At 50.1% G+C, this 71,201-nt stretch overlaps 2 protein-coding genes across 3 annotated transcripts; both read right to left on the bottom strand.

Moving 5' to 3' along the window:
* Window positions 1-17,562: 17,562 nt before the first annotated feature.
* On the bottom strand, window positions 17,563-19,662 carry TICAM1 (TIR domain containing adaptor molecule 1). The gene has a single exon (XM_065875110.1). It carries the CDS (start codon window positions 19,660-19,662, stop codon window positions 17,563-17,565), a length of 2,100 nt encoding a protein of 699 aa, XP_065731182.1.
* A 22,020-nt stretch (window positions 19,663-41,682) lies between these two features.
* PLIN3 (perilipin 3) lies at window positions 41,683-62,681 on the bottom strand. Of its 2 annotated transcripts, none has more exons than XM_065873520.1 (7): window positions 62,602-62,681; window positions 58,418-58,616; window positions 58,178-58,260; window positions 52,987-53,284; window positions 46,847-47,046; window positions 44,925-45,050; window positions 41,683-42,056 (listed from the first exon to the last, which is right to left on the bottom strand). In XM_065873520.1, exons 1-7 carry the CDS (start codon window positions 62,665-62,667, stop codon window positions 41,712-41,714), a joined length of 1,317 nt encoding a protein of 438 aa, XP_065729592.1. In that variant the 5' UTR covers window positions 62,668-62,681; the 3' UTR covers window positions 41,683-41,711. The 2 variants fall into 2 exon arrangements, with proteins under 2 accessions (XP_065729592.1, XP_065729593.1); XM_065873521.1 differs by having other exon boundaries at window positions 41,712-42,053; window positions 62,602-62,667.
* Window positions 62,682-71,201: the final 8,520 nt, after the last annotated feature.

The following is a 71,201-nucleotide window of genomic DNA, read 5'->3' as shown; positions in this document are numbered from 1 at the left end:
GGTGGGGGAGAAGTGCTCCCTCCCCTGACCCCAGCACCTGTGTTTCTAGTAGGTTGCAAAAGAGACAGTGACCCTCAACACCGGACGGGACGTTTGAAATCCCCCAGTGCAACCCTCTCCCCCTGACCTGAGTCCTGATGTCTTCTACTAAAAGCCCATCAAGGAAAGGTCTCCATCGGATGTCACCTCCTCTGTGAAGCCCTCCCAGATCATCATTAAAAACGCAGCCCCAGACAGCCTCCACCACATCCTCCTGGGTACTTCCTTCTTAATCCTTAAAATCTTAACACCTGTCATCACCTTCTTTAAAAAAAAAAAAAAAATTTTATTTTATTTATTTCTTGACCACGCCATGCAGCGCACGGGATCTTAGTTCCCCGACCAGGGATCGAACCTGCACACCCTGTATTGGAAGCGTGAAGTCTTAACCACTGGACTGCCGAGGAAGTCCTCATCATCTTTTTCTTTGTTTCCTTCCTTGTTTTTTCATCATGTCCCTTCCTTAGAATGTCAACTACTCAAGCTCATTCCATACTGTGTCCCCAGCACCTAGAGGAGGGCCTGATTCACAGTAGTTCATTAAGCATTTGTTGAATGAATAAATGAACTCACGTGACTTGTTCCAAGAAGAGCAAGGAACCCTGTGTGGCTGGATCAGAGTGAGTGAGGGGAGTGCAGGAGGAGCTGGTGGACACAGGCAGATGGTGCGGGGCCTTTAGGCCCTAAAGAGCAATTTGGGTTTTACCCTCAGGGCTATGGGCAGCAATGGCAGAGTTTCACACCAAGGAGAGACATGGCCTGATTTAAGCCTTGAGATCACTGGCTACAGCTGGAGGAACGGATTAGAGAGAGGTCGTGGGATGGACAGAAGTGAACAGATTTCAGATCCATTTTGGAGTAAGGCTGGCAAGACTTGATGAATTGGTTTGGGGAAGGAGAGAAGTCTAAGATGACTCCTAGGTTTTTTGGCCAGAGCCAGTAAGTAGGTGGATGGTGGGGCTGTTTAACGGGCTGTGGAGAAATGGAGCAGAGTTCCTGACTCGGGGTGACTCTGGGGCCTAGTGGGAGCCCTACTGTAGCTGCCTCATTCACCACTGTATAGCTGGTACTTAGGAAAATGCCTGGCACATAGTAGGAGCTCAATCAGTATGTGTTGACCAATAGAAGGCTTTCAGTCCCAGGGAAGGTAGGCCTTTGAGTTGCTGAAGTAGCTTAACATTGACTTCTAAAGAGCCTTAAACTCAGCCACCACTCAGGGCAGGCAGGTAACACAGGTGAGTGAGCTGGCAGATAGGCAGCTGTGACCCAGCTTCAGTCGAAGAAGTCACAAACAAAACTAGAAAGTACTTTGAATGGAGCATACAACACAACATATGAAAAATGTGTGCAGTGCAGCTAAAGCAGTGCTTAGAGGACAATGTATAGCTTTAAATGCTTGCACTAGAAGACAAGAAAAACAAAATCTACAAACTATGGCCCATGGGCCAAGTCCAGACACACTCCTGTGCTTACACCTTCCCTGTGGCTGCTTTCATGCTGCAACGGCAGGACTGCATTGCAACAGAGACCATCTAGCCCCCAAAGCCTAAAATATTTACTGTTTAGCCCTTTACAGCAAAAGCATGCCAATGCCTGATCTAAAGTTTCACCTTAGGAAGCTAGAAAAATCAGCACAAATTAAGCCCAATGAATAAAGAGTGGAAATCAATAAAATAGAAATGGGCAAACAATAGAGAAAAACCAATGAAACCAAAAGCTGGTTCTTTGAAAAGTTTAATAGAATTGAATGAAACACATGTGCTGGTGGAGATGAGGTGGGGCTCCAGATTCTGCCCCGGGGTCACCAACTTGCAATCAATCCTCTGATTTAGTCCAGTTTCCTCACTCAGAATGAACATGCTCGTTGGACAGTGTGGCATGGTGCTTTAGGACACAGGCCACATGACCTTGGGAATGTCACTTCCCCTCTCTGAGCCTCAGTTTCCTCTCTGTAAGATGGTGTTGATGGTAGCAACTTCCTACCAGCATTGTATGAAGAATCAAATGAGTTTACCCCTGAAAACATCCTGGCACACAGTAAATGTTCAGTGTAGCTGTCATAGTTATAGGCACCTACTGCCTGCACACTCATTTATACATATGATACACAGATGAGCCTTTTAAAAAATATTTATTTATTTTGGCTGTACTGGGTCTTAGTTGCGGCATGCAGGACCTAGTTCCCCAACCAGGGATTGAACCCCAGCCCTCTGCATTGGGAGTGCAGAGTCTTACCCACTGGACCACCAGGGAAGTCCCAAACACAGATGAACTTGAAAAAAATTTTAAGTAGTTATGTATTTATTTGAATGTGTCTTGAGGAACAAAGCCACGCTAGGCCCCCTGCTCCCAACATGTGAGTTCACAGACGTTAATCCTGAAAATGACCCAAGTTTAAAAATAAAGACGAGTTCGTATTTTTTACAATCTTTTTCTGAGATAAAATTGATCATTTTAAAGCGTACATAGTGGCTTTAGTATAATCTCAAGGTTTTGCAACCATCACCAGTATCTAATTCCAGGGCAGGGGGTGGGGAAGAGCTGTTTTTTAAACCTCTTTAAAGAAAAATATTAAAGGACTCAAGGAGGGACTTCCCTGGTGGTCCGGTGGGTAAGACTCCGTGCTCCCAATGAAAAGGGTCCGGGTTTGATCCCTGGTCAGGGAACTAGATCCTGCATGCCGCAACTAAGAGCTGGTGCAGCCAAAATAAATAAATACATACATAAATATTTTAAAAAAATAAAGGACTCAATGAATAGGAAAGAAATTAAGTAAAGAAGAGGGCAGATGGCCAGCAAAGATGCTGAGGACAGTTAGACAGGTAAGCAAAGTTTGGGAATCCTCAGGAGGCTGCCAGAGAGCATGATGGCCCCAAATGACAGAAGGGGACTCTAAGACCCAGCAAGCGGTGGGAATGGGCATAGCACCTGGTGAGGGGTCTGAGGGACCCCGGGGAGCCTCAGGGAAAATAAGAGATTGGGCCAGGCCCCTCTGAGAGGTCAGGCAGTTCCTTTTCTTGGGAAGGGAACAATTTTTTTAAAAACTTCCTTTGGAAATTGGAAACCCTGGGCGCCTCCCAGGGCTATAAAAAGGCGGTGTCCACTGACCAGGTTAAAAATAAAGATCCCCACCCAGGGCCATTTGGGGTTGGGAGGAGACACTGTGTAGGCCAGGCAGGGGTAGGACTTGCTGTGTGACCTAAGGCAGTTGTCTGCCCTCTCTGGGCTCTGGTTCCCAACAGCATTCGACTGAAGGATTTCTAAACACCCAGTTAATGGGCATATTTATACGGCTGCGGTTGTTATTTACGGAGCTTGTAATCATGGAGAGAGGCCTTTGGCATGGCCTGGAACTTGGCACTTTCTGGGGGTCCTGTCCCTCTGGGCTCTCTTAGGAGGAAGGCCGTCGCCAGCCTGGGGTGGGGGGTGGGGGGTGGGGGGTGGAGGAGGAGAGGCAGGAACTGTTGTCCGACGGCGCCCCCTGGTGGCACCAAATGCTCATCGCAGTATCTTCTGGGTCCCCACGAATAAAGGAAGCATCCTGTTCTGGGGGAGGTGGGGGGACAGGTCTTGCACGAAGGTGGGATCACACTGGCTCCTCCCACCCCTTGGGCTGTGTCTACCCCCTCCCCACCTGGACTACCCTTTCTCCCTGGAGTGATACCTTCCAGGAAGCCTCCCACAGCCGCTCTCCCCTCCCCCTACCATCCCCCATCACACCCCGGACCACCTCGGTTGTAACCGCCTAGTCTAATGTCTCCCCCACGGATCTGTGAGCCCCAAGAGGGTAGGAACGGGGTCTGCTTTAATCAACAGTATGTCCCCTGATTTGAAACCGTCCCTGGCATACAGTAGGTGTCAATACACACTGTTCAGTAAATGAATGAATGGATGGCAGAATGAATGAATGGAACCATTCACCCACAGGCAAGAAGGGAACATGGAATCAAGAGGTTGTTTTGCACAGCAAAGGAAACCAAAACAAAACGAAAACACGACCTACATAGGGATTGCAAGAAAATATTTGCAAACCATGACAAGGGCTTAATTTCCAAAATATACAAACAGCTCATACAACTCAATAACAAAAAAACAAAGAGCCCAAGTGAAAAATGCGCAGAAGACCTAAATAAACATTTCTCCAAAGAACACATACAGATGGTCAATAGGCACATGAAAAGATGCTCAACGTCACTAATTATTAGAGTAATGCAAATCAAAACTACGAGGTATCACCCCACACTGTTCAGAATGGCCATCATTAAAAAGTCTACAAATAACAAATGCTGGAGAGGGTGTGGAGAAAAGGGAACCCTCCTACCCTGCTGGGGGGAATATAAATTGGTGCAGCTACTGTAGACGAGTGTATGGAGGTTCCTTAAAAAAACTAAAAACAGGGCTTCCGTGGTGGTGCAGTGGTTAAGAATCCGCCTGCCAATGCAGGGGACACGGGTTAAAGCCCTGGTCCAGGAAGATCCCACATGCCGCGGAGCAACTAAGCCCGTGCACCACAACTACTGAGCCTGCGCTCTAGAGCCCGCGAGCCACAACTACTGAGCCCAAGTGCCACAACTAAGGAAGCCTGCACACCTAGAGACCATGCTGTGCAACAAGAGAAGCCAGCACAATGAGAAGCCCTCACACCGCAATGAAGAGTAGCCCCTGCTCGCCCCAAATAGAGAAAGCCCACACACAGCAATGAAGACCCAACGCAGCCAAAAATTAATTAATTAATTAATTAAAAAACTAAAAACAGAACTACCATATGATCCTGCAATCCCACTCCTGGGCATATATATGGAGAAAACTCTAATTCAAAAAGACACATGCACCCCAATGTTCATAGCAGCACTATTTACAATTGTCAAGACATGGAAGCAACCTGAGTATCCATCAACAGATGAATGGATAAAGATGTCATATATAAATAATAATAAATCTATATATATGTATGCACACAATGGAATATTACTCAGCCATGAAAAAAGAATGAAATAGTGCCATTTGCAGCAACATGGTTGGACCTAGAGATTGTCATACTGAGTGAAGTAAGTCAAACAGAGAAAGACAAATATCATATGATACTGCTTATATGTGGAATCTAAAAAAAATGATACAAATGAACTTATTAACAAAACAGAAACAGACTCACAGACATAGAAAACAAATTTATGATTACCAAAGGGGAAAGGGAGTGGGGGAGGGATAAATTAGGAGTTTGGGATTAGCAGATATAAAATAGATAACCAACAAGGACCTACTGTATAGCACAGGGAACTAGATTCAATATTCTGTAATAAACCATAATGGAAAAGAATGTGAAATATATATATATACATACGTATATATAACTGAATCACTTCGCTGTACACCAGAAAATAACACACTGTAGACCAACCATACTCCAATAAAAATAAATAAATAATTTTAAAAAGAGGTTGTTTTAAAGATAAAAACAGACTCATGCGATTAATTCAGGTTCAGGCAGGCCTCAGAGATACAGTGGGTTCAGGTCGAGTCCATGGCAATAAAGTGAATATCGGAATAAAGTGAGTGACATGAATTTTGGGGTTTCCCAGTGCATATAAATTACGTTTACGCTACACTGTAGTCTAAGTGTGCCATAGCATTATGTCTTTTAAAAATGTACATACCTGGGCTTCCCTGGTGGCGCAGTGGTTGAGAGTCCGCTTGCCGACACAGGGGACAGGAGTTCGTGCCCCGGTCCGGGAGGATTCCACATGCGCAGAGCGGCTAGGCCCGTGAGCCATGGCCGCTGAGCCTGCGCGTCCGGAGCCTGTGCTCCGCAACGGGAGAGGCCACAACAGTGAGAGGCCCACATACCGAAGAAAAAAAAAAAGTACATACCTTCATTTAAAATTACGTTCTTGGGCTTCCCTGGTGGCGCAGTGGTTGAGAGTCCGCCTGCCGATGCAGGGGACGTGGGTTCGTGCCCTGGTCCGGGAAGATCCCACATGCCGCATGAGCGGCTGGGCCCGTGAGCCATGGCCGCTGAGCCTGCGCGTCCGGAGCCTGTGCTCCGCAACGCGAGAGGCCACAACAGTGAGAGGCCCGCGGACCGCAAAACAAAAAAAGAAAAAACAAATCACGTTCTTGCTAAAAAAATGCTAATCATCACCTGCGCCTTCAGCGAGTCGTAATCTTTTTGCTGGTGGAGGGTCTGGCCTCTATGGCTGCTGACTGATCAGGGTGATGGTTGCTGACGGCTGGGGCGGCTGCCGCGACTTCTTGAAGTAAGACAACAGTGAACTCTGCTGCGTCAATTGACTCTTCCTTTTTTTTTGCGGTACGCGGGCCTCTCACTGCTGTGGCCTCTCCCGCTGCAGAGCACAGGCTCCGGACGCGCAGGCTCAGCGGCCATGGCTCACGGGCCCAGCCGCTCCGCGGCATGTGGGATCTTCCCGGACCAGGGCACGAACCCACGTCCCCTGCATCGGCAGGCGGACTCCCAACCACTGCGCCACCAGGGAAGCCCCTGACTCTTCCTTTTATGAACCATTTCTCTGTAGTGTGCTGTGCTATTTGATAGCATTTTACCTGCAGCAGAACTTCTTTCAAAACTGAAGTCAATCCCCTCAAACCCTGCCGCTGCTTTATCAACTAAGTTTCTGTCATATCCTAAATCCTTTGTTGTCATTGCAACAATCGTCACAGCGTCTTCGCCAGGGGTAGCTTCCATCTCCAGAAACCACTCCCTTTGCTCATCCATAAGAAGCAACTCCTCACCTGTGAAAGTTTTATCCTGAGATTTCAGCAGTTGTCCCATCTTCAGACTCCACTTCTAATTCTAGCTCTCTTGCTGTTTCCACAGCGTCTGCAGTGACTTCCTCCACTGAAGTTTTGAACCCCTCAAAGTCATCCATGAGGGTTGGCACCAACTTCTCCCAAATTCCTGTTGATGTTGATACTCTAACCTCTTCCCATGAATCACGAATGGTCTTCATGGCATCTAGAATGGTCAATCCTTTCCAGAAGGTTTTCAGTTGATTTTGCCCAGATCCATCAGAGGAATCACCGTCCATGGCAGCTATAGCCTTTCGAAATGTACTTTTTTTTTTTTTCCTTTTGTTTTGTCTGCGCCGCCCGTCTTGTGGGATCTTAGTTTCCTGACCAGGGATCAAACCCGCGGGCAATGAAAGTGCGGAGTCCTAACCACTGGACTTCAGGGAATTCCCAAAAATGAATTTCTTAAAGAATAAGACATGAAAGTGTTAATGACTCCTTGCTCCATGGGCTGCAGCATGGATGTTGTTTTGTTACCGAATCCAAGCTTGTGCTGCTTGCTGTACGACAGGCGAATAAATCAAGAGATGAGGTGTTGGGGAAGGGAATAGCGATTTTACTCGGAAAGCCAGCAGACGGAGATGGTGGACTAGTGTCCCAAAGAACCACCTTCCCCTAGTTAGAATTCTGGGTTCTTTTATACTAGAAGGGGCGGGGGTAAAGTTCTGGTTCTGGGTTGTGTTAATTTCTTCCTGCCTGCAGCCGCTCACAGGTGGGCCTGGTCAGGAGGTTTCCTGCGAGCTGAACTAACGTGTTTTAAATTAACGCACATGGGAGACCGGCTTCCCAGAGATGGGCCATTATGTATAATTTCAGCTTACAGGCAACATCCCTTTAGTGATTAACTTGTAATAGAGTACAAAGTTTCCTCCCTATATTGAGTTAGCAAGCATGAAAACAACATGAACCTCATCGTCCATCACCCTCAGAGCTCTTGGGTGACCAGGTGCATTGTCAATGAGCAGTAATATTTTGAAAGGAACCCTTTTCTCTGAGCTGTAGTGTAACCAAAAGTGGGGTCTGGCTGCTTGCAGCTCAAAAGCCAATAAAGAGGCACGTTTGGTGGAAAGGAAAGTTTGCTTTATTTCGGATACTGGCAACCACGGTGCGGGGGTGGGTGGGGGCAACTGTCCAAAGGCCAACCCGCCCCCCACTGACAATCAGTGGGCAAGAGCTTTTATAGATGGAGGGAGGGGGCTCGATGCAGAAACGGCACAGGCAGCCCTGACAGGCATCTTGAAATTGGTCATGCGGTGCTCTGATTACCATCATCTTGATTATTTTAAGTACAATTAACCTTCAGTTCCAGGGCCGGTTTGTTCCCATTTCCTTGAGGCCAATTCTTGGAACTGTGGCAGCTTATGTCATGGCCACAGTCTGGTCGTCATGTAGTTAACTTCTTCCACCTGGTGGACGTTTCAGTATCTACAAGACAGCTCACAGGATAGGGTTCAAAATATTATCTACAGCCCTTGAGAAGGAACTAAAAGTCCTTAACTATGCTTAATGACTATTATTAGTTAGTCTTGTTGGACTGTTTTCCTTTGTTTCTGCATTTTCTCACTGTTCTGAATAAGCTTATTCTTTGGCTAAAGTTTTTCCACAGACAAAGGCAGGCTGAGGACATGGCGGGGAGTGGCTGGGGGAGGGAAGGGACCACAGGGTCCTGCTGCATTTCAGTAGGTCTCAACAGTGGGCTTAAAATATTTAGTAAACCACGTTGTCAACAGATATCCTGTCATCCAGGCTTTGTTGTTCTATTTACAGAGCACAGGTAGAGTAGATTGAGCATAATTCTGAAGGGCCCTAGGATTTGGGGAATGGTAAATGAGCATTGGCTTCAACTGAAAGTCACCAGCTGCATTAGCCCCTAACAAGAGAGCCAGCCTGACCTTTGAAGCTTGGAAGCCAGGCATTGACTTCTCCTGTCTAGCTATGAAAGTCCTAGATGACATCTTCTTCCAATAATAGAAGTCTGTTTTATCCACACTGAACATCTGCTTAGTGTAGCCACCTTCCTGAATGGTCTTAACTAGATCTTCTGGAGAACTTGCTGCGGTTTCTACACCAGCACTCGCTGCTTCCCCTTGTACTTTGATGTCATGGAAACGGCTTCTTTCCTTAAACCTCATGAACACAGCTCGGCTGGCCTCACACTTTTCTTCTGCAGCTTCCTCACCTCTCTCAGCCTTCAAAGGACTGAAGAGAGTTAGGGCCTTGCGCTGGATGAGGCTTTGACTTAACGGAATGTTCTGGCTGGTTTGATCTTCTATCCAGACCACGAAAACTTCTACCCTATCAGCAGGGAGGCTCTTTCACTCTGTTATCATTCATGTGTTCACTGGAGTAGCACTTTTAATTTCCTTCAAGAACGTTTCCTTTACATTCACGGCTTGGCTAATTATTTGTAGCAAGAGGCCCAGCTGTTGGCCTGTCTCAGCTTTCGACATGCCTTCCTCACTAAGATTAATCATTTCTAGCTCTTTTTAAAATTTTATTTATTTATTTATTTTGGGTCTTCATTGCTGCCCGCGGGCTTTCTCTAGTTGTGGCGAGCGGGGGCTACTCTTCACTGCGGTGCGCGGGCCCTAGGCACACGGGCTTCAGTAGTTGTGGCTCGCGAGCTCAGTAGTTGTGGCGCATGGGCTTAGTTGCTCCGCGGCATGTGGGATCTTCCCGGACCAGGGATCGAACCCATGTCCCGTGCATTTGGCAGGCAGATTCTTAACCACTGCGCTACCAGGGAAGTCCCTCATTTCTAGCTTTTGATTTAAAGAGATGTGTGATTCCTCCTTTCACTGGAATACCTGAGGCCATTGTAGGGTTACTAACTGATCTAATTTCAGTATGGTTGTGTCTCAGGGGATAAGGAGGCTCAAGGAGATGGGGAGAGATGGGGGAACACCCAGTGGGTGAGGCGGTCAGAACACACCACATTTATCCATTAAGTTCACCATCTTACATGGTGTCCCAAAACAATTACAATAGTAATGTCAAAGATCACTGATCACAGATCATCGTAGCAAATATACTCACAATGACAATGTTTGAAATTTTGCAAGGATTACCAAAGTGTGACACAGAGATACGAAGGCAGCAAATGCTCTTGGAAAAATGGCGCCGATAGACTTGCTTGACACAGAGTTGCCACAGACCTTCAATATGGAAAAAATGCAGTATCTGCAGAGGGCAATAAAGTGACACACAATACAACAAGGTATGCCTGTTCATTTATTGAGCGCCTACTGTGTGCCAGTCCCAAGATCCAGCAGTGAAGTCAGACAAAATTCGTGTCCTCGCGAAGAAGGCCAATGACAAAGTGTGCAATGAATAAGTGACTTATATTTGTCCAAAAGTGCTAAGTGTTATGAAACAATAGAGCAGGACTTCCCTGGCGGCGCAGTGGATAAGACTCCGCAGTCCCAATGCAGGGGGCCTGGGTTCGATCCCTGGTCAAGGAACTAGATCCTACATGCATGCCACAACTAAGAGTTTGCATGCTGCAACTAAGGAGCCCACCTGCCATAACAAAGGAACCCACGTGCCCCAATTAAGACCCAGAACAACCAACCAATGAAACAAATAAATGAATCTTAAAAAAAATAAAAAAATAAAGCAGAGTCAGGGGGATTGGTGGGTGCTACTGTAAATGAATTTTAAATGGAGGCTCAAAGAAGCCTCCCTTGAGAGAATGACATTTGAGCAAAGATCTGGAGGAAGTGAGAGAGGGAGCTATGGAGGAATCTGGAGGAAAGACACCATGCAGCGGGCGCAGCACGTGCAAAGGCCCTGAGGCAGAACCATGCCTGGAGTGTTGGAAGAACAGCGAGGAGGCCCATGTGTCTGGAGCAGAGTGAGCGAGGGGGAGAGAGGGAGGAGGCGAGGGCAGGGAGGGGACGGGGCAGGTCGTGCAGGGCCTTGTGGGCCACAGGGATGACTTGGGCTTTTACCCCAAAAGAGGTGGAAGCGGGCTTCCCTGGTGGCGCAGTGGTTGAGAGTCCGCCTGCCGATGCAGGGGACACGGGTTCATGCCCTGGTCCGGGAAGATCCCACATGCCGCATGAGCGGCTGGGCCCGTGAGCCATGGCCGCTGAGCCTGCGCGTCCGGAGCCTGTGCTCCGCAACGGGAGAGGCCACAACAGTGAGAGGCCCGCGTACCGCAAAAAAAAAAAAAAAAGAGGTGGGAGCCCTGGAGGGCCTTGGGCAGAGGAGGGGGCGGGGCCTGACTCAGATGCTCACGGTCTCCCTCTGGTGGCTGCTTCAGGGAGGACAGGCTGTGGGGACGAGGAGGGGAGCCCAGGGACCAGGGTGCAGGTGACAGCGCTGGTCCAGGTGGGGGGAGAGGAGGGGAGAGAAGTGGGTGGATTCTGCACAGTTTTTTGAAAGCAGAAGCAGGAGGACCGGCTGACAGGTCAGTCTAGGGTGACTCCCAGGTTCTCGCCGAGCAACTGCCAGTACGGAGCTTCCGTCAGCAAAGATGAGACGTGGGAGGAGCAGGTTAGCGAGGATGGCCAGACACCACGTGGCGGTGTTGAGTGTGAGACCCCCGTGAACCCCCCAAGTGGAGACGTAGACGGGCAGCTGCACCCTGAGTCTGGAGCTCAGAGGAGGTCCGAGCTGGAGACAGGGCTGAGGGCATAGACGAGGCCGCCAGGAAGGGGTGGGGTGGGGGAGGGGAGAAGCCCGAGGGGGTCCGGGAGAGGTGGGTGGGTGGGTGGGTAAGTGGGTGGGAGGGAGAGCGAGGCGGGGGGGGAGGAGGAGTATGGGGCCCGGGGACCATGTGACAATGCAGTTCTTAGAAGGAGGCCGACTGGCCCGGTCAGACGCCTCCGAGAGGGGGAGGAGGACAGAGAAGTGACCTCCGGACTTAACAACTCAAAGGTACCCATGACCTTGACCAGGACAGTTTCTGCAGCCTGGGGAGGAAAGAGGGCTGATACTGGAGCAAACACTGCAGGAAAAATCCCACACTGGCCCTTCTCAGGGCTGACCCTACCTTTCAGAAGGCCCTTTATTAGCATGGGCAGAGGAGTAGGGGGTGGAGGTGGGTGTCGGCTGCAGAGCTTGCAGAAACTTCCTCCTTCCGGCTCCACTGGACTTTCAGTTTCCCGAGGCCCTGCCTGGCTGGGGTCTCGGTCAGGGTAACCTTGAGCTCCAGTGTCACAACGACCCCTGGCAAAGGCCCAGCACAAGCGCCAGGCCCTGGTAGGACGCAGATGCTTCTAGAAGAAAGAGAATAAACAGACGCTCACTGCCTCATCGCGGGCCATCTGCAAACCTCCACACCAGCACCCTGGCAAACAACTCTGCCCAGACGTGTGTTTGTTGATTGATAATCTCACTGACCCGAGAGCCTGGGCACACCAGGTATATATGGTACAACCAGAAAATAAAAGTAGGATTTCTCATAGTTTTGTTCTGCTTTGCAGTGGATTGCCTAACTGACCCCTAGGCACCCCTCTGCTCTAGCAATGCAGGTTCCAATGGTGTTTCTCATACTGGTTATGAAGGGGCTCTCTGGAGGTGGGATACTATGCAGCCATGAAAAAGAATGAAGACACACGGAGTGGTGACCAGTGCTCCCGATAATGGGAGTGGCCTAGGAATGCAAGTTTATGTTCTGCTGAATAAAAGAAGCCAGACGCCAAAGGCCACATAGTGTGTGATCCCATTTATATGAAACGTCCAGAATGGGCAAATCCACAGAGACAGAAAGCAGATTTGTGATTGCCAGGGGCTGAGGAGGGGAATGCCCAGGGACTGCTAATGGGGACTTGGCTTCTTTTTGGAGTGATGAGAATGTTCTGGAATTACATAGCGGTAATGATTGCACAATATAGTGAGATATACTAAAAACCACTGAAGTGTACACTTAAAAAATAACATAATTCTCATAACAAAAAAAAATTCACGTTATATTTTTCATTAGAATCTCTGTTCCTTATAGGCTGTGTGACCTTGGCCAGATTACTTAACCTCTCTGAGCCTGTTTCCTCATATGTAAAATGGGAATAATGAAATCCACCTCTTAAGGGTATTGTAAGGATGTGGTAAGGATTGCACTAAAGCTCTTAGAGCAAGGATTACACTAAAGCTCTTAGAGCAATCCTTGGCCCATAGTAAGTTTTATCGAAGTGTTTGTGCTTGTTATTATTATTATCTTATATAACGTAAGTCAGAGCAGAGGAGAGGATTGGAGAAGTGCCATTTAAAACGGATTTTAGGGCATTCCTTGGTGGTCTAGTGGTAGGAACTCTGTGCTCCCATTGCCAAGGGCCTGGGTTCCACCCCTGGTCAGGGAATTAAGATCCCACGTGCCATGCCTCGTAGCCAAGAAAAAAAAAGTCACAATCTAAAATATATAAAGAAAAAAGGGGAAACTTTTCAAAAAATTTCCCCCTATTTTTCTTTAAGGCTGTTTGGCCAAGACGGGGCATGGGACTTCTCCAGGAAATACCCCAGGCCCAAGGGGCCATGTGGGGTAGGCTGGCCTCCGAGGTGGTAGCTGCCACCAGGGGGCGCTGGGGCAGCAGGAATTGTGGCCGTGTGTGAAGTTGCCCTTCCCTACGTGGTCTCCCCTCCAGGCCTTTGCCCATGCTGTGCCCATCCCCAGGGACACTTTTCCCCACCAATGGCTCATTCCAACTTAGGCCTCTGGTGTCAGCTTACTTCCTCCTTCCAGAAGATTCTCTTAATTCCCCCAAGGCTGGTCAAGGGTCCCCTTTGGGCCTCCACAGCCCTCTACACTTCATCACAGTCCTGATCTCCCCATAACTCTGTCTCTGGCACTGGACAGTGAGCCCTGAGAGGACAGAATGGGGGTGTCTCAGGTCACCTGAGAGGGTGACTACTCAGTCATCCCTGTGCCCAAGGGCCTGCACACAGTAGGAGCTCAATAAATGTTGGTTGGCTAAATGGATGGAGGACTCCATGTCCTCTCCACTCACTGCCCAGTGAGCTCCATGGGGGCAGGGACCAGGTCTGTGTCCAGGGCACCCAGCATGTTCTGCACACAGTAGGTGCTCACTAATTGTTTGTCAGAAGGATTTACTTTACTGAACAGTTATTGTGTGCCACATCCTGTGCTGGGTTCTGAAAATACTGCAGTGACCAAGACACGTGGGCCCCCAGCTCTCTCAGGGTGGGCAGGCTGTAGTGGAGAAGCCACAAATTAACAAGTAACAAAATGAACAGGAATATTTCAAAGAATTTTAAAAATCTAGGGACTTCCCCGGCAGTCCAGTGGTTAAGACTCTGCACTTCCAGTGCAGGGGGCACCGGTTCGATCCCTGGTTGGGGAACTAAGATCCCACATGCTGTGCAGGACAGCCAAAAAATAAAATAAAATAAAAATAAAAAACGGAGGTCATAAATTAACAGGCTGGAGAGTCTCCATATGGGCTAGAATCCAGTAGAGAGATGCCTGGCTCCTTCTCCTGCCCCAGAAGGCTACTTATAAGCTGTGTGACCTTGGATAAATGATGTCAGCCCTCCTGGCCTCAGTTTCCTCATCTGTAAATTGGGAACATTTTTTCTAGCTCCTGGGGCTGTTGAGAGGATTAAGTGTGTTCATCCAGCACGTAAAGACCTTAGCCCAGGGATTTCAAAATGATCATCCTTTAAATATACGGGGTTGGGGACTTCTCTGGTGGTACAGTGGTTAAGAAAGAATACGCCTGCCAATGCAGGGGACACGGGTTTGAACCCTGGTCCAGGAAGATCCCACATGCCACAGAGCAACTAAGCCCGTGCGCCACAATTACTGAGCCTGTGCTCTAGAGCTCACGAGCCACAACTACTGAACGCCTAGAGCCTATGCTCTGCAACAAGAGAAGCCACCGCAATGAGAAGCCTGTGCACCGCAATGAAGAGTAGCCCCCGCTTGGCGCAACTAGAGAAAGCCCATGCGCGGCAACGAAGACCCAATGCAGCCAAACATTTAAGATAAATAAATAAATAAATGTATAAAAATAGATAAATATACTGGGTTGACACAGGGACATGTAGGTACGGGAGTTCCAGACTGGAGGTCACTATGTCCATGGTACAGGTGAGAAAGATGAGGCCCGGAAAAGGGCTGTGACTTGCGACTCACAACATCTCAGGGATGAAATAGGGGCTCACATTCTGAATGGGCCCACTTCTCCCTCCTCTGCCTCTACCCGGTCCAGCCCCCATCCTCACTGGCCTGGACCAGTCCCCTCTGGGCTCCCAGCTTCCACCCTTGCTCCCCAGTCTGCCCTCCCCGCCCCGGCCAGAGGTCGCCCATGAACACCTGAGTCAGGCCCCGCCCCTCCTCTGCCCACAGCCCTCCATGGTCCCACCTCCCTGGGGGTAAAAGCCCAAGTCCTCCCTGAGACCCACAAGGCCCTGCACGACCTGCCCCGTCCCCTCCCCCTCCCGGTCCTCACCACCCTCTCTCCTCCTCACTCACTCTGCCCATCTTTGCTGTTCATGCAACAACGCAGGCATGGTCCTGCCCCAGGGCCTTTGCACTGCCTGTTTCCTCTGCCCAGAAGATCTAACCCTTCCTTCCCAAGCTTTTCTTCCAGGTCTTGGCTCTAATGCCACCTCCTCAGAGAGGCCTTCCTGGCCACCTGGGCCAAAGTTCTTCCTCCTGAGGCACCCCCATCACCGTGCATGCCCAGTTTATTTCTTCTGAAGTCTCCTCAGTTTCTGAAATTATCTTGCTTCCTCATTTGATGATTCATTCACCACTCCCTTCCCTCCACCTCTACCTGCGATTGAAAAGAGAGCAGGGGATGGTTCACATCTGTCTTCGCGCCCACTGCACCCCAGTGTCTGGGACAATCCTGGCAAACAGTAGGAGCTCAATAAATATTGGTCAACTGCAAAAATGGCCTGTTAACTGCAGCTGACTCTAGCCTTAGTGATCCGAAGCCGTCTGTTTGGGAATTCCCTGGTGGTCGAATGGTTGAGACTTGGCGTTTTCACTGCTGTGGCCCAGGTTCGTTCCCTGGTCGGGGAAATAAGATCCGCAAGCCACACCAGAGCGGCCAAAAAGAAAAGAAAAGAAACTGTTTCCACAACCCCACCCGGAGAATCCAATCTCCCCAAGTTTCATGTCATGGTAGGGAAGCCGGAAGCAGACCTTCGACAAAATCTGAGTCAGCGACTAAAATAGTAAGTGGTGCGTGACAGTCTGGCTGACTCACACCAGGCCCGCCCTTTGGGGTGGCTGGTGGAGGAGGAAAGGGCATGCTAAGTCAGTGTTCAAATCACGCTGTTGGGTGAGAGGAGGCCTGCAGCTTCCCGGATCACCTGGCCCACATAGCCCTTCCTGGGCTGGCTTTCATTCCCTCCCTTGGAAATACGACTACTTCATTGCAATCTCCCCACTTCCCATCTGTGTTACTTTGGGGACCAGAATTCACCTCTCTCTGCCTCGGTTTTCCCCATCTGTAAAATGGGGACCAGCAACAGAAGCTTCTACCGTTGGGGGGGAGGGTCATTTTTGAGGATTAAAATACGTTTAGATGGTCCAGTGGTTAAGACTGCGCTTCCACTGCAGGAGGCGCGGGTTCGATTCCCTGGTCGGGAAGATCCCTGGTCAGGGAGATTCCGCATACCGTGCAGTGAGTCCAAAAATTAAAAAAAAAAAAAAAGGTTTAGATTTAAAGCCTCCAAGACGGATAAACGGTGAGTGCTCAACAAATATTAATTCTATTCTCATTCTCAAAAGGTCTGAGACCCTGAAAAAGATTAATCCCCTTCATACCGGGCACAAAGTTAATGAGCACTTACACTGTCCCTGGTATTTCACTGTTATCGCACACGATCTGCTGATGACCTTGGAACAATGGCCTCATAAACCCATTTCTCAGATAAGAAAGCAGAGGCTCAGAGAGGTGAAGGCACTTGCTGAAGATTACACAGTGTGATCAGAGCCCAGCCTTGGTGGGAGCATCAAAGCAGACCCCCGCTTCCCCCAAAAAGGGCTGCAACAGAAACAGCTAAATGTACTCACAATGTCTTTTCTCTCCACCTTCTCTGGCATTAGAACCAACACTTGTGGCAAAGCACGTGACCCATCAGAGGACTACATTTCCCAGCTTCCTTTGCAGCCGGAGATGATCCATGTGACTATATCCTAACCAATGAAATGAAAGCAAACGTGCGCAACTTTTTGGCTCCTGTCCCTTTTATGGCAATAGCAGCTACGTTTTTATCCTGACAGATGGCCAGGCAGAGGTCTCCCAGAGGACAATGGCGCTGTCAAAGCATTCAATAAATATTTATTACAATTAAAACACCATACCCATGGGGCTTCCCTGGTGGCGCAGTGGTTGAGAGTCCGCCTGCCGATGCAGGGGACACGGGTTCGTGCCCCGGTCCGGGAAGATCCCACATGCCGCGGAGCGGTTAGGCCCGTGAGTCATGGCCGCTGAGCCTGCGCGTCACGAGCCTGCGCTCCGCAACGGGAGAGGCCACAACAGTGAGAGGCCCGCGTACAACAACAACAAAAAAAAACACACCACCATACCCATACCCCCAACCCATTCCCCACCACCAAGGTCCAGAGAGAGGGAGGGATTGACTGAGAATTTGTAAACAAATCCAATTCTGGCTACCTGGAGGGCCAGAAAGTCATGGGGTCAATTTTCCCGGCAGTGTCCTGAAAGTAGCAAATGACCCCATGTTCCACTGACCCCTGGAAATGGGGTATCAAGGCCGAGGTCATCAGGTCCACTCACTTGGTCATTCCGTTTCTGGCGTCTTGTCCTCGGGCGCCTGCGTCCCTCTCTGGTTCCACATATGGTTGTTGAGTCCCAGTTGTACCATGTGTGCATGATGTATGATGAGGGGCTGCAGCCCAGGGCTCTGAGGGTGCACGGGTGAAGTCTGTGGGAAGTCCGGGGGCTGCGGGAAGGCCTGGGGCTGCGGGAAAGCCACCGGGGGCTGCGGGAAAGCCGGTGGGGGCATGCCCGCCAGCCAAGGAGGCAGGGGCGGCGGCTGATGGCCCGGCCGGGTGGGAAAGGCTGGTGGTGGGGCTCCGAGGGGCCCCGGTCCCCCAAAGGGCGCCTGAAGCACAGAAGGCTGCCGAGTCTCAAATGGCATGTAGCTCCCGAAAGCTACCTGGAGCTTCTCCATCTGCCTCTGGTAGGACAGGTAGTTATGGAAGTAAGCTGACTGCGCGGCACTCCACGCCGCTGCCTGCTGCCGCTCACCCTCCAGGTGTTGGCTGTGCTCCTGCAGGGCCCGGACATCCTGTTCCTTCCTCCACTTGGCCTTGCGGGCCCGCAGCTTCTGGGACTTGAAGGTGTTAGCCACCTTCTTGGCAAAGATCGGGGAGTGCTCGTCCAGCCACACCAGGGCGGTGAGCAGGCTGGACGTGCTGGGGCTGAGCTGGGTCAGGGAACTCTCCAAGGGCAGGAAGGGGATCACGCAATCCTGCCACCCGTGCCGCGTGAGGCTGCTCATTAGCGACTGGTTCGCCTGGTGCTGGCTCAGCCGGCAGTCGAAGTTGGAGGTGAGCAACAGGATGGTGAAGGCCGAGTGGTCTAAGGCATCCTGCAGGCAGTGCAGCGCGCCGCGCCCTGGCACCTGGAAATCTTCGCAGAAGGTGGCGCCGTCGCTCACGCCCAGGGCCTCCAGCCTCTCGCGCACGCGCAGCGCGATGTGCTCGTCGGCGCCAGCGTGCAGCACCACAAAGTTATAGAACTTCTGCTCCGGCGACTCCAGCTCAGGAGGACAGGGCCCCGGCTTCGAGACGGTAGGGTGAGCCTTAGGAGGGGACGTTTGGGGGGCCGATGGAGTCGGTGGGCGTGGCTGAGCCGCCGGGTAAGTGGTGTCTTCCTCTGAAAGTTGGATTGGCGTCTGATCCGCGACAGGGCAGGCGTTTCTGGAAGGCGAGGGGAGAGATTTGGGAGCTGCTGGCACATCCGTGCACTCCACCGAGTAGTGACTGCTGGTTTTTGGAGCTTCCGGGGGGTCGTGCAGGCTGGCGGGGCATGCATCTGCGGCCACCTCGGGAAGCCTGGGGGCTGGGCTGTTTGGCCGCACCGGGGGCCTGGCAGCCTCCACTGATGGGGGCCAGCTCATCTCCTCGGGCTCCTGGCAGCCCATAGGGGCAGGCTCGGGCACCGGGCTGGCCCGGGGCTTGTCACACAGCTTGCTGGGCCCGTGGGGGCTGTGGTGACTGCTGAGGAGGGCCATGGTGGGCGACTGGCTAATTTCCAAGTTGCTGGCCAGGGAGGCCGGGCTGCCGGTGGATCTCAGGGAATGCCCTCTGCTCCAGTCCGAAAGGTCCTCGATGGGCCGCGGATCGCTGCGGGTCCCGGAGGGTGATGCCGAGGACGGCAGGAGGCACCCCAGATCGGAGTGGAGAGTTTGGATGGCCTCCAGGTCCCTAAGGACGTCCCATCCGCACCGGTCTCGTGCCTCTTCCTGGAGCTCCCCCAGCTGGGGGTCGTCCCTGGACCTGAAAGCACGGACGGCTGCGCGGTAGGCCTCCTCCCGCATTGGCGCTGGACACAGCCTCTCCTCGGCAAGAAGGTGGTACACCCTGGCAACGGCCAGGGACACGTCTGGGGGCTCCTCTGGGGCCTCAGTGCTGTCCACACCAGCCCACTGGCGGGCCACCAGCTTCGCCACAGCGTCCGTCTTCAGTGCTTCCAGGGAGATCCTGGCCTCGGTCTCCTGGCCCAGCTTTAGGAGCACCAGGGCATGCAGGAGGTCCGCCCCTCGGCAGCCTGGCCGCAGGGTCTTCAGCTTGTGCTTAAGATACAAGAGCTTATCCTGGCCCACCGCGCCTAGAATGTCAAAGGCGCCAGAAAGCGACGGCCCTGTGCTGGCCATGGGCACAGGTGGGTGTGGCCTCCGGTGGCGGGAGAAGCACTGGGTGATGGAGTCATGTTCCACACGCCGCCCCCCTGCGCTGCAGGCCCGGTGTCCCTACCTGCTCATGGGTACTAGGTCCCCTGGGGGCTGCAGAGCAGACCTGTGAAGCAGAAAGACATGGTTATCACCAGAAAGGGGGCCCTGAGGCGGCCCAGACAACACCCCCCCCCATGCCTTCAAAACCCACCAGACCTATCACCAGACCTTGACCTTGGGCAAGACTTCTCACCTCCCCCACCTTCCCTCTCCTCCTCTGCAAGAGGACAGCGGAGGCACCTGCCTGGTGTCACCCAGCGGGTAGCTGCTACTATTTTCCCCATTCACAGAGGAAGAAGGTGAGCCAGAGAAGTGAAGTCATTTGCCCCAAGTCACACAGCCGGTGATAGCTCTGGGATTTGTTTGTTTTGTCCAAAAGGCATGTGGGATCTTAGTTCCCCAACCAGGGATCAAACCTGCACCCCCTGCAGTGGAAGCATGGAGTCCTAACCACTGGACCACCAGGGAATTCCCAGAGCTGGGATTTGAGCCCAAGCTGTCTGGCTCTAGAGGCTGAGGTTATGTGCGTAACTACAAGACTATACTACCTATTAGGATGATAATAAGCCCACTTATGGGAGTGTTTCAGGGAGCTGAGTTGCGTTAACGTATGGAAAGCTCTGAGCCCAATGACTGGAAGTCATTCAGGAAGGGTCAGCCTCCTAGATGGCCCCCAGTGACCCCACATCCTGGTATTCAAGCCTTGGGTGGTCCTTCCAATGTTGTCCCAGAGTTCTGTGAGATTGATAGAATATGGCAGAAGTGATAGGCTGTCACCTGTGACATTAGGTTATAAAAGACACTGGCTTCCTTCTTAGTCACTCTCTCTGTCACTCTGTCGGGGGTAAACCGTGATGTGAGTGGTCCTCTGGAAAGGCCCACCAGGGGAGAAACTGAGGCTCCCCACCTCCAGCCACATGGGGGCGCCAATCTCAGGCTCCAGCCCCAGTTAAACCTTCAGATGAGGCAGCCCCGGAAGACAGCCTAACTGCAGCCTCATCAGAGACCTAGAGCCAGAGCCACCCAGCTCATCTGCCACCAGATTCCTGATGTTCAGAAACTATATGAGATAATAAATGTTTGTTGTTTTGAAGCCACGAAGTTCTGGGGTAATTTGTTCCACAGCAATAGCTAACTGATACAGGTTGCATTATTACTATGATGAGTTAACCATGACCAAGGGCCAGATCTATGCCTAACACTGCTGCTAAGCCCTTTGGAGGTTCTTTCCTCTTCTCTCCATTTCTTGAAAAATGCCAAGCTGGTTCCCACTTCAGGATCTTTGCATGCACTGTTCCCTCTGCTTGGAGCACCTTACCCCAGATCTTAGCCTGGGTGACCTGAAGCTCATCCTTAGCCCCCAGGTACAATGGTGCAACCTCAGGGAGCCCTCCATGACCACCCCGGTTCTCTATCCCAGTCTGTCTCTCCATGTCCCCCCACAACAGAATTGGCCACTGGGTGACCTTCTCCTGTGTGTTAAACCTTCCACATATGTCTGCCTTCCAGTCACCTTGGGCATCAGAGGGTTTGTGGAACCACACAGCAGGTACCTAACAAATACTTGTTGAATGAATGAATCAATGTATGAATGGGGCCAGCAATATTTCCTTCCAATACTGTCGATAAGAAAACAGGCACAGGGCTTCTCTGGTAGCACAGTGGTTAAGAATCCACCTGCCAATACAGGGGACACGGGTTTGAGCCCTGGTCTGAGAAGATCCCACATGCCGCGGAGCAACTAAGCCCGTGCACCACAGCTACTGAGCCTGACCTCTAGAGCCCATGAGCCACAACTACTGAGCCATGTGCCACAACTACTGAAGCCCGCATGCCTAGAGCCCATGCTCCGCAACAAGAGAAGCCACCACAATGAGGAGCCTGCGCACCACAATGAAGAGTAGCCCCCGCTCGCCACAACTAGAGAAAGCCCGTGTGCAGGAACAAAGACCCAACACAGCCAAAAATAAATTAATTAAATAAATATATCTATTTTAAAATGCTTAAAAAAAAAAAAACAGGAACAAGGATGTCCACTCTCACCACTTTTATTCGACATAGTTTTGGAAGTCCTAGCCACAGCAATCAGAGAAGAAAAAGAAATAAAAGGAATCCAAATTGGAAAAGAAGAAGTAAAACTGTCACTGTTTGCAGCTGACATGATACTATACATAGAAAATCCTAAAGATGCTACCAGAAAACTACTAGAGCTCATCAATGAATTCAGTAAAGTTGCAGGATATGAAATTAATACACAGAAATGTTTCATTCCTATACACTAACAATGAAGTATCAGAGAAATTAAGGAAACAATCCCTTTTACAATCGCATCAAAAAAATAAAATACCGGGGCTTCCCTGGTGGCGCAGTGGTTGAGAGTCTGCCTGCCAATGCAGGAGACACGGGTTCAAGCCCTGGTCTGGGAAGATCCCACATGCCACGGAGCAGCTGGGCCCGTGAGCTACAAATACTGAGCTCTGCGCGTCTGGAGCCTGTGCTCCGCAACAAGAGAGGCCGCGACAGTGAGAGGCCCGCGCACCGCGATGAAGAGTGGCCCCCGCTTGCCACAACTAGAGAAAGCCCTCGCACAGAAACGAAGACCCAACACAGCCAAAAATAAATAAATGAATAAATAAATTTATTTAAAAAAAATAAAATAAAATAAAATAAAATACCTAGGAATAAATCTACCTAATGAGACAAAAGACCTGTACTCAGAAAACTATAAGATACTCATGAAAGAAATCAAGGATGACACAAACAGATGGACAGATATACACCATGTTCTTGGACTGGAAGAATCAATATTATCAAAATGACTATAATACTCAAAGCAATCTACAGAGTCAATGCAATCTCTGTCAAATTACCAATGGCATTTTTCACAGAATTAGAACAAAAAATTTGACAATTTGTATAGAAACACAAGAGACCCCAAATAGCCAAAGCAATCTTGAGAAAGAAAAATGGAGCTGGAGGAATCAGGCTCCCTGACTTCAGACTATACTACAAAGCTACAATCATCAAAACAGTATGGTACTAGCACAAAAACTGAAATAGATATCAGTGGAACAGGATAGAAAGCCCAGAGATAAACCCACACACCTATGGTCAACTAATCTATGACAAAGGAGGTAAGACTATACAATGGAGAAAAGACAGTCTCTTCAATAAGTGGTGCTGGGAAAACTGGACAGCTACATGTAAAAGAATGAAATTAGGGACTTCCCTGGTGGCACAGTGGTTAAGGATATGCCTGCCAATGCAGGGGACATGGGTTCGAGCCCTGGTCCGGGAAGATCCCACATGCCGCGGAGCAGCTAAGCCTGTGTGCCAAAACTACGGAGCCTGAGCTCTAGAGAGCCCATGAGCCACAACTGCTGAGCCCACGTGGCACACTACTGAAGCCCACACACCTGGAGCCCATGCTCCACAACAAGAGAAGCCACTGCAATGAGAAACCCGCCCACTGCAATGAAGAGTAGCCCCCACTCGCCACAACTAGAGAAAGCCCGCGCACAGCAACAAAGATTCAACCCAGCCAAAACTAACTAACTAAATTAAAACAAACAAACAAAAAAACCCAATCCCTTAAAAAAATAAAATAATATAAACTCAAAATGGATTAAAAACCTAAATGTAAGGCCGCACACTATAAAACTCTTAGAGGAAACCACAGGCAGAACACTCTTTGACATAAATTGCAGCAAGATATTTTTTGACCCACTTCTTAGAGTAATGAAAATAAAAACAAAAATAAACAAATGGGACCTAATGAAACTCAAAAGCTTTTGCACAGCAAAGGAAACCATAAACAAAACGAAAAGACAACCCACAGAATGGGAGAAAATATTTGCCAACGAAGCAACCCACAAGGGATTAATCTCCAAAATATACAAACAGCTCATGCAGCTCAATATCAAAAAAAAACCCAACAATCCAATCAAAAAAATGGGTGGAAGATCTAAATAGACATTTCTCCAAAGAAAACATACAGATGGCCAAAAAGCACATGAAAAGATGCTCAACATCACTAATTACTAGAGAAATGCAAATCAAAACTACAATGAAGTATCACCTCACACCAGTCAGAATGGCCATCATCAAAAAATCTACAACAATAAATGCTGGAGAAGGTGTGGAGAAGAAGGGAACCCTCCCACACTGTTGGTGGGAATGTAAATTGGTACAGCCACTATGGAGAACAGTATGGACGTTCCTTAAAAACTAAAAAGAGAGCTACCATATGATCCAGCAATTCCACTCCTGAGCATATACCTGGAGAAAACCATAATTTGAAAAGACACATGCACCCCAATATTCATTGCAGCACCGCTTACAATAGCCAGGACATGGAAGCAACCTAAAGGTCCGTCAACAGAGGAATGGATAAAGATGTGGTACATATATATATAATGGACTATTACTCAGCCATAAAAAAGAATGAAATAATGCCATCTGCAGCAACATGGATGGACCCAGAGATTGTCATACTGAGTGAAGTAAGTCAAACAGAGAAGGACAAATACCACATCATATCACTTATACATGGAATCTAAAAAAATGGTACAAATGAACTTATTTACAAAACAGAAATAGAGTCACAGATGTAGAAAACAATCTTATGGTTATCAGGGGGGAAAGGCGGGGAGGGATAAATTGGGATACTGGGATTGACATAGACACACTACTATATATAAAATAGGTAACTAATCAGGACCTACTGTGTAGCACAGGGAACTCTACTCAACACTTTGTAATGACCTATATGGGGAAAGAATCTTAAAAAGAGTGGATATATGTATATGTATAACTGATTCACTTTGCTGTACACCTGAAACTAACACAACATTGTAAATCAACTCTACTCCAATAAAAATTTAAAAGAAAGAAAGAAAACACACACAGAGAAAAGGTCTTTCCCAAGGACACAGAACAAAGACACCACGGAGAGTGTCCCAAACCCCCAAATTTAAATCCCCAGGCGCTCAATTTACATCACATTCAGACTTGGAAAAAGCATAGCCTCACGTCCAGTCCAGGGGGCCGAGAACGCTTTCTCTGCCCCTCAGCTAGGCCTACTGCCTGTTCCCCACTGGTGTCCACGTTGGGACCCGCCCCACCCCCGAGCCAAGAACAGTGCACCTGCACCAGGGACAACTCTATCCCCCCAGAGGACACATGGCGACATCTGGGGACATTTCTGTTGTCACGACTGCGTGGAAAAGTGCTCCTGGCATTGAGTGGGTGGGGGCCAGGATGCAGCTCAACATCCCACAGTGCCCAGGACAGCCCTTCAAGAGAATGACTGAGCCCCAGACGTTACTAAGCGCTGACGTTGAGGATGCCTGGTCTAGATGAAGAGCTGACTCATCCATCAACCCCCTTTGCTGATAAATCACAGACGGCACTGTATACATGACTCAGCTTTTTTTTTTTTTTTTTTTTAATTCATTCTGAGCGGATGTCAAATGGCCCAGGACCAAGGTCGATGGTTCCAGAGGTGTGAGGGGGATGTGACCGAGCAGAGTGGGCAGAAGAGAAGTGGCCGAGAAGCATCAGAGAGAGAGGCGGTGCTGGGGAGGGGGGGCGGGGGGAGGAAGGACGCAAGGAGATGAGCGGCTGTCTGGCTGTTTCGAAATTGAAAGCGGCCTGACATATTGAAATGCTGATAGGCACCAGGAAATAGCAGAGACCCTAAAATGGAGCTGACTTCCTAGTATGCGGGGACAAATGATCGGCGGATACATGAGTGAAATTCATGATATATCACAGTATGAATGCCGCGGAGAAACAAGGAGGGAAGGAGAGTCATGAACTCCAAGAATGGGGGTGGAGGGGTGCAGTTTTGGGGTTTTTTGTTTTGTTTATTTGGTTGTGCCGGGTCTTAGTTACGGCACGTGGGCTCCTCAGTTGCGGCACACGAAGTTCCAGTTGTGGCATGCCTGTGGGATCTAGTTCCCTGACCAGGGATGGAACCCCGGGCTCCCTGCACTGGGAGTGTGTAGTCCCAGCCACTGTGCCACCAGGGAAGTCCCTGTGTGCAGTTTTAAACAACGTAGTTTAGGAAGGTCTTGATGAGAAGAGATTTCGACAGGACATAAACATGGGGAGAGAGTGGGGACATCTGAAGGAAGAGAGATCCAGGCAGAGGAAACAGCCCGTGCAAAGGCCCTGGGGCAGGACCATGCCTGGTGTGTTGGAGGAACAGCGAGAAGGCCTGTATGTCTGGAGCAGAGTGAGCGAGGGGGAGAGAGAGGGAGGAGGGTAGGGCAGGGAGGGGACGGGGCAGGTTGTACAGGAACTTGTGGGCCTGAGTAGGGGGAAAGGGGGGCACTTGGGCTTTTACCTGAAAACCTAGAACCACCTCGACCTGTCTAAATGCCGTGGTCTTGCCTCATGTGTGTTGCCGAGAAGGAAAATGGGCTCAGTGGGACCACATCTGCTAACTTTTCAAGAGAAGCCAGAAACGCAGATTTTCAGGAATCTGCTCAGTTGGTTCGAGTTAGCAATCGATTCAAATATTTTAAAGAGACCTTATAAGCTTAAAAGAAAAAAAAAAAAAAAGCAAGCCAATGTGCCATCCGCAGAGTAAAAACTCTGAACATATTTGTTGCAAATAATAAATAAAGGAAGTGTGTGAAGAGGCGAAAGTTATACATACACAGCATTCATTCATTCATTCGAGCAGTAATTTTCCAGCATCTGTCATGTATTGGACACTGAATGTATCAGGACAGAGAGAAGAATAAAACAGGAATACTCTTCCTTCTTGGAGCTGACAGTCCCCCCAAAAAAAGAAGGAAGATAATTATTGCTTAAGTGCTTTCTTAGTTCCTGAATTATTTTTCCATAAAGAAAGACTAAATGTGAGCCATATATTACTGCAGAGAAGAGTTCCTTTTTCTTTTCATATACTTTTTTGCTTCTTTCAAAAACAAATATCAATATATTGCAACTTACGGCAACAAAGTGGGTATATGTATACATAATATACAAACCTAGTATATCATATCTCTTAATTGCCCCACTGGCCTTCCTGCTATCCTTCAAACTTGCCAGGCACAGTCCTGCCTCAGGGCATTTGCACTGGCTGCTCCTTCTGCCTGGAACACTGTTTCCCCCATGTATCCCCACAGCTCACTCCCTACCTTCCTTCAAATTTCTGGTCAAGCCTGCCCTGATGACACGGTGCACAACTCCCTAGGAAGGGGTCACAAAGTATGGCCCATGGGCTGTTTTAGTAAATAAAGTTTTCTTGGAACACAGACACGCTCACTCATTTACACAGGGTCCATGGCTGCTTTGAGGCTACAGTGGCAGAGCTGAGTAGCTGCAACAGACACCATGTAGCCCATCAAGATGAAAATATTCACTCTCTGGTCCTTTCCAGAGAAAAGTTTGCCAACACCTGGGCTACGAAACAGGCATATGATTTTTTTTTTTCCCCATTCCATAGAGGGGCAAACTTAGATTGCACAGCTATCGACGGGCAGAACTGCCCTATGGCACCAATGTTTGTAACCCTAAGACCAGATGCCTGTCTCTCCAGCCCATATAATTATTACGGGGGATAACTGGCTGTTATTGGTTGAACTGGGTTCCCCCCTCACCAAGTTCAGATGTTAAAACCCTAACCCCCAGGACCTCATGATGTGACTACATTTGGAGATGTGGTCTTTACAGAGGTAATCAAGTTAAAATGAGGTCATAAGGGTGGGGTCCTAATCCAATAAGACTGGTGTCCTTATAAGAAGGGGAGACTAGGACACAGACACCCACAGAGGGAGGATCACATGAGGACACAGGGAGAAGACAGCCGTCGGCAAGCCAAGGAGAGAGGCCTCAGAAGGAACCAACCCTGCTGACACTTTGATCTTGGACTTCCAGCCTCCAGACTGTCAGGCAATAAATTTCTGGTTTTTAAGGCCCCCAGCCTGTGGGACTTTGTTATGGCAGCCCCAGCTCCATGTGGCTACTGAGTACTGGAAATGTGGCTACAGCTACCGGGGAGAAAGTAAATATTAAATTTTATTCATATTTAATTCATTAAAATAGAAAAACTGGGTCAGTGTAAAAAACAAAAATGTTTCCCCATTAAACCCAAGTTTGGGGACTTCCCTGGTGGCACAGTGGATAAGTCTCCACGCTCCCAATGCAGGAGGCCCGGGTTCGATCCCTGGTCAGGGAACTAGATCCCACATGCATGCCGCAACTAAGAGTTCACATGCCGCAACTAAGGAGCCTGCCTTCCACAACTAAGACCCGGTGCAACCAAATAAATAAATAGATATTTAAAAAAATAATTATCAAGGCTTTGCCGTGTGTAAAATACAATGCATTTAAATAATTGTATGTATTAAAAAATAAATTCTGTAAGTACTATTATCTCCTCTTTAAAAAAAAAGACCCAACTTTGTTTTGGTAGGATCAGGTTTCACTTAAACTGTTAAAAATGTAGCATCTGAATTGAGATCTGAAAAAATACACACCAGATCTTGAAGAATTAGTCGAGAAAAGGTATGTAAAGGCCGCAGCTGGATTGGAAGCCAGGCTGCCTGGCCCTAGAACCCACTGAGCCTGTGGTCTCCAAAGTGTATCGCCAGAGATTCCAGCTTACATGGACCTGGTTATATGGCCTGAGAAACAGACTTATCTAGTTTTAATTGAAACAGCCCCTGAAATGAGCTCATGGCCAGACTACTGGAAGAAAGTGGAGGACAGACGTTGTTGCCATAATGCAGGCACAAGTGAGCGGTAACAGAAAGGCAAAGTGGGGCTTCCCTGGAGGCGCAGCTGTTCAGAATCTGCCTGCCAACGCAGGGGACACAGGTTCGAGCCCTGGTCCGGGAAGATCCCACATGCCGTGGAGCAACTAAGTCCATGCACCACAACTACTGAGCCTGCACTCTATAGCCCATGAGCCTAGAGCCCGTGCTCCACAACAAGAGAAGCCACCGCAGTGAGAAGCCCGTGCGCTGCAACAGAGAGTAGCCCCCGCTCGCCGCAACTAGAGAAAGCCCGCGCAGCAACGAAGACCCAACGCAGCCAAAAAATAAATAATAAAAATAAAATAAATTTTAAAAAAAAGAGAGAGAAAGACAAAGTGTATAGTTTCTCCCATCTCTGATGTGAGCTTGCTGTTGGCAACAAAATGGCATAAAAACAATGATGATCAGGTGGGACCACAAGTCAGCCAAATCTTACCGAAATATCAAAACTCCTTGAAGTATCAGATATCTCCCTCTACAGCAATGACCCTCAGATCAACTGTTCTTTCCACCTCTCAGTGGCTCCTGGGAACAGCTGCATGTATAGTAACTTAAAAAGAAAAAATCGCTGGGAACTCTACTCAGTACTCTGTAATGACCTATATGGGAACAGAATCTGAAAAAAGAGGGGATATATGTATATGTATAACTGAGTCACTTTGCTGTACAGCAGAAACTAACACAACATTGTGAAGCAACTAGACTCCAATAAAAATTAATTTAAAAAAAGATGGATGGACCTAGAGACTGTCATACAGAGTGAGGTAAGTCAGAGAGACAAAGACACATGTATATTAACACATATATGTGGAATCTAGAAAAATAGTACAGATGAACCTATTTGCAAAGGAGAAATAGAGACACAGATGTAGAGAATAAACGCATGGACACCAAGGGGGCAGGGCATATGGGATAAATTGGGAGATTGGGACTGACATATATACACTACTATGTATAAAATAGATAAGTAAGACTTCCCTGGTGGTCCAGTGGTTAAGACTCCATGCTCCTACTGCAGGGGGCCCGGGTTTGATCCCTGGTCGGGGAACTAAGATCCCGCATGCCATGTGTTGCAGCCAAAAAAAAAAAAAAAAGTTAAAAAAAATACATAACTAATGAGAACCTACTGTATAGCACAGGGAGCTCAATGCTCTGTGGTGACCTAAATGGGAAGGAAATCCAAAAAGGAGGGGATATATGTATACGTAGAGCTGATTCACTTTGCTGTACAGCAGAAACTAACACAACATTGTGAAGCAACTATACTCCAATTAAAAAAAGAGAGAAAAATCAATCACCTGGTGACATGCACCCTCCAATTTTTAACGAATAAAGGGCACAGCTGACAAAGTGTGAAGGACGGGGCATGAACGTGGCCAGACATTAAGTTCTGCATCACGCACTGTTCACTCTGAAAATTCAAGTTCAGTACTTAGGATCTGTGTCCTATTCTGAATTCAGGTTCTAGGTCAATAAAATGTTAAAAGGAAGAAAAGTTCACCAACTCCCGCAACTACACCACGGGCAGCAGTGTGAGAAGAAAATCTGAATTAGCTGCCAACGCTGAACAGAGGAGGTGCTGTGTGAAACTCTGGTGTTCTGGGTTCTCTTGGAATCCAGACCGTCAACAAGAACAGAGTGGCAGCTGCCCTTGTCCTGCCCTTGGCCGCAGCCTCCCCGCTTTATGGGACACCCACCCGAAATGAGTCAGTTCCAGGGCAAGAGAGAGCAGTGGGTGGGGGCATGCTCTTGGGGTTCAAATCTCAGCCGTATGGCTTCCAGGCTGTGACCTTGAACAGGCCACAAGCACATTGGTGCCTTAGTCTCCTCCTTTGTGGACTGGGTACAAGGATGACCTCTTCCTGCGAGGACTGCCATAGGTCGAATGAGTTAATCCGTGTAGAAATGGTACAGAGCCGTGTCTAGCACACCCTCGGTGCTCCGTGAGCCTTAGGGTACCTGACAGCTGTCTGCCCCCAGCAGTACCCGAGCTGGAGGCCCCCGCAGCAGAGGCTCAGGGCTGGGCTTGTGGAAAAGCTCACAGCCAGACTCAGAATTAGCCAAGCAGGGGCTTCCCTGGTGGTCCAGTGGATAAGACGCTCTGCTCCCGGGGACTTCCCGGGTGGGGCAGTGGTTAAGAATCCGCCTGCCGATGCAGGAGACACGGGTTTGAGCCCTGGTCTGGGAAGAACCCACATACCGCAGAGCAACTAAGCCTGTGTACTAGAGCCCGTGCTCCGCAACAAGAGAAGCCACCGCAATAAGAAGCCTGTACACAGCAACAAAGAGTAGCCCCTGCTCACCGCAACTAGAGAGCCCACGCGCAGCAACAAAGACCCAACGCAGCCATAAATAAATAAATAAAAATACGCTCCCAATGCAGGGGGCCCAGGTTCGATCCCTGGTCAGGGAACTAGATCCGCGTGCCGCAACTAAAGAGCCTACGTGCCGCCACTGAGACCCAGCGCAGCCACGTAAATAAATATTAAAAGAAAAAAAAGAATCATGCAGGCAGGCCCTCCCGTGCCTGCACTCCTGGCAAACTGCCTAAAGTCACACCGTGTTTCTCCTCCATCTCCCCGCCCGCCAGCCTGAGCCCCGATGCAGCGCCCCCTCCCCAGACACTGTGCCCTGGCATGTCCCCCGTCCACTCCATCTGCCTTGCCCAGCGGCCACCCCAGCCTTCTGGGAACCTGGCTTTCATTCTGCCCAACTTCCACAGCCTCCAGGGCAAAGTCCACTCTGCACCTGACAGTGGCTGCCAGGGACAGCGGGGTGGGGGTGGGGGAGCACCCACCGGGGTGAGGGACCCGGCTCTGCCGCCTGCCAGCTGGTGGAGCCTGTTTTCTCAGCCTCAGTTTCCTCGTGTGTAAAGCCAGCAGGAGAGTGGCCCTCGTCCTGAGCGAGAGTTCAGAATAACAATATAAGAAACCGTACAAATCAGAAATAAATACTGGCAGAATTTTTTTCTCTTCTTTTATATTTGTTCACCAAATCTGGAATCTGCCTACCCCCTCCTCTCCTGTCTACACTCTTGGGCAATCTCTTCACACACAGAGGGAATATTAATTGAGCACCTACTGTGTGCCAAGAGCTATTGTAGGTGCTGTTGCAGACCCCCGGCCCTCTTGGAGCTCACAGTCTAGTTGGGGGAGACCCGGGATGAATGAGAAAGTAGTTCATTGCAGAGAACGGATAAAGCCATCAAGAAAATGAGCCAGGGTGGGGGAGAAAGGCAAGGACTGGGGGAAAGGCTGCCGAGAACTGGAGATCAAGGGAGACCTCTGGGAGGAAGTGACATACGGGAGCTGAGACCTGAAGGAGGTGGGGGAGCAACTCAGGTGCAGATCTGGGGAAAGAGAGTTTCAGGAAGTGGGGACAGCATGTGCAAAGGTCCTGGGGTGGGACTGGACCTGATGTGTTGGAGGAACAACGAGGAGGCCCACGTGTCTGGAGCAGAGTGAGCGACAGGGAGAGAGGGAGGAGGGGAGGGCGGGGGGGGGGGGGGACGGGGCAGGTCAGGCAGGGCCTTGTGAGACGGAGGAGGGAGCCCTGGGGAGCTGCATGCAGAGCTGGGAGGGGACCTAATTCAGGTGCTCACAGGTGCCCTCTGGCTACTTCAGCGAGGACAGATTCGGGGGTGGGGTGGTGAGGGCAGGAGAAGGGTGGGGAGGGGACATGGGTGGAGGTGACCACTGGCTCAAGCAAACAATGATGGGATCCAGACCAGGTGGTGATCTCCAGGAAGGATCTCTGGAGACCAGCACACAGTATACTTACATAAATAAATAAGTATACCTTATAAATAAATACTTATTGGCTGAATAAATCAGTGAGTGGACAGAGCAGTGCCTGGCACACAGTAGGCACCCAATAAATGTTTTCTGCTTGAATCCTTCCTCCCCAAGAAGACAGCCTAATCGGCTCCTACCAGGACTGGCACATAGTAGGGGCACTTCACTCCTTTTGGCTAATTAAGAAATGTTCCAGGGGACTTCCCTGGTGGTCCAGTGGCTAAGACTCCATGCTCCCAACGCAGGGGGCCCAGGTTCTATCCCTGGTCAGGGAACTAGATCCCACATGCATGCCACAACTAACAGTTCTCATGCCACAACTAAAGATCCCGCACGCCGCAATGAAGATTCCATGTGCTGCAGCTAAGACTCGAGGCACCCGAATAAATACTTTTTTAAAAAATAAGTGTTTCCTGAGCACCTACTATGTGCCGGGCACTGTGCAAAGCAAAGGACAACGCTGCGAGTTAAGACTATTTTGACCGCCTGTTTACCAGTAGAAAAGGGAGGCACAGAAAGGTAGAGTGACTTGCCCGGGATCACACAGGTAGAAAGTAAAGGGGCAGTAATTTAAACCAGGCAGCGTGGCTGCAGGGCCCCTGCCTTTATTCACTGAGCACCTACTATGTGCAGTACCCCTCCCATGCCTGGATCTGAGGAATCCTCAAGCCTGGCCAAGGTACCGGATAGCTGCCCTCTGCATTTGGCACACATTACTGTGACAGGTCACACTTTTGCTCCCTGTGGCTCCATGAGGACACTATTTGGCCCCTACTGTGTGCCCAGTGTACTGAACAGTGTCTCCTGGCACGCAGCAGGTGCTCCATAAATGTTTGTTGAGGAATGAATGAATGGCCCTTATTCGGAGAAGGACACAGAGGCCCAGGCAGGTTCTGCAGCCTGGGGCAACCCTCCCCCAAACTCTGGAACCCAGACCTCAGCCTGCCTGGGTCACACTGTGGTGTCCCCTCCCCCAAACCCCTGCCTCAGCCGCAAGGAGAGGAAAGGAACACAGGTACCCTGAAGAAGTCCCGGGCCCAGCCGAGTGGTGCCAGCGGCCTGGGCAGACTTGGATCGACTCCTGGGCAGGTACCAACCAACCCCGTTCCCCACGGGAAGGGGTGGGGAACAGGGGGTTGAAGATTCCCCGAGACCCATCTCAGCTGATGGATGGGACCCGCTGAGGGAAGTGCACTCCCCCAGTGGGAGGGGGGTCACGGAAGCCCCTGGATAAAGTGGGGATTCGGGGCCCTGGAGGAGCTGGGGGAGCGGCAGTGGGGGGTGGCGATCACCGGGCGGGAAGACCCGGGGCTGGGGCACAGAGAGTGCCCAGTTTGGGGAAGAAATCAGAAACGCGGAGGAGGAAAGCAGTATTGGAAGGTAGTACGTCATGTTGGGGAGGATTCGGGGTGTTGGGGAAGAGTTGGGGGGGTGGGGAGGACTTGGGCCAGGGAGGGGTGTTGGAGCATTGGGGGGCGGGGGGCACTGAACACGCGGCGCAAGGACGTCCAAAGCTCCCAGTGCGGGGCAGCTGGCTTCGAACCCTGGCGAGGGGCGTGGGCAGCCGGGCCCCCTGCAGGCCTGCGGGGGTCCCCTGCCCCTCCCCAGCCGGCCCTCGCCCCTTCCTCACCTACCAGGGATCGTGGGGGCGGCTGGCTGCGCCGCTCGTGTCCTCGGGGCTGGGGCTGGCGGCCGGACGGCCTGGCGGCGGTGCCAGCGGATGGCAGAGCGCGGAAGGCACGCTGGTGCCTCCAGGCGCACGGCCTCCGACCGCCCCTTCCGCGTCCGGAGGGGAGGGAGGAAGGGGATGAGATCACGCTTTCCCAGCGGGACCGGGAAAGTCCCTGAGACGTCCCGAGCGACGCCCTCTCTCCCTCCGCCGGCTGCCACTTAGGGGACGTTTGGGCACCTCCGGGGTGCCCGGGCGCTGGGAACCACAACAGGGGTCAAGGGTGACGACAGCCCTCGGGATCCCACCGTCTAGTGAGAAAGAACCACAGCGTTTAAATTAGTTCATCTCGATTAGTAATTAATGTTTTCCAGGACACCGAACAGAGGGGATGAGATAATTGGGGGGGACGGGGGTGGGAATCATGGCCACCCTGGAGGGATTTGGGGACGCCCATGTGGTTGGAAAAGGGACAGCAAGATGGCATACCTTTTTGGCCGCGCAGTGCAGCTTGCGGGATCTTAGTTCCCCCACCAGGGATTGAACTTGGGCACTCCGCAATGAAAGCGCAGAGTCCTAACCACTGGACCGCGAGGGAATTCCCAAGATGGCATATCTTGAAGCTGCAAACATGACGTTTTAAAATTCACAGGGAGCAGAACTAACTAAAGCCTGTAACTAAAAAATAAATATATATATAAAATAAAATTCACAGGGGTCCTGAATCCAGGGCTTACATATCTATTGGGCATAGTTAAAGCATGGTGCTCAGAGCCCGTCATACTTCTGGGACCCACGAAAATGTTTTCATTTCTCTTAAAATCAGAAAGGAAAAAAAAAAAAAAGAAAATGAATATAATCCAGCCTGAATTATATGTGTCTTTATACCAACACAGTTGTAAAATGTAATTTAATTTTTTTTTTAAGTGGAGGAAGAGGCCCACAAAAGCCATAAATAATATACTTTTGATTGGGCCCCTTTGTCACCCGGAACCTCTTGTCAAAATACCGTTTGCTATAGAAAACAAACTTCTGGTTACCAAAGGGGAAGGAGGTGGGGGGAGGGATAAATGAGGAGTCTGGGATTAACAGATACACACTACTATATATAAATATATAAAATATTGTCGGTCTTAGGCACCATAGTGTCTTTATTACAACTACCTATGCTGCCGCTGTAGCCCCAAAGCAGCCACAGGTGATACCTCAGTAAATGGATGTCAGCTGTGTGTCAATAAAACTTTATTTACAAAACCAGGTGGTAGGGACTTCCCTCGTGGCGCAGTGGTTAAGAATCCTCCCGCCAATACAGGTTCGATAACCAGGTCTTCCCTGGTGGTCCAGTTGCTAAGAGTCCGTGCTCCCAAAGCAGGGGACCCCAGTTCGATCCCTGGTCTGGGAATTAGATCCCACATGCTGCAACGAAAGATCCCGCATGAGGTGACGAAGATCCTGTGTGCCGCAACTAAGATCTGGAGCAGCAAAATAAATAAACATTTTTTAAAATAATAAAATAAATAACCAACAAGGTCCTACTGTATAGCACAGGGAACTATATTCAATATCCTGTAATAACCTATAATGGAAAAGAATCTGAAAAAATATATATAAAACTGAATTAGTTTGCTGTACACCTGAAACTAACACGACATTGTAAATCAACGATACTTCAATTAAAAAAAAATATCATTTGTTAGATGCATCAAGCCCAATATAGGAGGTTACAGGGAAGTCCATTATGTTGAAATATACTTATTAAAAATTTCTTTAACAACAACTTAGTGATCCATCCTTGGATGAATGGGGTCCATCCACACAACGGAATATTATTCGATGTTAAAAAGGAAGGAAATTCTGACAAGCTACAACGTGAATGAACCTTGGAGACATTGTGCTCAGTGAGATAAGCCAGAGAGGGAGGGACAAACAGTGTGATTCCACGCACAGGAGGTCCCTAGGGAGGTCAGGTTCATAGAAACAGAAAGTAGGTGGTGGGTGCCACCACTTCGGAAGAGGGAGTCGGTGTTTCATGGGGACAGTTTCAGTTTGGGAAGATGAGAAAGTTCTGGAGACGGATGGTGGGGATGGTTGCACAGCAATGTAAATGTGCTTAATGCCACTGAGCTGTGCACCTAAAAATGGTTAAAAGGTGATACTTCCCTGGTGGTCCAGTGGTTAAGACTCCTACTTCCACCACAGGGGATGTGGGTTCAATTCCTGGTCGGGGAACTAAGATCCCATATGCCACACCGTGCAGTCAAAACCGAAAAAAGATTAAAAGGTAAGTTTCATGTTTAGTATATTTTACAACCACAAAAAATTGTTTTCAAATACTTGCAAGACAATCACTTCAAAAAGACTTTTGAAATAGAGCTATACCGAAACAAACAAACAGGCTTAGGGTTCTACGTCTGTGTGTATCACCACATTAACTAACAGAATCTAATCCCTACAGTGAGTGTTCAGTAATAACGAGGGTCAGCTGTATTATTTTGAGCCACCTGCAGCAGTGTGATCTGATATGGAAATGCCCGTGGCTTTCTACCAGAAACAAAGCCACAAGTCCTTCATTCATAATTGAGGAAATGGCAAATACCAGTTGAGTCAGTGCAAATAAAGATATGAGGGTTTTTTCCCGTAGGTTCATTGGACACCCTGAATTTTATCATCAGCTCTCCCAAACGGTGCATAGACACCAGGCCAAAGTTCACTGAAAGGTTCTTGGGAGGGAAATGCAAATGGTAGTTATCAGGATGCTAAGTCCCCCACCCCCGCCCTGTCCGCCCACCTCAGTGCCTCACTTAGTGCCTGTCGCCTGTGAGGGAGAAATTTTCTTGAACGCCTACTGTGTGCCAAGCACGTCTAGGTTCTGGGGATACATCGGGGTGGGGGTGGGGGAAGAAGTGGTCCCTGCCTTTAGGGCCTCCTGAGCTGGAGGTGGAGCAGGCATGAAACCCATCTTCCCATATGCCTCTCCACCCCACACCCATCACCAATTTTTGGAGCGTCCATTAGGTGCCTGTTCCCAGGCCAAACACATCTTGGTGGTCATCTGATGCATGTCTTTTATTTATTTAGTTAGTTTTTTGGTTGCGCTCTGTGGCATGTGGGATCTTTAGTTCCCCGACCCGGGATTGAACTCGTGCCCCCTGGAGTGGAATTGTGGAGTCTTAACCACGGGACCGCCAGGGAAATCCTTATCCATGTCTTAAAACAACTGTTCCTGGTAGGTTTGACCGTGCCCATTTTATAGGTGAGAAAACTGAGGCTCAGAGACGGTAACATGGCTGGAACATCCGAGGTTTCCATGGGAAGCCATGGGCTGCAGATGGATAAATTTGACCACCTGCAGACAGGTGTGGTTGTGCACCTCCCTTCATTTAAAGAAAAAAGAAGGTCCTGGTTGAGGTCCACATTCCTACTCCCACTTGGGGGCCCATTCGTTCCGTTTTCTGCTTTTGCACACACGTTTACACGCATCCATGAATGTGATATTTGGTATCCTTTGGTCTGGCTTTGCTTTTTATTCAAATTGGCCAGAAGTCAGCAAACTTTTTTCTATAAAGGACCAGCTAGTAAAATATTGTCGGTCTTAGGCACCATAGTGTCTTTATTACAACTACCTATGCTGCCGCTGTAGCCCCAAAGCAGTCACAGGTGATACCTCAGTAAATGGATGTCAGCTGTGTGTCAATAAAACTTTACTTACAAAACCAGGTGGCAGGGACTTCCCTCGTGGCGCAGTGGTTAAGAATCCACCCGCCAATGCAGGTTTGATCCCTAGGGATCCCACATGCTGTGAAACAACTACGCTGGTGCGCCACACACAACTACCGAAACCCGCGCGCCTAGAGCCCGTGCTCTGAAACAAGAGATGCCACTGCAATGAGAAGCCTGCACACCACAACGAAGAGTAGCCCCTGCTCTAGAGAAAGTTGGTGCAGAGCAACAAAGACCCAACACCGCAGGCCAGACAGTGGCCGTGGTTTGCCGGTTTGCTGACCCTGGATATAGATGGTATCAATACTTAGCTTTATTCTGTTGAAGATGTCTCCAACATTTTTCTAAGCCAATATATGTAGCCCGACCTTACTCTTTTTTTTTCTTTTTTTGGCTGTGCCACGCGGCTTGAGGGATCCTAGTTCCCTGACCGGGGATCGAACCCGTGTCCCCTGCATTGGAAGCATGGAGTCCTAACCACTGGACCTCCAGGGAAGTCCCCCAACGTTGTTCTTTTTAAGTGTATTATGGTCTCACTAAGCATTGCCATATCACAGTTTGTTGAGTCCCCTGTCATTGGACATGCTGGTTCCTGCCACTCTTCCCCCCAGGCAGGGGAACAGTGCGGGGATGGCGTGAGGGGGAGGGTAGTCTGAGTGCTGGGTTCAAATCCTTATTCTGACACTTGCCGTGAGGTGGGGCCACAGGGGTCCCGCTGAACCCTGCCTCAGTTTCACTCTTGTAACACAGCGATCATTACGGCACCTGCCTATTGGGGCTGATAAAAAGGACTAGGTGATGGGACTTCCCTGGGGGTGCAGTGGTTAAGACTCTATGCTTCCACCGCAGGGGGCACGGGTTCCATGCCTAGTCTGGGAACTAAGATCCTGCATGCCTTGGGGCCAAAAAAAAAAAAAACGGATTATGTTACTCCGTTGACAGGGTTTCTCTAGGGTGGCTGAAGAGAAAGGGAACTTCTAGGACTTTTCAGACGTGGAGTACATTCTCACTCTTACTAAACACCGCCCGATTTTGTCCAGAACAGTGTACCTGCTTGCACTCCCCCCGGAAGCGAACAAAAGGGCTCATTTCCCCCACCGCCACCTCATGCTACTTTCTCTGTCTTAATTCGTGTTGACGTATAATTCATAGACACCAAAGTCTATAAAGCTTAAAGGGACAGACAGCTCAGTGGGTTTTTTTGGGTATGTACACACTCCCTGTAGCCAACTCCCTGATTGAGATATAGAGGTCATTTCCATCCCCTAGAAGTCCCCAAGGGCCCCTTCTCCATCCCTACCTACTGGGAAACCACCCTTCTGGTTTCTCATCATAGTTTAGGTTTTTATTTTTTTTTTATTAATTGAATTATTTATTTATTTTTGCTGCGTTGGGTCTTCGTTGCTGTGCACAGGATTTCTCTAGTTGTGGCGAGCAGGGGCTACTCTCTGTTGCGTCGCAGTGCAAGCGGTTCTCGTTGTGGTGGCTTCTCTTGTTGCCGGAGCACGGGCTCTAGGCCAGGGGGCTTCAGTAGTTGTGGCGCATGGGCTTAGTTGCTCCGCGGCATGTGGGATCTTCCCGGACCAGGGCTTGAACCCATGTCCCCTGCCACATTGGCAGGCAGATTCTTAACTACTGCACCACCAGGAAAGTCCCATAGTTTAGTTTTGTTCATCAAAAGAGAATCACCGTACAGATGCGTTTGTGTCTGCCTCCTCTCACTCAGCATTATGCTTGTGAGTTTCAGCCACATTGTTGTGAATATCAGTAATTCACCCTTGTTCACATCTTCCATGGACTGGGAGAAATATTTAAGTCTAAGCAGTAAGATGTAACAGGAAGAAGTCCTGTACAGTGGTCTCAAAACAGGTTGGCAAGCTATTCCTATAAAGGGTTAGATAGTAAATATTTTCAGCTTTGCGGGATACAGGAGGTCTCTGTTGTGTACCTTTGCTTTAAAACCCTCTTAGCTTGTTAGCCATGCCAAGGAACAAACAACTCTTTGGGTACTTTTGGCCCTCAGGCTATAGTTTGCAGACTTTTAGTCTAGATCATTTTACCACAGTGCCTGACATACAGCAAGTATCTATCACTAAGTGTCGACAGGCAGGTTTTCTGTGGCACCTAATTTTGAACTTGTCATTGCATGTTCTTTTTCATACTATTTCCCCCAAATGTTTAACCTTTTGTTTGTTTTTTTTGAGATGTAATTGACATACAACATAGCATTAGTCTTAGGTGTACAACATAATGATTTGATATATGTATTCAATATACACTGTGAAATGACCACAATAAGTCTAGTTAACATCCATCACCTCACATAGCTACAAATATTTCTTTTCTTGAAATGAGAAGTTTTAAGACCCACCCTCTTAGCAACTTTCAAATACACAGTGCAGAGATTTCCCTGGTGGCGCAGTGGTTAAGCATCAGCCTGCCAATGCAAGGGACACGGGTTCGAGCCCTGGTCCGGGAAGATCCCACATGCCACAGAGCAACTAAGCCCGTGCCCCACAACTACTGAGCCTGAGCTCTAGAGCCCGCGAGCCACAACTACCGAGCCCGCCTGCCGTGACTACTGAAGCCTGCATGCCTAGAGCCCCATGCTCCGCAATGAGAAGCCCAAGCACCGCAACGAAGAGTAGCCCCCGTTCGCCGCAACTAGAGAAAGCCCGCGCTCATCAACGAAGACCCAACATGGCCAAAAATAAATATATATATTTTTTAAAAATTAGCAAATACACAATGCAAGACTGTTAACTGCAGTCACCAAGCTGTACTTTATAACCCCAGACTCGTTCATCTTTTTCTAAAAAATTAATTTATTATCTATTTTTGGCTGCACCAGGTATGAGTCGCAGCACGCCGACTTCTTAGTTGTGGCATGCAAACTCTTAGTTGCGGTATGCATGTGGGATCTTAGTTCCCGACCAGGGATCGAACTTGCGCCCCCTGCATTGGAAGCACGGAGTCTTAACCACTGGACCGCCGGGGCAGTCCCCCAGCCTCCCTCTTAAAAGGACCCTTATGATGATGTTTAAGGTCCACCCGGATAATCCAGGACCATCTCCCTGTCTCCAGATCCTTAACTGAATCCCATCTGCTAAATCTCCTTTGCCACGTGAGGGAATGTAGTCACAGGGCCCAGGGATCAGGTCGTGGACATCTCTGGGGGTCGGCCTGCCACACGGTTCCCCAACATGGCCGGGGAGGCCCAGGACAGGGAAAGCAGCAGGCTTCTCGCTTCTGCTGGCTGAACAGAACACGACATGGGGGTAAAACTCTGGCACGTGGGCGGGGGGAGATGAAAGAGCCCCACAACCTGGTTCTCTCCAAGCCGAGCAAGCGTGGTGAGTGCATCTCTGACAACCCAGACAGGCCTTGTCCGAGGCACTGGGTACAGACCTTCAGGTCCGGCCCTGTCCCGTTCACGCCCTTGGGAGCAAAGCAAAGAAGGGGCCGAGAAGGTCACACAGAGACTCCAGAGTTGTTTAGCTGCTGAAAAATAAACACACACACACACACACACACACACACACACACACACAACCTGGACTTAGCTGCAGGTAAAATTTATTAAGGCAACACTGAAGCCCCACCAGGCAGGCCTCACCCCCTTCAGCTCTAGAATGAGTATCAGCTGCTCTGCCCCTACCCCCATCCCCAGGAGGCCCACTTCACAGAAGTCCAAGTCCCTTAGCTCAAGGCTGATATCCAGGAGCCTTGATGTAGAAAAAGGAGTGGATGTAAGAACTATATTCCTGGTTTTGGAGGAAGAAAAAAAAAAGTTTTGGAACCTTCTAGAAAAAAGAAATTTTTTTTCCTGGAAATCTCGTCCTAATGATCGCTGTGATGCTCGGGACATGCTTCCTCCAAGCTCAGACAGGGTGAGGGACTGGTTGGTTCTGAGGACCTCGGTTTCCCAAGGTGGCAGCTGAGGTGAGCTGGGAAGGGTTAGAGACGTGTGTTCCCAGTGAGGGGTCCCGGGCCCTAGGAGCCTCCCTCCTGCTTCTCCTATTTCTTCTCTTCTGGGGCCTTCTCAGTGATTCCGGGGGCGAAGGGTCCCACCAGCCACGTGATGGGTGTGTTTTGGGCCACATACTCCACCACGTGGTCGAGGGCCTCTCGGGCCCTTGCCACCTGCCCGCGGCTCTGTGTCAGGATGCTGCTGGACAGGTCCTTGAAGGAGTGGATGCCGGAGAAGGTGGCTTGGAGGTCCTCCACCTGGCGGCGAGCCTGCAGCGCCTGATCCTTGACGTGGGCTGGCAGCCCCTGGAGGCTGGAGCCCAGCGAGGCGCAGGTGGTCTGCAGCTGCTGGGCGACGTCACGGAACATGGTGAGCGTATGGGACTCAACCTGCTGAGAAGGGATGGAGGGTGATCATCAGGGCCCTCTGAGCTGGGGGGTAACTGGACCCAAAGCCCGGAAAAGAGAAAATGGGGGTTCTACCGCCCACCTTGGGGAAAACCTTTCCCCAGGAGAGGATGTCGAGCACAGGTGGTTCAGAATATGGGCTCTTTGGGGCTTCCCTGGTGGCGCAGTGGTTGAGAGTCCACCTGCCGATGCAGGGGACACGGGTTCGTGCCCCGGTCCGGGAAGATCCCACATGCCGCGGAGCGGCTGGGCCCGTGAGCCATGGCCGCTGGGCCTGCGCGTCTGGAGCCTGTGCTCTGCAACGGGAGAGGCCACAACAGTGAGAGGCCCGTGTACCGCAAAAAAAAAAAAAAAAAAAAAAAAGAATACGGGCTCTTTGAGTTTTGAACTGTGTGAGATAATCACTGATCAAATTGAAAAACAGGTATAGAAAAAAAAAAACAGGTATAGACATTTTTCCAAAGAAATACGCAGATGGCCAAGAAGCATGTGGAAAGATGTTCAACGTCGTTAATCATCAGGGAAGTGCAACTCAAACCCACAGGCAGATACCCCCTCACCCCCATGCTGGGGAGAAACTGGAACCCTCGTATCTTGTGGTGCAGTCACTTTGGCAGATGGTCTAGCAGTTCCTCAAAATGGTAAACTGTAGAGTTACCATATGACCCAGCAACTCCACTAGGCATCCACCCAAGAGAAACGAAAATACACGTCCATGCAAAGACTTGTACACAGAGGCTCAAAGGGGTGTTATTCATGGTAGCGGAAAGTGGAGACAACCCAAATGCCCATCAACTGGCAAATGGAGACACAAAAGGTGATCCATCCACACACGGGCACATCTCTCAGCCATAAAAAGGGGTGAAGCACCGACACTCAGTACAACGTGGATGGACCCTGACAACACGATGCTCAGTGAGAGAAGCCGGACACAGGACACACAGGGTGTGATTCTGTTTACATGAAATGTCCACAGAGACAAAGTACATTTGTGGTTGCCAGGAATGGAGGAGGGTGTGGAAACGGGGCCTGGCTGCTATTGGGGAGAAGATCCCCTTTGGGGGTGATAGGGATGCTCTGAATTACAGTGATAGTCACACAACCCATGAATTGTGTAATTTACATGGGTCAATTGTACAGTATGTGAATTACAGCTCAAAACTTTTTTAAAGTACAAGATTCTGACTTTTATATCTCCATAAAATTGTTTTTGTTGTTTTTTTTTGCGGTACGCGGGCCTCTCACCGTCGCAGAGCACAGGCTCCAGACGCGCAGGCTCAGCGGCCATGGCTCACGGGCCCAGCCGCTCCGCGGCGTGTGGGATCTTCCCGGACCGGGGCACGAACCCGCGTCCCCTGCATCGGCAGGCGGACTCTCAACCACTGCGCCACCAGGAAGCCCAAATTGCTTTTTTTTTTTTTTAAGTTTAAAAAAATGAGAAGGTGTGGAAGAACTTTCTAGGCAGAAGTTGTAAGCAGTGGGGGAGACTGCAGTTGAGGTCGGGTCCTTGAAAATTCCCCGGGGCCGGGGAGGAGATCAAAGCAGGCTGGGAGGCAAGACTTTGCCCTGAGCCTGCTCACCTGAGGACTCTGGCTTTGGACCTGGCAGGGAGGTGCCAACAGAATCAATATCTATTTTCTGGCTGCTGCGTTCAGCAGTTGAGGGGGGAAGGGAGACGGTTTTCCGCGGTTGGGGTCTGAATGCTGAACAGTTTTGCATTTATAGAGACATTCACCATACCTTATAAATATTATTTTTTAGCACTTACTATGTGCCTTACATGTCAATGTGTGTGTGTGTGTATAAAATAACTCACATACCAGAAAATTCACCCTTTTAAGTGTACATGTTTTTAGTACGTTGACCAGGTTCTGCAACCAGCACCTCTAATTCTAGAACATTCCATCACCCCAAAAGAAACTCCCTCTCCATTCCCCCTCTCCCAGCTCCCAACAACCACTAACCCACTTTTTCTGTGTCTATGGATTTGCCTGTCCTGGACGTTTCCCATCAATGGAATCACACACTGTGTGTCCTTCTGTGTCTGGTCTCTCTCACTGAGCATCGTGTTCTCAGGCTGCAACCACGTTGTAGTGAGTGTCAGGGTTTCTCTCCTTTTCATGGCTGAGTGATGTTCCCGTGTGTGGAGAGACACATTTGTTTGTCCATCATCTGTTGATGGACATTTGGGCCGTTTCCACTTTTTTGGCTGACGTGACTCATGCTGCTGTGAACATGAGTGTTCATTTCACCTTAACAACCTGGCAGTCGGTCCTATATCCCATTCACAGATGGGGAAATCGAGGCCCAGAGAGGTAAAGTTGAGAAGCTATTGTGCTAAGATATTATGAGTCCTTGAGAGAGAGGGACTATGGTTCAAAATGAGGCGTGAGAATCGTCTAAGGCACTGATTCAGTGAAAGCTTAGATGAGTGACAGCACAGGTGGCAAAAGTCAGGGCTCGTTCAAGAGGCCAATGCCTGGGATAGATTGGAGGGGCCAGAGCACGTTAGTGAGAAGCTGACACTCAGAACCGGGCAGGTGAATTTGAAGGATGTGACGGGACACTGGCATGGGGCAGGGAAGGAGTCAGGACTCAAGTAAATGGGACATGGCTTAGAATTCAGCAGGTTGAGACCCATCACTATCAGGCGTCCCATGGTTCAGAAGCAACGCCTATACCCAAGAGTGGAAAATCCAGGCAGGCTTCCTGGAGGAGGTGTCATCAGGTCCCGAAGGCAGTTAATGGGAGGCGAGGCTGGGGAAAGCGTTCCGAGCAGCTAGGTCCATCAAGCAGAGGTGGGGAGAGGGAAGTCAGGGCCCCAGGTATCCCATGCTCCCCCACGGTGGGTACCTCTGGCTTGGCTGCATCCTCCTCTGGGCCCTGGAGCTGCTTCTGGTTCCAGCTGAGCCACATCTGGTGTAGTTTCTCCTGACCCTCCACTAGCTTCTGGTCGACACCCTGCTTGACGGTTTCCATCTGGAGCAGAGAGAGAGAGGGTGGCTGCCTTGGCCCTTGACCAAAACCAGCACAGCGCATGGGAATCCACAGGAATCCTAGATGTGGCATTCCAGAGGGAGCGGGGGTGGTCCTTTCATCTGAGATGGGGAGAGAAGGGGGAGGCATGCTGCTTTTCTCAGAGTGTTTCCACAGGCTGTGGGTTTCAGGGTCACCAACATGCTCGTGCCCTGTGCGGTACTTGCAAAGAAAGTGGCCACAGATTCTCTGCAGCTCCTCCCATCTTGCCTGTTTCTCCCCACCACCACCACCACCACCCCGCCCTGCAAGTGGGCCTGGCCACGTGACGGGCTTTGACCAATGGGACACAAGCAGATGGAGCGCAAGCAGAGGCTTAAAAAGCACTTGCAATGGAATATTTTACTCAGTCTTAAAAAGGAACGAGATTCTGACACTCACTACAACATGGATGGACCTGAGGACATGATGGCTCAGTGAGAGAAGCCAGACGCAGAAGGACAAATGCTGTCTGATTCCACTCACAGGAGGTCCTGGAGGAGTCACATCCATTGAGAAAGGAAGTAGATGGTGGGGGCCACGGGCTGGGGGAGGGGCTAAGGAGTGAGTGTTTCATGGGGACAGTTTCAGTTTGAGAGGATGAGAAAGTTCTGGGGATGGACAGTGGGGATGGTTGTACGACAATGTGAAGGTACTGAATGCCACTGAACTATACACTTAAAATCGGTTAAAAATTGGTTAAAATGTGTGTTTTACCACAATTAAAATTTTTTAAAAAAGAGAGAGGAGATAATACTGAGTAGAAGCTAAGCAAACAGGGAAAGAAATTAGAAATTTCCCTCTTTAGAGAACAGAAAAATTTAAAACTTCAGGGGGGCAGGATTTGACTGCAAAGAAGCAGGAGGGAACTTTTTGGGGTGATGAACATGTTCCACATCTTGATTGCAGTGGTGGTTACATGTCTGTTTATATTTGTAAAATTCCTCAAACTGTATACTTTAAAAGGGGTGATGTTCATTGTATGTAAAATGTAAGTTATACCTCAAATAAAACTGACTTTAAACAAACAAAAAAAGTGCTCATCCCGAGTGCCACAACTAGAGAGAAGCCCGCGCACCGCAACGAAAGATCCCGCGTGCCGCAAAGACCCAACACAGCCAAAAATAAATTAAAAAAAAAAAGTGCTCACGTGTTCCCGCTGTACCTGGATCCCTAAGGCCACAGCCAGGGGAGAGCCTGAGGTACCCTAATGGAGGAGGAGACCACACCGAGAGACCCAGCCTCCAGCCAACCTGTCATGGGCTGAACTGTGTCCCCTCCAAATTCACCGGTTGGAGCCCTGACCCCCAGGACCTCAGGATGTGACTGTATTTGGAGATGGGTCTTTAAAGAGGTAATTAAGTTAAAATGAGGTCCTTAGGGTGGGCCCTAATCCTATATGACTGGTGTCCTTATAAAAAGGGGATATTAGGACACAGACATGCATGGAGGGATGACCAGGTGAGAACACAGAGAGAAGACAGTCGTCTACACACCAAGGAGAGAGGCCTCAAAAGGAACCACCGTGCCAACACCTTGATCTTGGACTCCCAGCCTCTAGAACTGTGAGGCATAAACGTCTGTGTTTAAGCTGCCCAGTGTGTGGGACTTTGTTACAGCAGCCCCAGCAAACTCATCCAGGGCCATGGCCCCGTGAGCGAGCCCAGGCGGATGTGTGGGGAGGAATAAGCCACTAGGCTGCAGAGGGGTTTGTTGGCACACACACTACTGGCCAGCGCCCCCATCACCGCGGGCCTCACCAGGCTGAGCGTCTGTGAGAGCTGTAGCAGGGCCTCCTGGGCCCTCTGCCTGGTGTTCTGCAGTTTTCCCAGAGAGTGTTCGTAGGCACGCTGGCGCAGCCTCTCTGACAGGGAGCCCAGACGCACAAAGTAGCTCTGTTCCTGCCGCTGCTGGGCCACTGAGGCGATGTCGAAGCCCTCCAGGGACGTGGCGAGGCGGGCTGCGGGGGGAAGACAGGAGAAGCACTGTGAAGGCCGAGTTTGTGCCCCGGGTCTGCAAGTGTAAAAGGATTTCCCTGCCTTGGTTTTCCCCATCTGCGAAATGGGTATGATAGGGACTGAATATCCCAGGATTAAGAGGCCTTATACTACGGACTTCCCTGGCAGTCCAGTGGTTAAGACTCCACACTTCCAACGCAAGGGGCACGGGTTCGATCCCTGGTCAGGGAACTAAGGGGATTCCACATGCTGTGAGGCATGGCAAAAAAAAAAAAAAAAAAAAAAGGCCTGAGACTGGCGTGAGAGCCTGAAAACTACGGCCCTCGGGACAACCCGACCCATGAATACAACCATCTATGTTTATTATATGTTGTCTATGGCTGCTCTCAAACAACAGAGGTGGCCTCTGGAATATGTGGCTTCTTAGCCTGCAGAGATTAAAATATTCATTATCTGGTCCTTTACAGAAAAAAGTTTGCCAATCCTGCCTGTATTAGCGCCTAACATATATTAATAGTGGCCAATCTTTCACAATGTTCTAGGTGCTTTGCGGGCATTCTTGTTAAATCCTAACAGTTCTAAGAGGGAGACACCGTTATCCCATTTTTACAGATGGGGAAACGGGGACTCAGAGAGGTTAAGCAATTTGCCGAAGGTCACACAGCTGGGACGTCACAAATCAGGATTTGAAGCCAGGCCCCACGTTCTTAACCACGATACTTGACGGGAGGAGAAGTCTGAGCCATAGGAGAACCATCTTCACAGCCGTTAAGGGAAAGTCCGGACTATCTAGTCCAGAAAATACTCATAAGGTTACAAGGCAACAGGATGGAAATCCACCTGTCTTGATAATTTGATCCTATCTTATCCTGCTCCCTTTAGACTTTACTATAGTAGTGATAAAAGTTTGAGCTTTGTAAGTAACCCGATCTGAGTTTAAATCCGGTCCTAATAAATCACTGGCTTTGTAAGGCCCTATGGCAGGGTCTGCAAACTATAGACCCTGGGCTGAATGCCACCTGCCTTTATCAATAAAGTTTTATTGACACAAAATCACAACCATTCATTTACCTACTGTCTATGCTTTTGTGCTACAATGGCAGAATTGCATAGTTGCGACAGAGACGGTATGGCCCAAAAAAGCCAAAATTATTTATTACCTGGCCTGTCAAGAAAATGCTTGTGGCCCCCTGGATGCAGAAGTGATTTGGCCAATAAGCCTCAGTTTCCCGAAATCTGGGGAATTCCCTGGCAGTCCAGGAGTTAGGACTCCGAGATTTCACTGCCTTCAGAAAGGCATGCAAATGAACGAGTGTTTAGCTATTCTTATTACCTATTTGTAGTTTATCTGTTTATAGTAAGTGATAAAGTTCCCTTTCTAAAAGAATCTGGCAAAGTTGATTGAAAGAATAGCACATAAACAGAACAGGGAGTACACATGACCAAGATAACACAAGAAATGTGCTCTGGTCAGGCAGGAACAGTGGGGCTGGTCTGATGAGTGAGATCTCCACTTTAGCCACCTAAATATGCCTCTCCTTTGGATTGGGCACTGTTCCAGAAATGAAAGAAAGGGGAAAATCACGCAACAAAATCCCACATGGTGCCATCGACCCCTTGCTCAATCAAGGTAAGACTTCAGTCAGGGGAATTCGGTTGTTTCTATTGATAAAAAGAAATTTTCACATATTAAGATATAGATAGGGAAGTCATTCTGGCTTATACCTGAGTTAACTTGAATTTGATGCTACCTAAAATAGCCTTTTTGTGGCCTATCAAACCTACATCGTACATCTGCTTCAATTATTAAAGAAAAGGGCACATTGGCCAGAAGTAAAGAATGTCCATGTTCAAAATCAAGATTAAATGCCTCCCTTCCTGGGACACCAAAATGCTGGTCCTCCTTTGATGATAAGATTCCTTCCTAGGTGCCAAGGCCATACTGACTCATGTACATGCTGGTCTGTTCCTTTTTTTCTTTCTTTTTTTGAAACCTTGAAGAAATGTAACCCTGACTTGTTTAATGTTTTTTGTTCTGACAAGATAAAAAACTGCTGAAAAGTCTGCTTCTCAGGAGCAGTTTCTCAGTTATCTGGGAAGCAGGCTTCCGGGGTATAGTCCTCCGTTTGGCTCAAGTTAAACTCTTTTCTCTTATTATTGGCTGTTTATTGATTTTCGTTGACACTATAAACATTAAAAATTTTGGAAGAACATACTCTTATCCAGGGATTAATAAACTTTTTCTGTAAGAGGCCAGTTCAGTCAATATTTTCAGCTTTGCAGGCTCTGCTGTGCAATCATCAACTCTGCCATTGGTATTCAAAAGCAGCCATAGAGTAAATGTAAATGAGTGGGCGTGGCTGTGTGCCAATAAAAGTTTATTTACAAAAGCAGGCGGTGGGCCGGAGATGGCCTGGAGATAGTCTAACATAATCGGCTGGGGGACAAGGATGTCACAGAAGGGTCATTTCATGATGACATTTTAAAAACTGAACAAAATAGATAACCAACAAGGACCTACGGTATAGCACAGGGAACTATATTCAATATCTTGTAGCAACCTATAATGGAAAAGAATCTAAAAAAAAATAGATATAACTGAATCACTTTGCTGTACACCTGAAACTAACACAACATTGTAAATCAACTAAATTTCAATTTAAAAAAGTATTTTAATTAAAAAAATGAATTACAAAAAGATTAAAAAAATTAAAAACTGAACAAAACCCCCAAACACCTGGGACATTTAGAGGCAGCGAAAATAAAAGCTGGCATCTTGGGAAAAACAGACTCTGCCCCATTCTCCCACCAAAGGCAGGTTTGCAAAGACTAAACCCAAACCAGCAACATTTTGAACCCATCCTAATGGCCAGAACTTCTCCACGGCCCTCTGGGAACCCGGGAGCTCTGCCCTTGGAAGTGAAAGCAGCTTTGTTATTTAGGCCAAGGATGTCTGACAGAGCCTAGGCATGTCAGAGCAAGCCGGCAGGGCCCCTGGAGGGGGCGGTGCCCTTGGCAAAGGGGAGAACTGGGAGAGAGGGGGAGCAGGGCTCTGCTCCCGCCCCGAGCCCACGAGTAATATCCTAGCTCTAACATGGCACCTTTACTCACAGACCTCCCCAGTACCTCAAGCACCACTGTGCAGTGATTTCACCCTTAGTGGATGGACACAAAGGAAAGCGGAAAGTCAAAGCTGCTCAGACAGATCTGTTCTCTGAAGTGGCTCCCAGGCTTGCTTCACAACCTGCCTCCCAGCAAACTCTGCTTCTCCCCCTACTTTTGGGGGCCAAGACCCATAGCCAAGTGTGACTTGGTCTGAGCACTACAAGAGGCCAGCAGGCACTGAACTTGGGATACAGGACGAAAGACATCAGCCAGGTCCCTTCCTTCAAGAGGTTTGGAGTCAGGTTTTGAAAACACAAAGGACAAGCATCACCTATGCTCAAGCCACACGCTGCAGGGCTTAAGATCCTTTGCCTGGAATGTCGCCCCACTGGGAACACCGTCCCATCCTGCCCCACCAGGAACATCACCCCACCTAGAACATCGAGTTTCTCCAGGGGGCAAGGGACCATGACTTTCTGCCGAGGATTCCCAGGGAGAATCATGGGGTCTCAGAGTCAGCTCAAGGAGGGCTCCAAGCAATCGAAAATAATAGGACAAGTGAAGCGTCAATAAAATAAATACCTCGGATCGCAATACGTCGTGTTAATCTTCGTGTTCAAACCTATGATGTAAAGACTCACTACGCACTCTTGGAGGGTGCTGGTGAACCAGCCTGTGATGCCACAATAAATAAAAAGGGGGAACGTTAACTACTTGCCCTGCTTTTCCTCTATAAACCGTACCTTGGGGTAATCAAGATTGCAACAGAGAACTTTGTCCATGGAAGTTTTCCAGCTAACAGCTAGAACAGTGACATGTTGCAATCCCAACGGGAAAAGAGATTAGAGATAATGATTAGGAGCTGTCTACCCATGAGGGAATCACGATTCCTTTTTTTTTTTTTTGGCTGCATCACATGGCTTGTAGCATTCCCCGACCAGGGATCGCACCCGCGCCCTCGGCAGTGAAAGCGTGGAGTCCTAACCACTGGACCGCCAGGGAATTCCCATGATTCCCTTTATATGAAGTTCTAGAACAGGCAAAGCACTGGTTCTCACCTGGGGGTGATCCTGCCCCCAGGGTATACTGGGTGATGTCTGGGGACATCTGTGGTTGTCACAATTGGGGGTGCTCCTGGCATCGAGTGGGTGGGGTCAGGGAGGCCGCTCCACACCCCACAGTGCCCAGGACAGCCCCCCACAGAGGATGACCTGGCTCCAATGACAGTTGGGAAACCCTGATCTAGTCTGTCATCAGTTCTTTCCAGTCACCCCAAATATTTGGCATCTCATTCAAACAAACCAGCTCTAGCTAAAGTTGGCCGGAGCCTAGAGGCTGCTCCCTTTGGACGGAGCATGGTGTCTGGTTACACGTGGCCCTCGTGGGCCTTTGCTGCTGTGGGCACTGGAATCTGAAGCTGCTGGCCCGGATGGAAGTTCCCGGTACGTGTGCAAAGGAAGGCCGTCTCTAGAAGGCGGGGTCAAGGCCAACCCCAAGAGCCATGGGTATGAGACCATGAGTAAGACTGGCTGCTTTGTCTCAACACTTTTATCCCCAGTTTGTCTATTTCTCTTTATTCCTACCACCACCTGGTCCAGCCCCATCACAGCTCACCTGAACCCGGATTCCCCTGGCTCCCACCCTCTCCTCACCCGGAGTCTATCCTCCCAAAAGCAGCCACCAGAGGGTGTGAGTGAGTACCGAGTCAGGCCCCGCCGCCCCCGCCCCCTGCCCACAGCCCTCCAGGGTCCCACCTCCCTGGGGTAATAGCCCAAGTCCTCCCTGTGGTCCACAAGGCCCTTTACGACCTGCCCGGTCCCCTCCCTGCCCTCCCCTCCTCCCTCTCTCCCCCTCGCTCACTGCTCCAGACACACAGGCCTCCTTGCTGTCCCTCCAACACACCAGGTACGCCCCTGCGCCCGGGTCTGTGTTCCCTATGTCTCTGCCCTGACATCTGCACAGCTCATTCCCTCCCCCCATGCACGACAGGGCAAAGTCACCTCCTCAGAAACATCTCCTTAAATCTGATTTCTGTACATGTTAGACTTTAGGGTCTATGAAGGCAGAACTTTGTTCACTGACGTATCCCTAGGACCTAGAGAGGGCTTGGCATACAGCCAGTGCTCAAGGAACATTTGAACAAACAAATATATACCTAGGGTTGGGGGGGGAATGATAGAGAAGAGTTTGAGTGATTTTATTTGGGGATTTCGGCACCTGCTAAGTGCCAGGCCCCGTTCTAGACTCAGAAAGGACACAGCTTCTGCTTTGAGGAACTGACGACCAGTGCTGAAGAGAAAAATCAGAGCCGGGCCTGGGGGGAGGTTTCAGGACACAATATGCATGAGGGACGGTGCAATTTTAGAGGCCTTATTGGGAGGTGGCATTTGAGCACAGAGCTGGAGGTAGAAAGAATGAGACATCTGGATGTCAGGGCAGAGTTCCTGGTAGAAGAAACAGCCAGTGCAAAGGCCCTGGGGTGGAAACATGGTCCAGGACAGGCAAGAAGGCTAGTGTGCCTGGAGTAGAATGAATGAGGGCAAGCAGGTAAGTACAAGGGAGCTTCCAGGAGGATTTGGGCTTTTACCCACGGGAGGTGGGAGTCTTGGAGGGGCCTGACTTGAGTGCTCACAGGCGCCCTCTGGAGGCTGCTTCAGGGAGGACAGGCACCACAGACCAGGGCAGAGGGAACCGAGCTGTTACAGGTGGGCTAAGATAGACGGGAAGAGGGGGCAGGGATGAGATGACAGCATGTGATGGACTGACTCCTGGTGGCTGAGAGGGACCACACGTCGGGTGGTCTGGGGAAGGGTCCCAGCCCTGTGGGCTGCACTCACCAAGCTCAGCGTCTGTCATGGGCAGGTGGTTGTCTACCCACTCCTCCGATTTGCCCAGCACCGTGTCCATCCCGCTCAGCACCATCTGGCCCACGCGGGAGCCCATGACCGAGTGGACGCCACTGGTCAACATGGACTTGGTCATGTCCACGCCACTCTGCACAGCACCCCGGGTCACCTCCACCGCCTCGGTCACCCGGGAGGCCATGGTGTCCCTGGCGCTGGACACGGTGTTGGACACAGCTTCTCGGGCTCCCGACACTTTGGACGACACGAGCTCCTTGGTGTCTGCCAGGACCTACGAGAAAGGACAGCATCAGTATCTCCGTCCTCCCTTTGTACCTGGGTACCCCCACCCTGCACCCTGGGCCTAAGGGAGGAGTTCCAGCTCCAGGATGACCCTGAAGGGTGAAAGCAGTTAAGATCATGTGCTCTGGAGCCGGACAGCCTGGTTAGAGTCCTTGGCTTGATATATCCTAGCTGTGTGGCCTTAAGCAAGTCACTCGACCTCTCTGGGCCTCCACCTCTTCTCCCCATGGTGTTATGGGCTGAACACTGTTGAAGCGCTAACCCCCAGAACCTCAGAATGTGACTGTATTTGGAGATGAGACCTTTAAAGCAGTAATTAAGGTAAAATGAGGCCATTAGAGTGGATCCTAATCCAGTCTGACTGGTGTCCTTATACAAAGAGATTAGGACACAGACACGCACAGAGGGATGACCACGTGAGGACACAGGGAAAAGATGGCCATCTACAAGCCAAGGAGAGGAACCCCAGAGAAACCAGCCCTGCCGAAACCTTGTCTCGGAATTCCACCCTCCAGAATTGTGCAAGCATGAATGTCTGTTGTTAGGGGTAATTGTTACAGCAGCCCTAATCGGCTAAATCACAGGGTCAGAACAGTGCTTGGCTCAAGCACTGAACCTGTGTGACACCAGAAACTAGCGACATCCCTAGAAGGGACCACTCCAATCCTGTACTAAGAACTGCAATCCTGTTTGAACAGGCAATCAGTATGTTAAGTCCCTCAGGACAGCACTACTCATCCAGGGTGTTTCTGCCCCCAGGGAACATTGGGCGTTGTCTGGGGACATCTGTGGTCATCACAACTTGCGGGGGGAGGGGCTCCTGGCATTGAGCAGGTGGGGGCCAGGGATGCTGCTCAACACCCTACAGCTCCTGGGATGGCCCCCCACAGAGAATGACTGGCCCCAGTGTCAGTGGTGCTGAGGGAGAGGGACCCCGCTTTAGAGTGAGATGCTCAGAGCTACACTAAAGCAACAGGAGGGGAATTCCCTGGTGGTCCAGTGGTTAGGACTCCGTGTTTCACTACCGAGGGGGCAGGTTCAATCCCTGGCTGGGGAACTAAGATCCCACAAGCCACATGGTGCGGTCAAAAAAACCCCAAAAGCAGGGCTTCCCTGGTGGCACAGTGGTTAAGAATCTGCCTGCCAATGCAGGGGACACGGGTTCGAGCCCTGGTCTGGGAGGATCCCATATGCTGCGGAGCAACTAGGCCCGTGTGCACCACAACTGCTGGGCCTGCTCTCTAGAGCCCACGAGCCACAACTACTGAAGCCCGCACGCCTAGAGCCCATGCTCCGCAACAAGAGAAGCCACCGCAATAAGAAGCCCGCACACCACAACGAACAGTGGTCCCCGCTCACCACAACTAGACAGAGCCCGCGTGCAGCAACGAAGATCCAATGCAACCAAAAAAAAAAAAAAAAAAAACCCAGGGGCTTCCCTGGTGGCGCAGTGGTCGAGAGTCCACCTGCCGATGCAGGAGACACGGGTTCGTGCCCCGGTCCAGGAAGATCCCACATGCCATGGAGCAGCTGGGCCCGAGAGCCATGGCCGCTGAGCCTGCGCGTCTGGAGCCTGTGCTCCGCAACGGGAGAGGGCACAACAGTGAGAGGCCCGTGTACCGCAAAAAAAAAAAAACAACAACAACAAAACCCCAAAAAACCCAAAAACAAACAAACAAAAATAAAGCAACAGGAGGGATTTTATGCACATGCCCAAATAACCAAACGCTTTGTCTCCATTAACTGCCAATTTAACACGTTGACTACCTTAAACTCCCCATAGTGAACTGTTGACGTGCCCAAAACATCAGAGCATTTTGTGGACCCCGAAGCTCGTATCAAGACGTTAAGAACCAACACTCAGTGGCGGGCGATAAATTGGGTGATTGGGATTGACGTATACACATTACCATATATGAAACAGATAACTAGTAAGGACCTACTGTATAGCACAGGGAACTCTACTCAATACTCTGTAATGGCCTATATAGGAAAAGAACCTAAAAAAGAGTGGATAAGTGTATATGTATAACTGATTCACTTTGCTGTACCCCTGAAACTAACACAACATTGTAAATCAACTATACTCCAATGAAAATTAATTTAAAAAAAAAACAAAAAACCAACATTTAGTATGTTCTCGGACTTCAGGTGATGAACCCACTTCAGCAAATCTCCAAGACACAAGAGTGTACACATTCCCCAGAAGAGAAAGCAAGGCCAAGAGAGGCTGAACAGCTTGTGTTGAGGGCTGTCGGAGCAGAGCCTGAATTTTAACCTGGTATTTTGATTCTCCTGCCTGTAACCTTGACTGGTTAAAAGGGGTAAGCAACTTTCTCCAGGAAAGGCCAGACGGTAAATATTTTCAGCTTTGCAGGCCAGAGGGTCTCTGTCCCAACGACTCGAACCTGCCGGTGTTCAGGCAAAAGCAGCCAGAGACGATGTGTAAGCCACTGTTTGCGGCTGTGTGCCAATAAAACATTATTTACAAAAACAGGCAGAAGGCCAGATTTGCCCTCCTCTGGACTAGCTTTGCATTGCATCCTCCGAGAAGCTGCTTCAGCACACAGTGGGTACTGGTTGATCCATGCCTGGTGTTCTTGAATCTAAGTCTTTAAATAGATCTCTACCCACAGAGCACTCTGGAAAGTTAAAAACCATGCCCCCTCCCATCCTACCCTTCTAAGCTGGCGCCCCTCTTAACACCTAAACCCTCCTATTCATGGGAATCAGTCACTTTTTGGGGGGGAGAGGGCACGGTTGTCAGATTTGAACACCAGCCCTAAGCTCACTGAGCACACAGTGGGGCTGTCACGTAGCTCACGCTGGCCCGGGTTCAAATCCCAGCTCTGATAACACTGTTGTCCCACAGGACCAGGGAGAGCTACCTCATTCTGAAGGGGAACCTCACAAGGCCCAGAATCAGGAGAGCCTCCCACGATGGGAATTCCCTGGCGGTCCAGTGGTTAGGACCTGGGGCATTCATTGCCAAGGGCCTGGGTTCAGTCCCTGGTTGGGGAGATTAGATCCTACAAAATGCAAGGCAGGGCCAAAAAAAAAAAGAAGAAGAAGAGAGCCTCCCAGGAAGTCAGGGGCTCAGAGCAGCCGCTCTGTTGGACAACCTTGTCCAATGTCACCCTGAGCTCATCCCGTCTATAAACAGAAGGAATGCTGGCCTGGTGACACCGGCAGGACAGGAGGAGAATGCAAGCACTCAGCCCTAAGGAGGTGGCTCCTGGGCGATGATTCTCCATCCTTCTTTGGATGTGGCCGTTTTTACCTTCCACATGCCCAACTTGTTAACACCCTTTGTGGTAAGACATGGGCTCAGGTTCTGTTCCAGTGCTCCCCAGCCCACTCCACTTCTGTGTAACGGGGCTGCCCTTGGGGGACATGACATATCGTGGTCTCTGGCCGACAGGAGGCGCTTGAGAGCTAGCGGGTGAATAAGCTGCCAGACAAAGTAGGTGGTCTCAGCAAAAAGCCTAAGGGAACCGGAGGAGTGGCTGGCGTGTCCCACTGCCCCCGACCAGGGAACACCTATTTCTGGTGGGAAGATTCTCAACGTGAACAGGTTTGCCTTAGTGTGGCACTTCCGTCCCACCAGGAAAAAGGGGCGATGAAGTACGTGAGTGTTTAATAAGCATCTCCTACATGCCAGGCTGTATGATGGGCACTTGGCACAGCAACAAAGCAGACAGTCTGTGCCCGCACCCCAGCTGGGGAGACAAATAAGCAGTTATGTAACACACTATCTGAAACGTTTTTTAAAAGTTAATGCATGGGGCTTCCCTGGTGGCACAGTGGTTGAGAGTCCGCCTGCCGATGCAGGGGACTCGGGTTCGTGTCCCGGTCCGGGAAGATCCCACATACCGCGGAGCAGCTGGGCCCGTGAGCCATGGCCGCTGAGCCTGCGCGTCCAGAGCCTGTGCTCCACAATGGGAGAGGCCACAACAGTGAGAGGCACGCGGACCGCAAAAAAATAAAAAAATAAAAATAAAAAAAAATTTAAAAAAAGAGAATAAAAAAAATATATATAAAAAAAAAATTAAAAAAAATTAAAAAAAATAAAAAAAGAATTAAAAAAAAATTAAATAAATAAATAAATAAATAAAATAAAAAAATAAAAGAGAATAATCCCAATGTTAAAAAAAATAATTAAAATTAGTATTCAAGTTCCTCAGTCACACTCGCCACATTCTAAGGGCCCAGAAGCCACATATGGTTGTTGGTTTCCATATTGGATGGTGCACAGAAAGAAGGTGTACAGAAAAAGTTCTACTGGGCAGAGCTGAACTGGAAGGACCTTCTTTAAGAGGGAAGGGAAGGCCTCTGAAGAGGTGAGATTAGAACAGAGTCCCAGAAACCTGATCCATGAAGAAGGAACAGCAGGTGTAAAGATCCTGGGGTAGCACTGAGATGGGTGTGTTCACTGTATTTGCTTTCCCTGCTTCCCTGGTATGAAAGTTCCATGAGGGCAAGGACTCTGTTTCCATCACCGTGTCTGGTACCTATGGGCGCTGATGTGACTGAACAGGAGGATGGAGGCCAGCGCAGATGGAATGGAGCAAGTGAGGTGGGCAGGGAGGGCAGAGAGGCAGCGGGGCCAGATCTGGCGGGGCCATGAGTAAGGCTTTGGCTTTTGCTCTGCACCAGGTGGGAGACACGAGGGGGTTTAGGGCCCATCTGGCTGGTGTTCAGAATGCTCCTGCAGCTGCCTGGTGGGGGTCTGGGGACAGACAGAGGAGGGGTCAGGGAGGAAGCTGTCCCACTCATCTGCTCTAGCTAAGGTGGGGCCACAGACTGGATACCTAGGCAGGCCCCCGTCTCAGCTGAGCATCCCACCCTCCCTCACCTCCCCCCACTGGCGGCGGTCAGTCACCTTCTCCGGTGGCTGCTGCAAGATGGGCAGATTCTCCTCCAGTTTGTCCAGCCCCCTGTGGGCGTATTCACTGGCCGATGTGACTGCGGAGCAGCGGGGGCGGGGAGACAGACAGCTGATGTTACCGCGCATGCGCATCCCTCCAGGGTGGGCAGGTCCTCAGACCGCCGCCCCGCCTCCCCCCACCGCTGGGGAAATAGCCAGGAGGGGCGGGTCCAGGCTCTCCCAGGCTTCACTCACGCTGGGGCTCCAGTTTGGACAGGATGGGCTGCGCCCCGCTGACGGCGACAGCCGTGAGGGTCTTCACGCCCTTCTCGGCCGCATCGCACACAGTCTTGACGTGGGGATGGCTCTCCTTGGTGGACATGTAGGTGGCGGACACCATGTGGCAGGTGGAGCTGATGAGCGGCATGCCGGCCACGCGGTCCACCACGCTGGGCTACGGGCAGGGCAGCTCAGGCCAGGGAAACAGCTCGCCTCCCCTCCCTCTGCACCCACGCGGTTGCACAAGTCAGGAACTCTGGGGTTCCGCCGGGCACTTCCTGTATCTTGGTCCCCACAGCCCACTTGTTTGAACATGACCTTGCCACCCACCGTGCGCCAGGCAGTGACATGACACAAGAACCCCATTGTCCTGGAGCTCAGAGTCTACAACTGAAGCCAGGAAACTACGGACCCCTGGGGGCGAAGTACCGTCCACCGCCTGATTTTTTTCTTCTTGCCTGTTTTTTTTTTCCTAGCAGCACTATTGAAATCTAGTTCACACGTCATAAAATTTCACCATTTTGAAATGCACCAAGTCAGAAGTTTTTAGTGTATTCACAAGGTTGTGCAACATTCACCGTCTAATTCTAGAACTTTTTCATCACTCCAAAAAGAAACCCTGTCTCCACTGGCTGTCACGCCCCTGCCTCCCAGCCCCTGATAACCATGAATCCACTTTCTGTCTCTGGATTTGCCTGTTCTGGACATTTCACACCAATGGAATCATACATGTGGCCTTTTGTGTATGGCCTCTTTCACCGAGTAACATTTTCAAGGTTCACCCACGTAGTAGCGTGTCTCAGTGCTTCATTCCTTTTTTAAAAAAAGTGTGGCAGGGCTTCCCTGGTGGCGCAGTGGTTGAGAGTCCGCCTGCCAATGCAGGGGACACGGGTTCGTGCCCCGGTCCTGGAAGATCCCACATGCCGCGGAGCGGGTGCGCCAGTGAGCCATGGCCGCTGAGCCTGCGCGTCCGGAGCCTGTGCTCCGCAACGGGAGAGGCCACAACAGTGAGAGGCCCGCGTACCGCCAAAAAAAAAAAAAAGTGTGGCAAAATACACATAACTTAAAATTTATCATTTTTAAGCGCACATCTCAGTGGTATTAAGTACATTCACACTGTCGTGCAGCCATCCCCACCATCATCTCCAGAACTTTCTCATCTTCCCAAACTGAAACTGTCCCCATGAAACACTCACTCCCCAGCCCCTGGCCCCCAACCATCTACTTCCTGTCTCTGTGGATTTGAATCCTCTACGGACCTCCTGTGAGTGGGATCACACAAGATTTGTCCATTTGTGTCTGGCTTCTCTCACTGACCATATCTTCAAGGTTTATCCACATTGCATTGTGTGTCAGTACTTCATTCTGTTACATGGCTGAAAAATATCCTACGCTACCTGGTTTTGTAAATAAAGTTTTATTGGCACATGGCCACACCCATTCATTTACATATTGAATATGGCCACTCTTACCCGACAAGAACAGAACTGAGTACTCAGGACAGGCCTTCTGAGCCTCGGTTTCCAATCCATAAAATGGGAAGTCATTTCTGTCCTGAAGGAGTTGCAAAGATGACCCATGTGAAGACGCAGTCAGAAGACTTAACTCTCACAGGGGCTATTTGTAGAATTTGTTTTAGCTCACTTAGTCGCCAGTCCCAGGAGATTGGGAATATTATTCCAACATTATGGAAGGGTAAACTAAGGCATGGAGAGGCTAAGGAAGTCACCCCCACCCAAGATCACAAAACAAGCCAGTGGCAAAGCTGGACCTTGGACTCAGGCAGTCCTCCAGGGTTTGCCCAGGAGGTCTCTTCAGAAATTAATGACAAACTTACCACACAATCCAGCAATTCTGCTCCTAAGATTCTACCCTAGAGATAGGAAAACACACGTCCACGTAAGACTTGTACACGAATGTTTGCAGCTGCCTTATTTACAATGGCCAAGAAGTGGAAACAACCCAAATGTCCATCAGTTGGTGAATGGATAAAGAAAATGTGGTCTAAAGCATGTTTTTAAAAATATATAGTCTCCAAATGGCTAACAGGTACAAGAAAAGATTCTCCACATCACAGATCATTAGGGAAATGCAAGTCAAAACTACAATGAGCTACAACCTCACACTCCGCACTCGCTGGGATGGCTACTATCAAATGAACAGAAATTAGAAAGTAACGGTGAAGATGTGGAGGAATTGGAACCTTTGAATGATGTTGGTGGGAATGCAAAATGGTACGGCCATTATGGACAACATTATGGTGATTCCTCAAAAAACTAAAAGTAGGTACTTCCCTGGTGGCACAGTGGTTAAGAATCTGCCTGCCAATGGAGGGGACACAGGTTTGAGTACTGGTCCGGGAAGATCCCACATTCTGCGGAGCAACTAAGCCTGTGTGCCACAACTACTGAAGCCTACGCTCCTAGAGCCTGTGCTCTGCAACAAGAGAAACCACCGCAATGAGAAGCCCGCACACTGCAACGTTGAGTAGCCCGTTTGCCGCAACTGGAGAAAGCCCGTGGGCAGCAACGAAGGCCCAACACAGCCAAAAATAAATACATTAACAAATTTATTTTTAAAAAGGCACTTCGGACAAGATCTACAGCATGGAAGAACCTTGAGGACATTATACTCAGTGAACTAAGTCAGACACAAAAGGACAACTACTGTATGATTCCACTTACGTGGTACCTAACACAGAAGGTTCTACTTTTATAAAATGATTCCACTTATTCTACTTATATGAGATGTCCAGAAAAGGTAAATCCATCAGCAGGAAGCAGATTAGTGGTCGCCAGGGGCTGGGGGAGAGGGGAATGGGCGTGACTATTAATGGATATGGGGTTTTGATTTGGGGTAATGAAAAAGTTCTGGAATTAGATAGTGATGATGGTTGTACACTGTGAATATACTTACTGCCACTGACCTACACACTTCAAAACAGTTAAAATAGTATATTTTTATGTTATGTGTATTTTACCACAAGTTTAAAAAAGGAACACGAGGGCTTCCCTGGTGGCGCAGTGGTTGGGAGTCTGCCTGCCGATGCAGGGGACACGGGTTCGTGCCCCGGTCTGGGAAGATCCCACATGCAGCGGAGTGGCTAGGCCTGTGAACCATGGCAGCTGAGCCTGCGTGTCCGGAGCCTATGCTCCGTAACGGGAGAGGCCACAGCAGTGAGAGGCCCGCGTACCGCAAAAAAATTAAAAAAAAAAATAAAAAATAAAAAAAATAAATAAAAAAAAAGGAACACGATAATTAATAAGAACCTAATGTACAGCACAGGGAACTCTACTGAATATTCTATAAAGACTTAAATGGGAATAGAATCTAAAAAAGAGGGGATATATGTATACGTATAACTGAATCACTTTGCTGTACACCTGAAACTAACATAACATTGTAAAAATAACTACACTCCAATAAAAATTAATTTTAAAATAAAAATAAATTAAAAAGGAACAAAGCACCACAGATATTACAATGCAGATGAACCTCAAAAAGATTACGCTCAGTGAGAGAAGCCAGATACAAAAGGGTCTCATAGTGTATGTTTTCATTTCTATGAAATGTCCAAAATAGGCAAATCCATAGAGACAGAACCCAGGGGTTCCCAGGAGGAGAGAAAATGGGGAGCGACTGCTAATGGGTATGGGGTCTCTTTGTGGGGAGATGAAAAAGTTCCGGTGTGGTGGTGATGGCTGCATAACTGGGCAGTTTACTAAAAAATCACTGAGTAGTACTCTTCATAAGGGTGAATTTTATGGTATGTGAATGATATCTAACTTTTAAAAAGCTGTTTATTAAAAGGGGCTTTTATTTAAACTGGGGAAAGGAGGTGAAATAGAAACTGGCTTCCTAAAAGGAGGACCCTAAGAGAACCTGCAGAGACAGGGAAGGTCTGCCTGGGGGGAGCCAGGCAGTTTCAAACAGAGCTGTACCCCTGCTCTCCCAAGAGCCCTTGGAATCCCCAGCTCTCCCACCTCCACCTATTAGAGGGGCACCTGTTAGGGGCTAGTATAATGGCTCTGCCCAACCCACTCAGAAGGGTGTCTCTTGACCACCCCCCCCCCCCCCCCCCCCCGTGTGCTGGCATCAGCTCCCTGCCAAGGCACCACCAGGTGGGAAGCCTCATCCCACACATCTCAGAAATTCCTCACCTGCTGTACCGGTTCTTCCGCTGACACCTGGGCGCCAGCAGTGGCTTCTGTCTCGTTGGTAGACATTTCTCAGAAGCAGGCACTGTGAACAGAAGGACCAGTCAGGGTACAGCCCGCTCCTCTCTTCCCTCCAGGGGGATGTCCGGGTTCACACCTGCCCTCTGACCACCCCCGCCCCCAATTTCCTAGAGCCCTGCCTCTCAACTGTTGACACATACCTGTGAGCCTGTTCAAAACAGGTGCTGATCCAGCAGAGCAAAATCTAACAAGCTCCCAGCTGCTGCTCATGCAACTGATCCCGGGGGCCACACCTTAAAGGGCAAGGTCTGTGTGCGGCCCTCCAAGGGCTCACCTCTATCAATACTATGGTGCAAAACCCCTGCAGACGGCAATTTGTCGATTACTACTGGGTTTTAAGAGGCATCTTCCCTTTGACCCAGAAACCTCACTGCGGGGACAGTCCCACACTGGTACTGCCACGTGGACAGAGATGTGTGTACCTGTGTGTACCTGTGTTGGCCACAGACACTGGACACAATCTGGTGGCCCAACAGAAGGGGACTAAAGGAAATAACAGTGGTAGCCCAGGGCAGTGGCTTAAGTGTGGAAGCTTACATGTAATTGACTGGGACCAAGATATTGTTAAGAGACAAAAGGTGTGAGTGGGGCTAAAGTTTTTGCTTGTATGTGACAGAATCTTTAAAGAGACACAAGAAACTGTTACAGTGGCCACCTTTCAGGGAGGAAGATCGGGTAGCTGGGGCAGGCCTCTGACTTTTGAGCCAGGTAGATAACATTACCTGTTCAAAAAAAAGTTAAGTTTTTTTTTTTTTTTTTTAAGTTAAATAAAAAAAAAAAGAGAGAGACTATTCTTGGCCCCTCTGCAGACAGTCAAGTCAGTCTCAGGGATGTGGGGAAGGCAAGGGAGGCTCCCTGGGTGAATCTAATGCACACATTTGCAGGCAAGATGGCAGCCACAGGTACGCTCCATTTTCCCGGCCAAATGAGATGAGACACCTAGAGCATTGTCAGATTAGATTTCAGGAGTCCCAGCTCCACCCATGCTGTGCTATGTTGGGCAAGGAGCTTCCTCGCCCCTAGCCTCAGTCTTCTTATCTGTAAAATGGGGCTAAACCCGCCTTAAGTCTGGTTCTCCAGGTCCTTTTTTTTTTTTTTTTTGGCTGCACCACGCAGCATGTGGGATCTTAGCTGACCAGGGATCGAACTCATGCCTCCTGCAGTGGAAGCACAGAGTCTTAACCACTGGACTGCCATGGAAGCCAGCCCACCCCAGGTCATTCTGGGATAAGCCTGTGGTGAACCCCTGACCTTGAGTTTGAGCATTTCCTTCCAGACACCGTGTTTTGCTATCCCCCAAGTGGAACCCAGCAAACTGATGCTTTGAGAGCACCAGTTCTACAGTCCAAACTGGGTTCTAATCCCAGCTTTGCAACTCCCTAGCTGTGGGAGATTGGGAAGGCAGCACCCCCTCTCGCAGCCTCACTTGCCACGTCTATGAAATGGGGATAACCGTTCCTAGTACAGAGTCCCTGTAGACTGGAGGAGAGTCTGAAACGTAGCTTGGTGCCTGGCACACAGTAGGTGCTCAATAAATAGATCCATTTCACACCACTCTGCCTGCCACAAAGAAACGGGTGAAACTAGCCAGGATTGAGCTTCTGCTTGGTACAAAGGTCCCCCAACTGGGAAGTGGGGCAAGGAGGCACACCTACCCCTAGTGATCATCACCTGACCCCTGTTCTTCCCCTTACCTTCCCTGCAGCCTGAGCTCACCTGGGCAGCTCAGAGGTCCTCCCTCCCATCCCTTTTGTCCATCAACTCCTTTGGAAATGGTTTAACCAAGGACACCCATTGCAGATGTCAGCACCCCCATTAAAGTCCTTGGGGTCAGCAACCTGCCTGCAGCTGGCCCCAGCAGCGAGAGCAAGAACTGGCTGAAACTGGCTGGAGTCACGCAGTCGTCCAGCTGCAGCCAGGGAATGTGAAGATCCAACTTCCGAAGTTCCCAGGGACGGACCCCAGGCCTAGGCTCTGGTTTTACAAAGGTCCCAAGGACTCAGATAAGGGGGTAGGCCTTCCCACCACCACTTTGTGCAGTCCACTGGCCATACCCACCCAGGAAAAGGGGGCGGGATTTGCCCCAAGACCTCGCCAGGGTCAGCTGGGTGGGTCAGAAGATCAAGGGAGGGGCCGAGTCCCCAGGCGGCAAAACTATTTGGAAGGGAAAGGGCTTTGCTAGTCAGAGGGACTGCCCCCTGGTGCGGGGAGGGAGGGGGCCCGCTCTGAAGACCCAGAGAGGGCGGAATTCCTGTGCGGAATGGGCTGTGGCTTGCCTCCGAAGTGCGTTTGCAAAGCAAGAGGATGTGGTTGGGACTGGAGACTTAACCCTCCCCCACCGCTTGATACTGCCACTTCTAGGGGGCTCTTTCGCGCACCCCACCCCGAAAGTCCTAGATATTGAGAGAAAGTCTGAGCCTGTTCCAGAAGTTGTACTTTTTTTGCGGGGGAAGGTGTGCTCAGCCCAGGCTGGATACCCTTCCCCAGGCCGCGAAGACAAGCAGAGCCCCCAGGAAGACCCTTCCTGCCCTTCCTCCTCTGGGGCACCCCAGGACTCGGTGGCCCCCGCCCCCACTTAATCGGGGGCCCTCGCCTCTCACCGTGGTCAACGGGACGTCCAGGGTACGGCGACCACTACTTCAAGGCCAGCTCCAAAACCGTCCTGGGCCAGCCCAAGGCAGGCTTTTATGCTTGGGGGCGGGCACCCGGGACTGACGGGCTGAAGGGCCAATCTGGTTGGGGGGGCCGCCCGCCGCCAGACCACGCCCCTCGCCCGGCTCCGGACGTTGGAGCAACAAGTGAAGTCCGGGAAGGGCTGGAATTTCGCGGGCGCGCGCCCTGCCAACTGTGCACCCAGTGGGCGACCCCTGTACGACGCTGGATCCAGCCAAGGGACGCCCCTCCCTGCCAGGGACCCTAGGAATTCGGCCCTGGGAGGTGAGTGCGATCCTGGGGTCCCCCGCCCTTCTTTCTCCAGGGGCCAGATCGAGGCAGTGGGAACTCAGAGAGCATTGCGTGATGCCTCGTGCGTGTCAGGGGCCAGCCCTCCCCCCCCTCCCCCTTCGCCCCTCCTCCCCCTCTCCCCACTCCGCGAGAGGGTGATGGAGCCAACCTGGACCCAGCATTATGAGCAACTTGCCCTGACCAGCGTCACGCCACTTTATCCTCCCAACACTGTGTATCCCTTTATCATCCCCATTTTACAGATGAGAAAACCGAGACCCAGAGACAGTCATCCAGGGACAGTGCAGGGGCCAACTCTTGGATCTCTGACTCCTGGATCAACCCCTTCCTGAAGGTGCTCACTTGGATTTTCACCACCGCCGACCAAAAAAAAAAAAATCCTTTATTCTCTTCGTCTATAAACCCAGGTCTCAAACTCAGATGGCCCCAGGGGCCAGGCAGGAGGTAAATGCCTCTGCTAAAAAAGTGACAGCATGTCCTGCCTAGAGGGAGCAGAGCTTTACCTTGGGGGAGACCCATCCACGTATTCACAGATCCAAGGGGATTCCAGACTGCAGACAAAGTGTCCTGCCTCTTTAAAAAAAAAAAACTCTGGACCAAATAAAACCCAATGGAGCCATATCCAGTCCAGGGGCCACAAGTTTGCCACCTCTGCTAAATTATTTGTGTTGGGGTGGGAATTCTGGAACCTCCAGAAAGAACATGGAAAAAATCGGGTGTCTGTGACTAGTGCATTTTTTTTTCTTTTTTTTGAGAGGGTCTATACTAGCATTGTGTGATAGAGCTTTCTGAGATCAGAGGAATGTTCTAGAACTCTGTGCCACCCAGTATAGTGGCCCCTGGCACCATATGGCTGTTGCCCACTAAGAAACTGAATATACATATTTAAGTAACCACATGCAGCCTGTCCGATTCCTAAGTGACTCTGAAACCCCCAAATGATTAAAGCAATTATATAAAATTATAGCAGATAAAAATTTCACATTTGCGGCAGGCCTTTTTTCCCACTCACGCATTCATTCATTTTTCCTACTCATTCATTCAACAATTCTTACTGAGCTGCTGTGCTGGGGAGGGGAGCACAGAAGTGAGTAAAATAGATCCCAGCCTTGTGATGCTAACCACCCAGTGGGGAAATGGATGATAAACTAGATAAATGAGTGAAATGCATAACGGGTCTGGTGTTGGTAAATGCTACCAAGAAAAGCAAAGAACTGGGATTGAGAATGTGGGGGCTACACTTTTTAGTAGGGTGGTCAGGGGTGGCCTTTCAGAGTGCCATCTGAGCACAGAAATGAGGGAGGAGAGGAGGGAGACCCATAGAGATCCGGAGAAGAGTATTCCTCATGATAGCAACAGCACGTGCAAAGGCCCTGAGGCTGAACCACGCCTGGTGAATTGGAGATGCAGCCAAAACCCTATGTGGCTGAGGCAGAGAGGTGGGGGAGAGTACTGGAGGAGAACAGGTCTGCGATGTGTAGAGCTCAGAGAGGTAAAGTGACTTGTCCAAGGTCACACAGCTGGAAAGTCACCAGGAGATATGCCTGGTAACTTTCAGCTTCCAAGTGGCCTTCAGTGCTGGGATGTGGTCAAAATATCCCTGGTCAAGGGGATGTAACTCAATTTTGATGTGGAATATAAAGTCCTGATGATTTTGCCCCACATCTTCTGAACAAAAGGAGAGCAGCCTCACTCACCTTCTTCCCTGGTGTGAAGATCAACCCCACCTCCAGTCCCTTGTGAACCCAGTCAAGGGTGCACGTGTAGGTGGGGGAGGGGAAGGAAAGGTGGCCACACCGTCAGCTCTTAGCACCACTGCCCCTTCCTCCTGGAAGCCTGCCTGCCTGCCTCTCCAGGCTCCCCCAGGCTAAGGTTGCCAGATAAAATACAGAATTCCTGATTAAATTTGAATTTCAGGTCAACAACAAATACCTTTTGGGGGTTTAAGTGTATTCCATGCAATATTTGGTATATACTTATACTAGAAAATTATTCATTGTTGATCTGAAATTCAAATTGAGCTGGGCATCCTATTTATTTTGTTGTTTTTACTAAACCTGACAACCCTACCCCCAAACCCATGTCCACTTCTCTGCCCCAGCCATGTCTTCATGAAAACTCTGTCACTTCCCAGCCTTGGGGGGCTCCTTGAGGACAGCACCTGTCCAGGAGTCCTAGGGTGGGAGGTAAGAAATAGCTGCTGTCTCTGAGCTATTTCATTACGTTATTCAGAGGCCAGATTTGGATTTCCCCCATTTTCTGGATGAGGAAGCTGAAGAATTAAGAGGTGATGTAGTTTTCCCTGGGACACACAGCCACAAACGGGTGGCTGCGGGATTTGGACCCAAGGTCTTTGTTTCTAAGTTCACTGCCTGCTGCTTCCTCCTCCTCCTTTTCCTCCTCTCCATCCCCTTCCAGTGGAAAGGCTCTGAAAACTCCCCAGAACTTTTCCACTGGAACCTAAGAGAGGGAGAGGCAGGCAAGCAGTGTGCCACAAGGCGGCGCTGCTGGTCCCAGATTGGTGTCCTGGTCAATCTGCCTTCTGACCCTCCCTCCGTCCATCCATCCATCCATCCATCCATCCATCCATCCATCCACCATCCATCCATCCATCCATCCATCTATCAAGCATCTCCTATGATGTGTGAGCTAGGTCTGGCTGTGAGGACCCAGCGATTCACTGGATATTCAGTTATTCAACACAACAATTATTAAGTGCCTGCTGTATGCCAGGCCACTGCCAGGCAGCCGTGGGGACCCAGTCTCGACCTCTGCCTTTGAGGCACTCATAGTCCAGTGGGGAGATCCACATGGGATCAGCAGGGCCCCTTTAAGAACTTCACGGGGGGAATTCCCTGGCGGTCCAGTGTGTAGGACTCCAGGTTTCCACTGCAGGGTTCAATCCCTGGTCAGGGAACTAGGATCCCACGTGCCACGTGGCGCGACCAAAAAAAAAAAAAAACCCAAAAATAACAAAACAACAACAGCAACAAAAAACCTTCACGGACCTGAGGCACTTGATGCCTCCCTTCATGAAAAGATATTACAAACGATCTCTTACAATGGAATTGGTATTATTTTATTCATTGTTTCTTTTGATTTTAAGAGAAATTAAAATGAAGCCATTTTGTGGGTTCCTGAAAGTGCTGTGGACCCGGGGTCTCCTTTGTCTGATGACAAGTTGCCTCTGATGACCAGGTGGTTAAAATAGAAGCGGTCAGGGCTGTGATGGGGATGCTCAGGCATGGTGGAGCCCAGAAAAGGTGCTGGACTTAGGTGTGGGTGGTGGTCCTGGAAGGCTTCTAGGAGGAGGTGATGTCTAATCTGAGGCCTGAGAGATGAAGTCAGGTGAAGGTACTGGAGAAGCTGTTCCAGGCAGAGGGAACAGAGAGGGTGAAGGTGCAGAGTGAGGCTGGAGGGTAGACCGTGGCCAGGGGATGGGGAGTATTGGTGGGGGAGAGATGGAGCTAGACAGGTTGGCAAGGGCCAGGCTAACAGAGTCCTGAGGGCACTGGGGAGCCACAGAAGGTTCTGCAGTAAGGTCAGCAGGGGCATGTTGGAGCATTCGAAAGCTATCTTGGGCCATCCTGTGGATAAAGGAAACCTGGGAGGGGAACACGAGCCCACCTGCTTCAGGTAAGTCTTGAAAGGTGGAAGGGGGGTGTGCAGGAGGCTGTTCCAGAAACAGTGATGGTTATTCATTCCGGAAGTATTTATTAAACACCCCTTGTGTACCCTGCTCAGGATATAGCAGTGAACCAGACAGAACATCCCTGCCCTCACGGAGCTGATGTCCTAATTGGGGAGACAGACCACGTGCAACAGTCAATGCATAGTATATTAGAAGATGATAAGAGTTGTGGAGAAAAATAGAGCAGGAAAGGAAGATGGGGAGTCGCGGTGGTTTACAGTTTTAAATAAGGTAGACCAGGGACTTTCCTGGTGGTCCGGTGGGTAAAACTCTGCGCTCCTAATGCAGGGGGCCTGGGTTCGATCCCTGGTCAGGGAACTAGATCCTGCATGTATGCCACAACTAAGAGTCTGCATGCCGCAACTAAAGATCCTAGGTGCTGCAACTAAGACCCGGCACACCCAAATTAAATAATTTTTTTTTTTTTTTTAAAGGTAGACCAGGGAGACCTCACCGAGGAGGTGACAGTTGAGCCGAGACCTGGAGGAGGGAAGGCTGTTGGACTGTGTAGCTTTTAGGACGAGGTGTGCTCCGGGCAGCAGTAACAGCATGTGCAAAGGCCCTGGGGCAGGACTATGCCTGGTGTGTTGGAGGAACAGCAAGGAACCTGTGTGTCTGGAGCAGAGAGCAAGGGGGAAAAGAGGGAGGAGGTAAGGACAGGGAGGGGACAGGAGCAGGTTGTGCAGGACATTGTGGACCCCGGGGAGACTTGGGTTTTTACTCTCAGGAAGGTGGGAGCCATCGAGGCCTGTGGGCAGAGAAAGGATGGGACCTGACTCAGGTTGGGGGTGACGGGCCATACCTGGGGACCTGGGAGAACAGGCAGCTTTTGGGAAACCACAGCTCATTTGAGGAGAGGGGGGCTGGGAGTTGGGTATAGGGGTTTGTTGGAGCCCTGCTGGGGAAGGGGCTCTGTCCAGCAGAGGTTTTGGGCCTTTATTGTGGGAGCAGTGGGGCGCAACTGTCGGACTCAGAGCAGAGGAGGGGCCCCGTTCAGATCTCTGGGGATGGAGGCGTGGAACTTTTGAGATTCAGGGAAGGGGGGCCGGATATCTGGGGGGCAGGCAGGAACTCATGGCCCCCTCTGCTGAGGATGAGGGGCAGATGGGAGAGAGACTGCAGCGGGAGAGTGACGGGCCATGGTTTGGAAGGTGAGGCTGATACGGGCCTCTGGCTGGGAATCCAGTGAGGGGTGAGGGTGGAGGGACAGTGGGACCACCCCTGAGACTGGGACCAGCAGAGGAGCAAGTCTGGGGGGATGTTGGTAAGCAGTTTTGCTTCTCCCAGAGCCCCTGGCCTCAGGTAGTAGATTTAGCAAGTAAAAATATAGGACCCCCAGTTAAATGTGAATTTCAGATACACAGTGAAATTTTTTTTAGCATAAGTATGTCCCAAGTATTGCACGGGACATACACTGAGTAATTACTTGTTTACCTGCGGGACCTGTACTTTTTTCTGGCAACCCTACCCCAGCCAGTACAGATCTGCCCACGATGTCCCCCCAAACCGCAGCTCCGGCCAGTGGGTGGACAGCCTGACCGATTGTGGCCCCAATGGCCGGAAGACAAGGTTTTGTCTCCTTGTCCCGCTCGCCGCAGGAAGCTGGGGGTCTTTTAACATGCAGGCCCTGGCCTGTCCCCGCCCCCCCCTCACCCCGCCCTGGTGGCGCCAGCTGCCCGCTGCCCCGTGCGTGGCTTGGGGGAGGGGAGCTGCTCCCAGAGCCACTGTCCCCTGGGCCGGCCCCTCCCGGGCCGGGGTGGGGTGGGGTGTGGGGTCCCACTGGGTACCCCCGGCCCCGGGATGCAGGGCCAGGGGTGCAGGCAGCAGCAAGGCCTCCACGTGGCCTTTGTCCCCCTCCATCCTGGTG

The sequence above is a fragment of the Phocoena phocoena genome, chromosome 3 (genome assembly GCF_963924675.1).
Source record: "Phocoena phocoena chromosome 3, mPhoPho1.1, whole genome shotgun sequence".
NCBI lineage: Eukaryota > Metazoa > Chordata > Mammalia > Artiodactyla > Phocoenidae > Phocoena > Phocoena phocoena.
Note: the sequence above shows the minus strand (reverse complement) of the source record. Positions and strands in the feature narration are given on the sequence as shown.

Bases quoted from the DNA above. Each gene is read 5' to 3' on its own strand.
- TICAM1 (XM_065875110.1), bottom strand. From the start codon at position 19,662: ATGGCCAGCACAGGGCCGTCGCTTTCTGGCGCCTTTGACATTCTAGGC.
- PLIN3 (XM_065873520.1), bottom strand. From the start codon at position 62,667: ATGTCTACCAACGAGACAGAAGCCACTGCTGGCGCCCAGGTGTCAGCG. The intron at 58,617-62,601 runs GTGAGGAATTTC...CCCTGCCCGTAG, and splicing joins CGGAAGAACCGGTACAGCAG to CCCAGCGTGGTGGACCGCGT. The intron at 53,285-58,177 runs GTGACTGACCGC...CCTTTCTCGTAG, and splicing joins TGCAGCAGCCACCGGAGAAG to GTCCTGGCAGACACCAAGGA.